The 72,089-nt window shown below is 42.3% G+C and overlaps 2 protein-coding genes across 2 annotated transcripts in view; one reads left to right on the top strand and one right to left on the bottom strand.

Annotated features, from left to right (window-relative positions):
• sstr5.L (somatostatin receptor 5 L homeolog) overlaps positions 1-10,131 on the top strand; it is a 20,656-nt gene extending 10,525 nt beyond the window's left edge. Inside the window, exon 2 of the mRNA XM_018236593.2 lies at positions 7,805-10,131. Within this exon, the coding sequence (XP_018092082.1) occupies positions 7,868-8,977 (1,110 nt within the window). The 5' untranslated portion in view covers positions 7,805-7,867 and the 3' untranslated portion in view covers positions 8,978-10,131. The remainder of the gene's footprint in view (positions 1-7,804) is intronic.
• Positions 10,132-44,540: 34,409 nt separating this feature from the next.
• On the bottom strand, positions 44,541-52,903 carry LOC108701662 (somatostatin receptor type 2). Its single transcript, XM_018236592.2, has 2 exons — positions 52,575-52,903; positions 44,541-46,864 (listed from the first exon to the last, which is right to left on the bottom strand). The coding sequence occupies exon 2, from the start codon at positions 46,824-46,826 to the stop codon at positions 45,897-45,899; it is 930 nt and encodes a 309-aa protein (XP_018092081.1). The 5' UTR covers positions 46,827-46,864; positions 52,575-52,903; the 3' UTR covers positions 44,541-45,896.
• Between the last annotated feature and the right edge of the window lie 19,186 nt (positions 52,904-72,089).

The following is a 72,089-nucleotide window of genomic DNA, read 5'->3' as shown; positions in this document are numbered from 1 at the left end:
TCTTTTAACCAGATCTACCTCTCCCAGCAGCATACCACCCAACATTTTGGAAATAGAAAGAGGCGCAGTGCGAAAATTTGAAAGTTTGAACACCTTTCTGTGGTTTTTATGTGTTATAGCAGTTTTCCTAATGAAGGTGAATTGCCCTTTAAGCTGCAAGTCACAGTTTCCCCAAGAGACCTGCTTATCATAAATTGTTACAATTGTTTCTTTGCTTATCTTAAACCGTTACAAATGTATCCAAGTGCACTTACCACGTATTCTGGGCTCTCTGCCAAAAGACAATTAAGTTGGAAGCTTTGTATCTTTTCTGGCTGTTCAGTGAAGGAGATCAAAGAGAAAGTCAGGACATTTCAGTAACAATCTGGCTGAGCTGTCAAAATCGGGACTGTCTAGCAAAAAACAGGACAGTTGGGAGGTATGCAGTAGGCTTTCACCTTGGTTAAATAGAGTAGTACTCTGAGATTGGTTGTCCTGGGAAACAAAGATTACCAGTGCCCGAAGCAAAGTAATTCCCTTTGAAATGTGCAAATCTTACAGCCTTATGTCTCAAGTTTACAGATAAGGAGGAGTTCATTAATGATGTGAGTTTTATTTACTAGTGTCACGTAGTGACACACTTAGCTACAATCAATACACAATGCCACATATTCTGCTCAGCGATGGCCAGCATGGCAGTGAAATGGCTCATTTCCCCCGTAACGTCATTATGTGCCCGTGCTTAGATAATGGCACGTTGGCAGCTGGCAAATAACAGTAATTATAGCATAAAGGGAAAAATCCTTTCCAGGGGAGTCTTGTGCCACAGCAAAAAGTTGCAGAATGATCCGAATTATGGACACAAAGGTTTATCAGAAGTGGCTGCCGCCGCTCGGAGCTCACACGATACAGAGACAATGGACTTCGGTTGTGTGAAATGAAAGGGCAATTAGTATTCCGAGCGGAAAGCAAGCGGCATGCGCAGGGGCTCCCTATAGAGACAGCTTACATGCAGCTTGCTTGGAAATGTCCATTATTTCCATTTAGTGCTCAGGGAAAAGTGTTCATATATATATAATTTCCAGCACGGGCATTTCACAATGTGCCATAATGTATATTCTAAGCTTTTGGCAATTTCCCTGTGCGATAAACTAAATGTTATTCTTGTAAAAGTGTCTAACACTTAGAATATTCAGTATTTCTCTCCTGGTGTCTGTCAGCCACCCGCTGCCACGTGCCCATCTCTACCTCTGCACCTTTCTCATCCTCTCTAAGCCAGATTGGCATCTTCCACAAGTCATTGGATTCAATGTGCCCCCCACCCCCACCTCCTGACTGATAATGGTGGGTTCTCCCTGCACTCTGAACTGAGTAGGAACAGCTCCTCTCACCAAACCACCCACCCACCAGCCAGTTGGGGTTACATCTTCCCACTGAACTCCTCAGACCTAGATAATAACCAATAATGTCTACTTTACTGTATATTGTCACAGAACCCCTCAGTGACTTCTAATATCCTTATCATTTACAGTAGGGGGTACATTATCCCCTATAATACATGAGTGATACTCAGAGTTCCCTGTATAACTCAGCCTGCAGCCTTGTGCCTTTATATGGTCACAGAACCCCTCAGTGACTTCTAATAGCCTTATCATTTACAGTAGGGGGTACATTATCCCTTATAATACATGAGTGATACTCAGAGTTCCCTGTATAACTCAGCCTGCAGCCTTGTGCCTTTATATGGTCACAGAACCCCTCAGTGACTTCTAATAGCCTTATCATTTACAGTAGGGGGTACATTATCCCTTATAATACATGAGTGATACTCAGAGTTCCCTGTATAACTCAGCCTGCAGCCTTGTGCCTTTATATGGTCACAGAACCCCTCAGTGACTTCTAATATCCTTATCGTTTACAGTAGGGGGTACATTATCCCTTATAATACATGAGTGATACTCAGAGTTCCCTGTATAACTCAGCCTGCAGCCTTGTGCCTTTATATGGTCACAGAACCCCTCAGTGACTTCTAATATCCTTATCGTTTACAGTAGGGGGTAAGTTATTCACTATATAATGGCACATTCAGACTTTGGTCACATAGTTTATGTCACTTCTCTTGCTTCTGCTCTCAATGATTTTTCATGTTACCTCGTGTCACTAATTCTATTGGTGAATTGCTCTGACAGCGAGCCCATGTTTGTGCCCATAGCAGTGCTGATAATATAGAATAATACATCCCTTACTAAACCTGAGAAGACTGTTAGAATTCAGCTTGTAGTTCCATGAACTTCCCACCATACTCAGTCTTGTTATATTCCGTTGCTGAATACATTGTCCCCGTTTATGTTATTACAACAGATCTGTAACCATCATCAAAAAGCACAATTAAAGGGTAAATTAATGTTAATATTATCTCCTTACTCACTGGACTGTAAGACGAAAAACCAATCCATATTTTATTTTTAATTCATTTCAAAACCTCGGCGTCTCAGCCGTTTTCATCTCTGTTCCATCAGAAACCATCTGCCATGCACTGCCACCTCCGACTGGCGTCAAATTTGCTAACCTAATTCCAGACGAACTGGAATACCAAAACTTACTAATGAAGACGAATTTAACAGCCTTCAGTACAGAGCACTTATAAGACTGAAGTCAGATCTAAAATACAAGCTGCCCCTGTGTAGAGAGCCAATGTTTGGGTGCAGTATTGAGAGGCAGCCAATCAGATTTCTTTTTTCACTTTTCTAACTGCAATGGACTGATCAAAGCTTACTGTTGATTGGCTGCTGCAAACTGATTCAAAGTTATGTTTTGTTTTTTAAGTGATCCATTTGTCATATTGTCTGCATGTAAAGGGGACATATAGCTAACCTATAACTTAAAGGAAAACTATACCCCCAAAATGAACACTTAAGCAACAGATAGTTCATATCATATTAAGTGGCATATTAAAGAATCTTACCAAACTGGAATATATATATTTAAGTAAATATTGCCCTTTTACATCTCTTGCCTTGAGCCACCATTTTGTGATGGTCTGTGTGCTGCCTCAGAGATCACCTGACCAGAAATACTGCAGCTCTAACTGTAACAGGAAGAAGTGTGTAAGCAAAAGACACAACTCTGTCTGTTAATTGGCTCATGTGACCTAACATGTATGGTTTGTTGGTATGTTTGTGAGTACAGTGAATCCTACGATCCCAGGGGGCGGCCCTTATTTTTTAAAATGGCAATTTTCTATTTATGATTACCCAATGGCACATACTACTAGAAAAGTATATTATTATGAAAAATGGTTTATTTACATGAAGCAGAATTTTACATATGAGCTGTTTTATGCAATATCTTTTTATAGAGACCTACATTGTTTGGGGGTATAGTTTTCCTTTAATTGCTCAGAGTATGTCTGCTGCTTCCATTATGTATTCTATATATACAGTATATCACACTATATGCCGTTTTTACACTGCTAATGACATGTATGTGTATCAGGGGACCCCTCTGCTGTTCTGTCTGGGCAGGGATAAGCATGATGGCAAACATATCACTAGTGCAGGAAGCATCTCCGGATACTTTTCTGCTCTACTTTATCTTGCCGTTCACATTGTTTTTGGCAATTACCCTTCCCCAGGCAGAACAGCAGAGGGCGCGTCTTAAACATTCATGATATTGGCAGTATTTTAACTTAAAATTTTAAATAAATAAATGTAAATTGCAAAAGTGCTCAGAAGACAATTGATATGGGTGAAGATAATTACCAGATCAATTCAATATATTGTTTATTAGTATCTTATAGACATTTGTTTAGACATAGAGCAAATGTAGGGGACTGTCCCTGCAGAATTGTGCAATATCTGGCTGACAGATATGGTATCATTTATATATATATATATATATATATATATATATATATATATATATATATATACTCGACTCTATTCGATTTTCCTAAAGGGCGAAAAGGATAAGAGCTGGTAGCGAGTCTGGGTTGACGGGCCACCAAGTACTTTCCTGGTCTGGCCCAGTCCGGCACGAGGGATGTGCAGGCCTGGCAATTAGTGATGGGCAAAAATATTTGCCAGGCGCAAATTCACTGTGAATTTGCGAACTGCTGCGAAAAATCGGGCACGTTGAAAAAATTTGGGCATGCGTCAGAATAGTCGTGCGCATAAACATTGTCGCGTGTCAAAATTATTCAGACACCCGATGACTTTAATGCATTCAGCCAAAATAGGCACACGTATAGCGTCGAAACCGACATGCGTCAAAATAATTTTGACGCCCATTGACTTCAAGCGTTTCACGAATTTTGCGAATTCCGCAAATGGGACAAATTCACTACTTACAATCTGTAGGTTCTGCTTTAAGATGCCACAGCTAGTCACTATTTATTGGGCTGGTGGGGGGCTCTTTGGGCCTCTTTGTCCTTTAAATACCAGGGCCTGTTTTTGACTAACCTGAGCAGATGTCAAACAAAGTGTTCCGTTGCCTTGTCCCTTTAAATAAAATGCCTGGAATGGAAACAATGCTAAAAGGTATCTGGTACGATCCTCGCTACTGACTTGATAGGAGACGTGGAGCGCACAAAGCACACAAAGAGCCAGTAAGAAAATATTTATGTGTTTATCCGCCCAGACGAGAGAGACTGGTAACTGCAATTAGAGAGGATTTTTTATGGTCCCACATGGGGTGAAATTTGCCTGTCTCTGTTTTGTTTCCGATTTCTTATTTTTGTTTTATTTTTTTTAACTCAGTTGCTAGGCTACGGTCGCCGAATAAATTACAAAAGAAACTCTTGAGAATAAAAAGGATGGAGAGCATTATGGCTGAATAATGAAGTCAGCGATGTTTATTGTGCGGATAAACTGCCGTACCCCTCGATTAAAGCCTCCTCCAGAACCTGTGTCTCCCACCTCATCAGACGTGGCCCTTACCTTGTATCCTATGGGTACTCAATACTCATAATCACACATAGTAGATCCTCTGCTGACATTCTCCCACCGCTCCCATTTGTGGAGCCCAGTTCCACCAGAAATTCTTGGACAGAATAGACTTTACACATGAACTTCCTTGCTTTTCCCATTGAAGTCAATAGGAGCTATGAAATAAACCTAATAATGGATTGCTTTAATCCAGTTATTCCCTAACTGCGGAGCTGGCCTGTAGGTGGGCATTTTCCAAGAGCAGAATAAAGGTCAGTTAGAAGAGATTTTTGAAGAATGCCTATTCTGCTTAAAGCTTGGTCAACTAATATTGGCACCCGATCGACTTAGTCTGGCACCCTGCCTGATCTCTCCCCTCCACCACTAAAGGTGGCCATACACGGATAGATCCGCTCGTTTGGCGATGTCGCCAAACGAGCGGATCTCCCTCCGATATGCCCACCTTGAGGTGGGCAATATCGGGCTGATCCGATCGTGGGCCCTAGGGCCCAACGATCGGATCCTAGCGTTCGCCAAACGGGCGGTCGGATCGCGGGACCGCATCAACTAACAGATGCGGCCGCGATCCGACGGGATTTTTAATCCCATCCGATCGAGATCTGGCCGATTTTCGGCCAGATCTCGATCGGGGAAGCCCGTCGGGGGCCCCCATACACGGGCCAATAAGCTGCCGACACGGTCTGTCGGCAGCTTTTATCGGCCCGTGTATGGCCACCTTAACTCCCTCAGTGTTCACACTAAAGGTGGCCATACATGGACAGATATGATTGTGTGGAGAGGTCATCAAAGCGTATCTTGCTCTGATATGCCCACCTCGAGTGAGCAATATTGGGCTGATTCAATCATCGGCCCTAGGGCCCAATGATTGGATCACAACGCCAGAAATGCTGGCAGTCGGTGCAAGGACCGCATCAACAATTCAATGTCATCCTCAGTCTGATGGGAATTTTAAACCTGCCTGATTGACATCTAATTGGTTGAGGAAGCCCATTGGAAGGCCCCACACACTGGCCAATAAGCTGCCATCTGTAGGCAGCTTTTATTGCCCTTTGTATGTCCACCTTTAGTTTTCAACCACCACTCAGTCCACACGCCATTCTTCCTCTCACTCCTCCTCAACCGTCCAAATGAACCCACTACTCGTCCTAGTTGCACCCAAGACATGTGCATTCATTCATTGTCATTCATTCATGTCCTTAATTCTGGTCCTGATTTTACTTTAGATACTCATGGAAGTCCAGCTTGAAGATCAAATAGATTGACATGGTGGGGGGGTCAACGCTTATTTGATGTCCTAGATTTGCTTGGAACAATAGCTGAATGACCGTGGGCCAAGTGTTGAGCCCTAAAGATGGCCTATGATTAAGTGCCCAAGGGCACAACACGCGTAATGCTATGTATTAGTCTACTTTGTGGCCTGAAATATAATTCTTAGTACTTTAACAAGCCTGTCTGTGGGGTCTATGACTACCTGCCATTTTCTGTTTTGGTTGGATACAGCCACCTTGAGCTGTAGGTCTGGAGCATGTGCACCCAGACCCCACATACTACTGGTGAGATTACAAATTAATTGGATCTACACTGGGAATGTTTATTTTCTAAAGGTGGGCATAACCCAAAATTTGTGAACACCACTTCTCTAATCATTTGCTATTCATTAAAGCCAGCAGGCAAAGTATAAAATCCAAAAATCAGAACAATTTACCATTTTTTCCCTTACCCCTAGTACTAAGCGCAGCATAGCTAGTAGGAGCCGGGTGCTGCACTGTGTCACTGAGCTGGAACAACATATAAATTTAGCTTTAGCTTCTTCCTTGTAAGACTGCAAGAGCAGAACTGGGAGCTCTCCAGGCATCAGAGCTCATGGGATCAAAATCCTTTTCTGTGATTTACAGAGATATTAGCATTCCAGTACCCAAGCGCTCACATGTATTGACCTTCAGATAAGGAAGAAGCTTTGTAAGCGTTAGACACAGCTATGCGCGTATTTTAAAGGGCAACTACTACACTTTAAGGGCAGAGACACATGTGGGAATTCAGGGATATTAGTCGCCTCTTCTTGAGGCTACTAATCTCCCCACAATGCCTTACCACCTGCTAGAATCGAAATCGACAGCGGGGTGGCACTCCGAGGCACTTCCTTGTGATGCAACTTTGGGCAACTTCGGAAAACGAAGCACTACGAGTGCCATCCCGCTGGTGATTTAGATTCTAGCCGGCGGAAAGGCAGTTCGGGGAGATTAGTCCCCCGGACGACTAAATCTCTCCCCGAATCTTCACATGTGTCTTTGCCCTAAATGTTTTCTATTTTCTTTTGTATATGTCCAGTGGAAATAATAAATGGGGAAAGTACAATTTCTTTCTTTTTGCTTTATTCCTATAAGCTTCTATAAAGGTGTTCCTTATCTAAGAAGTCTGACACAAGCGTCCTTATCAAATATAATAGCTTTTCCATTGCATTAAAATCTCCTAGCAAGAAGGCTCAGCCTATCAGAGCGGTTCGATGTGATTGGGTTTAAGGGGAGAGACCAACCCAAACCCCTGTTTTGTTCTTCCCTCTTTATACAGTATACTGAATAAAACACATTCACACCTCTTTTGACATTCTTGACTCCGTATTCATTTGCTCAACATTATTTAGAAAGCGTTTTTGCCATTTAAAAGCTGAAATCAAATTAGAAATTCTTCTGTAGCTCAGCTAATTAAACGCATCAACACGTTTCAGCAGGGGAGTTGGCAGATTGATTGATTTAGAATTCAGTACAGAAAATAGGACCTTGTGTTTTTGTAGTTTCTGTAGTTCAGTTTCGAATAATTTTTTATTTTCCTGTTTAACAAATGCAGCCGTTAACCGATTCTGTATCTTTGTTGTGTTTCAGAGAGAGGCATACAGCCAGCAACTTCTTTTTGGTACTAAAGATCTGGTTAATTGGGTCGAGAGAATGGATCCAGTTCCTCTGCTAATGGCTTCTTATCTAGAGCCTGAATCGAAGGACATTAATTACAGCTTTTTCAAAAATGCTTCTGAAAACAAAACAGAAATTGAGCCTTCGGTCTCTGGAATGAGCACCTTTATCATCCCTTTAATCTACCTTTTGGTGTGTGGGATTGGACTTAGTGGTAACACGTTGGTCATTTACGTTGTTCTGCGCTACGCCAAGATGAAGACAGTCACTAACATTTATATCTTGAACCTGGCGGTGGCCGATGTCTTGTTCATGTTGGGTTTGCCATTTCTTGCCACCCAAAATGCCATTTCTTATTGGCCGTTCGGGACTTTTCTGTGCAGACTGGTGATGACAGTGGATGGCGTTAACCAGTTTACTAGCATCTTCTGCCTCACTGTAATGAGCATTGACCGGTACCTGGCTGTGGTTCACCCTATCAAGTCCACCAAGTGGAGAAGACCAAGAGTAGCAAAACTCATCAGCGCCACAGTATGGACTCTCTCTTTCCTAGTGACTTTGCCGGTTATCATCTTTTCTGAGGTCCAACCAGATTACCACACTTGCAACATCAGCTGGCCAGATCCTATAAGTATCTGGGCTGCTGCCTTCATCATCTATACATCAGTATTGGGCTTCTTTGGACCTTTATCGGTGATTTGCCTCTGCTACCTTCTCATCGTAATTAAGGTAAAGTCCTCAGGTCTTCGCGTTGGTTCCACCCGACGTAGAAGGTCAGAACGCAAGGTGACAAGAATGGTGGTCATCATCGTGGCAGTGTTTGTCTTCTGCTGGCTCCCGTTCTACATCATTAATATAGTGAACTTGTCTTTCTTTGTGCCGGAGGAACCTGCCTTTGCAGGAGTCTATTTCTTTGTGGTGGTCCTTTCTTATGCCAACAGCTGTGCCAACCCTATCCTTTATGGCTTCCTCTCGGACAACTTTAAGCAGAGTTTTCAGAAAGTTTTGTGCCTACGCAAAAGCAACGGCATCAAAGACGCTGACCTGACGGAGAACAGGCAAGAGAAAAGCAGTCGTCTGCAAGAGACCATGCTGCCGTCACGGAACTCAGAGTTTAATGGCCACATGCAAACCAGCAAGGTCTGAATTTTGACCCCCTTTCCCTTTTCAAAAAGATGTAAAAATTAAAAATAAAGAGCACTTGAGGCAAAAAAAGAAAAAGGGGAAAAAATACTGCTTTTATGAAATGGAAATTTAGACTGAAGCACTGAGAGGAATCAGGATGGAATATATTTAAAGATGAAAGAGTGTATATATTTAGTATGGCCTGGAGATTACTCACAGTATTTCAGTAGCTATCACCTTTGGATCCATTTTCTCTGCTACCAGTGATGTTTTTGCCTTTCTATCTTGCCGTCTATGCATTATCATAACTGTCCAAAAAACAATTTGTGGAGGCTCTTCTGACACCGCACGCATTGTATTGCTTTCTTTCTGTCTGATAATGTGCTTTCCGTCCAAAATTGGAGCGACCCAAAACCACACTTTCCAGTTTATGGTCAGGTTTGAACGTTTTCCTTTGGAAAAGATTTCTATTTGTACAGTCGAAAAAACATTCCGCAAGTCGTGACGCCCAAATGCTGGCTAGCCTTTGTTTCTGTTAAAAATCAGAGGGGCCACGTATTGTTTATTGAAACGGTGAGATGACTGACAACAAATCCATAAAGGACAAGGTTATGATTCATAATCATTAAGGACATTGAGGCGTCTCTGACGCAAGGAAGAGGGCTTCAAAGAAGAAATGTTGCCAGACTGTGAATGAGGAATGGCCAAGGCCTGCATGTGAATTGGCATCCTTGCTTAGCATGCATGAAAGGTCTTAGAGTGATCTAAGGAATACAATGAAAAGTGAATCAGTTATCAGTATAGGGGCCACTTCAATATAGGGCCCTGGTAAACAGTATTTTGCCTTGTTCCAAAGTGGGGTCCTCTGTCCACTCCTGGTAGAACGGTCAAATGGGGTTCTGGTGGGGCAACTGTAAAGTAGGCGTGCCTGTTTGGTAAATTTAATCCAGTACAACAACTGCTTGAGGGTTGTAGGGTGGGACATCCTTGACCCATAACTTTTATATTCAAGAAGAAGTCACAGTGACCCACAGCAACCAATTAGCAGTCAGCTTTAATGGTCAGTTTTAGTCACTTTGATGAAATCAATTTACTATTTCACTGTTATACAGGTATAGGATCCATTATCCAAAAACCCATTATCAAGAAAGCTCCGAATTACAGAAAGGCCGTCTCCCATAGACTCCATTTTATCCAAATAATCCAAATATTTTTTAAATGATTTATTCCAACTAAGATATAATTAATCCTTATTGGAAGCAAAACCAGCCTATTGGGTTTATTTAATGTGTATATGATTTTCTAGTAGACTTAAGGTATGAAGGTCCAAATTATGGAAAGATCCATTATCCAGAAAACCCCAGGTCACGAGCATTCTGGATAACAGGTCCCATACCTGTATGTTACAAGAACTAGCAAATGTTGCTCATATTACCACATTAACTCCACCCAACCGCTACCACGCTCAACTAGAAGCGGAAAATGTGCCTAGAGCAAGTTATTAAATTAATTTAATGGCAAGAAAATGTGTGATTATTCGCACCTTAATTCTGTAAAAAAAATTAATTAATTGGCTTCCCCCTTCCCAAGGCAAATGTTGCCCTATGAATCTCATAAGAGAATATCTGACCTTTAGAAGATCAAGCCGTTGGCTGAAGAACATCTTTAAACATTTTAGCAGTTTCACATATAACTACAATAGTATACCAGAGTGCCAGGCATGACATTATTATGGATCCCCAGCCTTGTAGCTCAGTAACTAATGTTACTAACCTAAACCTAAAACAGCAGTTGGCTGGAGAACCCCATGTTGGAAATTCTGCCAGAGTCCCCTGTAAGACTATTAAGACAGATGAATGTAGTTTATAACGATGTACTGCATGTACAGTTGTATAAGAGTATAGAGAACAGAGGACTGCATAACGGGACTCCTGTTGAAGAGCTTCCCTAGCTTTTAGAATGGAAAGTTTCTACCTTGTATATATATAAGACATGGGCCTGTAGATGACCAATGAGTGCTGTGTGCATGGGAGGCACATAGGTGTCCCCCCTCCTGCCTCTTACCTGTCCTGTTATTGCATCCCCTATGGCAGGCAGTATTGACAGGACTAGCCTGTGCTCCCTGATGTTGACCTTCTGCTGGAAGTGCAGAAGAAATATGGAGCTTAATCGTGTGCCCCTTACTGTTCACATACTCTGGTGTGGGACATAGTTAGCTGTCTAAAGAGATGAACCACCAGAACAACCACCATATTTCAATGAATAACTTGTTGGTTTGCGATGACTTTGCTTCTGTGTATGCCCCCTTAATGCTTGCTGTTCCGAATGAGCAGTCATAACTGAAGCTTAATCCTGTTGTATAGATTCCAGTAACCTTCCAGGTACCCATGAGTGTCTACTGGGCTCTTCTGCACATGGTCATCTTCAATCACCGTAGTCTTGATTGTATTATTATTATCCTATATTGTCACCAACATACTCTAACAAGGTTGAACTGAATTGGTGGGACACTGGGAAAAAATCTGGTGAGCGCCAGTTTTGCAAATGTATTCGCTGGCAGCGAAATTTGCCGCAAATTTACACCTGGCGAAATTATTTGCCCATCACTACTTCCATGTCATTTGGATGGAGGATAAAATAAGGTAAAAGGTGCACTAGCTGGTGAAGGAGTATGTGCAGGAGGCAGGTTGGCATCGGGTTTAACTGGAGGAGATCGATTGGATTGGGGGCTTGTCCCCAGTGGACCCTGAACACCCCAGTCCAGCACTGTATTCTGAAGCTTTTTAGAGAGATTAAGATGATCAGCCCCTTCCCTGTGGAGCTTACAGTCTAAGGTGCTTATTACAATTTTATCAAGAGCCAATAAACCTGCCTGTTTGTTTTTGGGGTGGCGGAGGGAACTGGAGTACCCAGAGGAACCCACCCAAGCACTGACTGAACCTAGGAAGCCAGAGCATTAATTAATTTTGCATGATGTTTCAAATATTTTCAACCCTGCTCATAAATAACCGGAAATTAGTAAATATTAGAAATCCAAATAATTCACTTTTTTTTTATCTTGCTGTTGCTTCAATGAAAGCCACATGCTACCCAGTCACTCTGCTCCAGTTTCTGGCTTGTGAGAAGCAAAGAGCTTAGGAGGATGACCCTGCATAATGTAGAAATGATGAAGTGTCTCCTTAATTACTGCTTGAACAAAGAGCTGCCTGTAACCTTGCACGGCCTCTTGACTGTATCTCAGCTGGATACACTGCTAAATGTAAACCATGACAGCTCCGTTCTTCATTGTTTAGGCTTGGATAACCAAATATTTTCTGAAAAATACAAGGAATGAAAAAAATATTCCTCTCTGGAGCCAAGGCACTACTTGTACAATGGAAAAGTGATTTTAATGGGCACATTTACTTAGCTCGAGTGAAGGAATAGAATAAAAAATACTTTGAATTTCGAATAATTTTTTTGGCTACTTCGACCATCGAATTGGCTACTTCAACAACGACTTTGACTTCGAATCAAACAATTCGAAATTAAAATCGTACGAATATTCGACCATTTGATAATCAAAGTACTGTCTCTTTAAAAAAAACTTCGACCCCCTAGTTCGCCACCTAAAACCTACCGAGGTGCCATGTTAGCCGATGGGGAAATTCCCCATAGGCTTTCTATCAATTTTTAGGTCGAAGAAAAATCATTTGATCGATGGATTAAAATCCTTAGAATCGAACGTTTCGAAGGATTTAATCGATTTTTCGTTTGATCGTTCGATCGAACTATTTGCGGTAAATCCTTTGACTTCGATATTCGAAGCCGAAGGATTTACATTCGGCAGTCGAATATCGAGGGTTAATTAACCCTCGATATTCGACCCTATGTAAATCTGCCCCTTGGTGTTTGTTTAATCCCTCTGCGAGAATTCAGAGTTTTAGTGAGATTATATGAAGTATGATTATATGAAATATATGAAGTGTATATTCTCAGTGAGTAAGTAGGGCTCTTATTACATTTATTTCCCCTTAAATAAGATGTTAGTTCTCAGTATGTTGCTTATATAGAAGAAAATGCACCCCCTGGTGTAAAATATAAGGATTTAAGAAGTCACCAAAGAGTTCCATGACCATATGAAGTCATGTAATTTCGAGATAACTTCTAATATCTGTATATACTTACAACATGGGGTGTATTATTCATTATAACTAAACGTGTTTCAGTCAGTCATGTGCCCCACGTGACATTGTAAGGATATATTTAGCAGGTCCTTTATGTGTATTTTAAGAACATACAGGCAGGTTAATTGGCTCCTGATGGAACTGGGTCCACTGGGGCAGGAACTGATGAGAATGATGTATAATCTCCGTAAAGCACTGCATTATCTATCAATGCTATATAAACAACGGGTACTAAAAATAATGTATGATATTGTCGTTTATAACGAGAAATTCATTAGGAGTCATTCACACGGGACGAAAGTACAAGATCACTGAGGGTTGCATGGAAGAGTCTGTAAAACTTCATAGATGCTGGGGGAAAAGAAAAAAAATATTATAAATTCATTGCTTCAGATTTCTTTCAGGCAAACATAAAATGAATATATACTGTATAGTCCCCATAGAATAAGAATGGAAGAAGGAATGAAACACGACGGGGCAATTTTTCTATTCCCTGAAGGAAGAGCCAATGGAGTTTATTCATCAGAGTGAAGTTAGAGATCGCCACAGTCCGCTAGAGTGAAATTCCGCCATTCTACTTTCATTTCTATGGGATGTGTAAAAGAGTATTTATCAATTGGTGAAAATTAAAGTTCACCCTTTGATAAATATGCCTTTCAAAATCCCATAGAAATGAATGGAGAGTGGCGGAATTTCACTCGAGCCGACTGTGGCGATCTCCAACTTTACTCGTTGATAAATATTCTCCATTAAGGACAGGCCGTTGGATCTAAGGGGCAAATTCACTAAGATGAGAAGTTGCGCCAGGCGCAACTTCGCCGCACTTCGCCAGGCGTAGTTTCGCCAGCGCTTCGCAAATTCACTAAAATCCGAAGTTGCGCACAGGGGTAGCGTAAGGTTGCGAAGTTGCGCTAGCGTTGATTTGCTATATAAAGCGAAGTTGCGCTAGAGAAGGCTAATTTGCATACGGCGCAAAATTCAAATTTCAATGGAGGAACACGTATCTGCACTACAAATGCCTAGAAAACCTTCAAATCTGCGAATTAACGCTAGCGTTCGCGCTTCAGTGAATTTGCCCCTATGCCTGGGTACTACAAGAAGTATGACTCATTTCCTTTTTTTTTACTTTTCCATGTAAATCCAGTGTGTGTAGGGCAATTTATGAGTTTGGTTCACTATCATGTGCCTATATTTCTTTGTGCCTTTTTTCCTGAATGTTTTAGGTACATACACATGGTGGCCAAAAAGTAAATTTTTTAACACTTTTTGTCTTTAGTTTTTCTCTTTAGTTCTCCTCATATTTCCCAATGGGTCTGAACCCACTGCAAAGTAGGCTTTATTAGCCCATTTAGTCTTGATCGCCTTCTCCATGGTAGAGACGCATTGGGAAAATGAGAGCTGGTAACCCATGAGCTCCAATCTGCACCACCCATGAACCTTCTTGAAAAACATTTGCTTGGCTGTCATGTGTACATACCCTTATTATGTATATCTCTGTGTATCTCCAGCAACCACCTGACCCCATAATATGGACATAAACGGGTGCCTTCATTAAATAAACAATGGTCTCACCTTCTCATGCCGAATGTGACCCCAGTCTGACAGATGAGATAGCCTCTTGGAAAAAACCTCTTGTTCAAACCAAAAATGTGTGCTCTTTTTCTTTTTCTCTGAAATAATTTTCCCGTCAGAGCTTGAAGAACAATGTGCTGGTTCATCAAGGTGTTATCACTTTAAATTATGTCCCTGGCTAATTCTGCCATACTTGTATCATCCCAAATTATATTATTTATCCTTAAGCAACACTGGATGTCAGTGAACTGAGCCCCAGAGAAAATACTTAGTTGAGGTTGGAAGTTTGGCCCCATCGTGTCTCCAAGACTTGAGGAAACATCTCCAGGACTTGAGGAAACATCTCTAAGACTTAAGGAAACATCACCAAGACTTAAGGAAACATCTCAAAGACTTGAGGAAACATCTCCAAGACTTGAGGAAACATCTCCAAGACTTAAGGAAACATCTCAAAGACTTGAGGAAACATCTCCAGGACTTGAGGAGACATCTTCAGGACTTGAGGAAACATCATGGTGCATGAGAGAGATTATCACCTGGACACATCTATGAAAACATTCTAACTGATAGAAGTCTCGGAGACAAAGCACAGGTATGACCTTTCAGACCTTGGTAACGAAAACAATGAAAGGGGTAACAGGCATGACAGTATGTAGACCTTATTGCATCACAGATGGAGTTACAAGAAAGCCACTTATCTGTATATATCTGTATGGATAGCAATCAATATAAAGAACTTCATGCTTGTCAGGAATGATGTGTTGTACATATAATTTATTGGTGTGAAAAGTAAATCTGATATTTTGAAGAATTCAAATAAATGGAACTTATTTTCTACTTTATTTCTCCTTGCTATTCATTTAATAGAGCAAATTGAAGTTATCTTGCTTTGGAAATGTCTATGCATGTCAGTAATGAAAGGAAGTGAATAGTACAGCATATCATTCTAGAATCAGGGTGTCTATTACATGATAAAGCAGAGTCACACCATAAAATAAGCTGAATAACAAGACATACCAGACTTGTCTTTTCTAAGTGAACTTGTCATAGAGGGCAGTTGTTTGTTGACGGTCAGAGCTATCTAAAACTTGGGCTAGATAGAGGTTGGAAATCTTGTCAGACAAGGACTTCATTGTTTTTTGTTTTTTTTTCTTTTGAATTACTTATATTAGATAGACCACATTGTTTGGTGAAACTATCCAGTGAGCAGAATTTAATATAAGCCAGCTTGAATTAAGCACAGACTTTCCAAGACAGATAAAGGGCAATCCATGTTTTTCACCTGCTGTGAGCCCTGCTATGCCCCAATTCCACTCTGTAACCTTTGTTTGTTCATACAGTATTGGCATGGGATGCCAGGGGCCCCCTTTTCTTTACATACCATAATCTATTCTTTCATGTCTTCAGCCTCTTTGTTTCCATAAAGAAATGCAGAATGACCATTAAATAGACTAAGTTGTAAAAAGCAGGACACACCTGGGCCCACTAGGAGTTTTCCAGTAGCCAGGAGGGCCAGTCCAACACTGTGATCATATGTAAATACACTCTTTGTTAAAAAGGTAGTATACCTGGAGGCCCATTTCCAGGCCCGGATTTGTGGAGAGGCCACCTAGGCCCGGGCCTAGGGTGGCAGGATTTTAGGGGGCGTCATGCTGCCCAACCACACCCACATTGGTTCAGAAACACTGGGGATGCGCAGGAGATACAATCATTTTTTTAATTTCCTGTGCATCAATCCCCATTGCTCTGGACCCAATGATGAAAATTTGAGCAAATAAAAAAGAGGGGACAGGGGCGACGAATATGTAAATCCGGCCCTGCCCATTTCCCCTTCAAAACTGCACTAGTTTGTCCCTCCAGCACTGCCACATTTTCTTTACCTGTTGAGAAGAAGCAGAGTTGCGCAGAAGTGTTGATAGACACCACACACTCTTGGGTAAGGGCACGCGTGAAGATTCGGGGAGATTTAGTCACCCGGCGACTAATTGCCTCTTCCTCGGGCAACTAATCTCCCCGAAAAGCCTTCCCGCCTGCGATTTAGGTTCTAGCTGGTGGGAAGGCTTTTCAGAAGGTTTCCTTGTGAGGCAACTTCGGGCGACTTCGGAAAACAAAGTGATCCGAGTGCTGAAAGCTTTTCGGGGAGATTAGTCACCAGATGAAGAGGCGATTAGTTGCCGTGCGCCTAAATCTCCCTGAATCTCCACGTGTGTCACTGCCCTTAGGGGATAATTTATCAAAAGTCAAGTTTAAGAGGTTTGCGAGGTTTTTTTTATAATTTAAAAAAAAAAACTCGAATGTAAAAAACTTGAATTGGCGAATTGAGGGTGAAGAACCAGAAAACTCGAATTAATCGAGTTTTCAGAAAAAAAACATGAATCGCTTGAATTAATTGAGTTTTCAAGCAAAACCCAGAGAAAAAACCTGAACATCATGAAAGCTACAAACATCTTTAAAGGAGCAGTAACACTAAAAAATGAAAGTGTGTTAAAGTAATGAAAATATCATATAGGGGCCGATTCATCAAGAGTCGAATATCGAGGGTTAATTAACCCTCGATATTCGACTGGGAACTAAAATCGTTCGACTTCGAATATCGAAGTCGAACGATTTTGCGCAAATCCTGCGATCGATCGCTCGAAGGATTTTTCGATCGAACGATTCGAAGGATTTTAATCCAACGATCGAAGGAAAATCCTTCGATCAAAAAATCACAGGCAAGCCTATGGGGACCTTCCCCATAGGCTAACATTGACTTCGGTAGGTTTTATCTGCCGAAGTAGGGGGTCGAAGTTTTTTTTAAAGGGAAAGTACTTCGACTATCGAATGGTCGAATAGTCGAACGATTTTTACTTAGAATCGTTCGATTTAGATCGAATTCGAACGAATTTAACCAATTCGATGGTCGAAGTACCCAAAAAATACTTCGAAATTCGAAGTTTTTTTCATTCGAATCCTTCACTCGAAGTTAGTGAATCTGCCCCATAGTGTTACTCCGCACTGGTAAAACTGGTGTGTTTGCTTCAGAAACACTATTATTGTTTATATAAACAAGCTTCTGTGTAACAACGGTGGAAATTGAAAAAAGTCTATATGGCACAGGTTAAATAGTGAATAACAGATAACACCATTATGTTCTACAGAGCTTATCTGCTGTGTAACCTGAGTCTTTTCTCCTTTAAATGGCTGCCCCCATTGCTACACAGCAGCTTGTTTATATAAACTATAGTAGTGTTTCTGAAGCTAACACACCAGTTTTACCAGTGCAGGGCAACACTCGATATTCGACTGCCGAATTGAAATCCTTCGACTTCGAATATCGAAGTCAAAGGATTTAGCGAAATTCGTTCAATCGAAGGATTTTAATCCATGAATCTAAGGATTATCCTTAGATCAGAAAATCCTTGGAAAGCCTATGGGGACCTTCCCCATAGGCTAACATTGGCCTCGGTAGGTTTTAGGTGGCGAACTAGGGGGTCGAAGTTTTTTTAAAGAGACAGTACTTCGACGATCGAATGGTCGAATAGTCGAACGATTTTTACTTCGAATCGTTCGATTAGAAGTCGAAGGTCGAAGTAGCCCATTCGATGGTCGAAGTAGCCAAAAAAAACATTCGAAATTCGAAGTTTTTTTCCTCTATTTTCCTCTATTCCTTCACTCGAGCTAAGTGAATGGGCCCCTAAATGTTTGAAGGGATCTCTGCCATTGACTTCTACATGACCTCGACAGGTGTTCGCAGGATTAAAGCTATTTCCAGGATTGGGGTTTAATAAATCGCGAAAAATTTGAGTTGAAAAAAAATAATCAAGGTTTTTTTTACCTGAAAATTCAAGTTTTGAGGAAAAATACCCTCGAAAACTGGAATTTTCAGGTAAAAATCCACCTGACCTTTGATAAATAACCTGCTTAATATTCTGTAAATCATCATCATTTAATTATATAGCGCTGTCAAGATACGCAGTGCTTTGTAAATGATCACTGACTCTGATGGCTTACATACTAGTGATGTGAGGGTCTCAACCTGCACCAGCCCAACCCGCACCTGATTTCCCCCACCACTAAAGTGGTCTATAGTGGATAATGCCCTGGATGGAATTAAACCTAGGACCCCGGCGCTATAATGTAGCAATGCCAACCATTCAGCAACCACACTAAAAAAGTGCCTGAAATTCCCCCATGTGACAGTGCCCTAAACCAGTGGCTTAACCATATAGGAAGCAGACCCTGCAGTCGGGGGGCCTGGAGAACAGGGGGGCCCTGATTGTGGGTTCTGCTTTCCCTATAGCTATTAAGAAAACCCCTTCCTACCCAGCCGCTCTCTTACCTGTGGTGAGGAAGGGGGACGAGTCAGGCAGGAGTGGGCGGAGTTGCGGTGTGGAGTGGGCGGACTTGGGGCATGGAGTGGGCGGGTGGAGGTGGGGCATTGGCGGGAGGATGGGGATCGGAGTGCACTGGGCCCCTTTGAAGATTTTTTTGCAGAGGGGAAAAGCATCACTGCCCTAAACGTTATAGTGGCCCTTTAAACTGAAAAAATAAATGGCATGCATTCAAAGCTCGGCAGATTAATTTCCATAAGTATTACGTAGTGTAGATAATAAATGCATCTGTTTGCAGTAGCGAGATCCTCCGATAACAAAATGGTATTATGGAATCGCGGAGAGAGAGTGATTTCAGCTGAATCCAAATGAAGCCGGAGCGCTTGGCATTTATTTCCCGTAATGCTGCTAAACGAGGATTGTTTTGCACAAATGGAAAAAGCCTGCTGCACATTTTCTTTTGACAAACCTCCACAGATACTTAGCGGGTAATTGGGCATTTCATCATATAAGTGCAAATGGAAAGATGCGCAGCGTGGGCACTTCAGCTCCATAGAAAATCTAATATTATATTACACTCTATTCCAATGCATAACTAAACACAATAAAAGCAATGAGACGCGGGGAAACCAAAAGCTTTCTTGGCAATCCTGGGCCGGTGCCATTATCGTAATGAAACATTAGCGGAAAGTAACAGAACTGCGTGGAAAATGGCTGCGTCCAACAAATATGAACTGGCGTACAGATTTCCCTATTGCATTGCTATTATAAAACAGTAAAGGAAAACGGTTCTTTTTTTCCTTGAACTCCCCTATAAGCAGGGTCTTTAAATGGAGACAATGAAGCTCTGTATAAACAAAGCCCTTCCCCGTCCTCCAAGCTTTGAGATAACAGATAAGCCCTCAGTAAGGGCAGAGACACACGTGGAGATACGGGGAGATTTAGTCGCCTGGCGACTAATCGCCTCTTCTTCGGGCGACTAATCTCACTGAAACTGCCGTCCCGCAAGGCTAGAATCGAAATCCTTCTAAATTCGTTTTCCGAAGTCGCCAAAGTTTCCTGATGAGGCAACTTCAGGCGTCTTCGGAAAACAAAGTGCTCCGAGTGCCACCCCACCGGCAATTTAGATTCTAGCTGTCAGGAAGGCAGTTCAGTGATATTAGTCGCCCTAAGAAGAGGCAATTTGTTGCCAGGCGACTAATCTCCCTGAATCTCCATGTGTGTCTCTGCCCTAATACAGAGAGCTATCTACAGACAGGTCATTTGTTTTACTACCTACTCCTCCTCAAACATTGACTCAGTAGAACCTTGGAGTTGATTTATCAAAAATTGAGTTGGTGTTTTTTTCCCCTCGATTCGAGAATTAGAGAAAAAAACACACACGTGAGTATTTTCTGAAAACTCAAATAGTCAGGATTTATTTTAAAAAAAACAGCAAAATGTCTCCAGAAATAAACTCAGCAAGTAAAAGCTGGCAAGGTTGCACAGAAGTCAATGGGAATATTCTCCGTCAACTTTATTAATGTATACATTTTTCCAAAAACATGGAAGTCTTTTAGCCTTATTGAAAATGAATGGAACAGTGTGATTCTCACGTGTGTGCAAGTTCTTTTTCTGTGAAAAAAAGGCAAATGTCCAGGGCTTCCCCTCTCACCCAATTGCATCCGCAAGTTTAGGAGTTAAGGAGGTTGGGGTGGGTGTCGAGAGGGTGGGCCCTTGAGGTGCAAAGGAGGACCCCTGGGGTTGCAGCCCTGATGGAGCTTGGACATCTATTCCAAAGCTGTAGAGACCCTCCTTGTACCCACTTTCACCCCAGCCTGGAACCACATACCGGTACCTTAAATCTGGATTGAATACTCTTCTACCTGAGTTGACCTGAATGCAAAATAAGAGCCGTTCTGCCCCCTTGTGAGCATGGTCCTACAAGTGACATCACAAAAACAGAAGTGGTGGTTGAAAACCAGGAAACAATGTATCATATGGCTTGGTCCTACCAAGGAACATAGAATTTATTTTTTTTTTCCATTTTTTTATTACTTGCTAGCTGCAATTCAGCCAACTCCGTCTGCAGGGTGCCTTTGGCTTACTATCCGTGTCCTTCTAGCACGTTTTCCACTGTACCTGCCCTTATGCATCACTCTAGTTCATGATGAAAAGAGGTCAATGACCAATTTATATCCCTTTTTAATATCACTTGAGGACAGAATGGTCCAATTTAAGATAATCCACCAAATCTTTATTACTCCCCTGAAGCTTAAAGCTATGGGAAGGCTAGAAGGAGACAATTAATATGGGAATGTCCTAGGGCAGGGGTCCCCAACCTTTTTTTACCCATGAGCCATATTCAAATGTAAAAAGAGTTGGGGGAAACGTCCCTTGGGATGCCAAATAAGGGCTGTGATTGGCTATTTGGTAGCCCCTATGTGGACTGACAGCCTACAGGAACTATATTTAGTTTTTATGCAATTAAAACTTGCCTCCAAGCATTTGGAATTCAAAAATAAGCCCCTGCTTTGAGGACACTGAGAGCAACACCCAAGGGGTTGGGAAGCAACATTTTGCTCACGAGCTACTGGTTGGGCATCACTGTCCTAGGGTAACAGCATATTGGAAAGACGTCATTCGATACATAAACGAATGCTTATCCCTTCCCTCTCCCGAGACCTGCCTACTAGGCATAATAGATGAGTTGGTACCTCTTCAAAAATCTAGAACACAGTTACTGTACGTTCACTCATGTTCTATGCAAAAAAGTTAGGAATTATGAAATGGATGAGTCCCAACTCTCCCACATTGCAACAATGGGTTCAGTTGATAAATGCTACACTGCCTTTAATTAAATTGACATACAACAACCGTGGAACATCTGCAAAATTAAGGGAACCCTGGTTGGATGCCAACCCCCAAGTATCTCTACTAAACTCCATATGTATAACGTGGTATATACTCCTGTGATGTGAGCAACTGTCATCAGTTCTTTTGTAAGTGCCAAGCATGATTGTTTATTTTTCTTTATTTTATATATATTTTCTCCTTTTGGTTGCAAAAATGCAAAATAAAAAAAAGAGGGGTCAGTGACAAAACTCCAATTATCGGTTTTATCGGTGGGTATTGGCCAGAATTTTCAGGCTTTTTAAGAGATCATAAAATATTAAAGCTGTAAGTAGGATTATGCTAATGTGTATGTAAATTCGCCAGGCTCAAATTCACGGCAAATTTCCCAATTTTTCCGCCGGCGAATAAATTTGCGAAACTCCAGCAAAAATTCGCCAGGCATCAAAAAATTTTGGACGCGCATCGGAAAAGTTGTGCATCAACATTATTTGAATGCTCATTGACTTTTAACACCAGCATCAAAATTAACGTGAGTGTCAGCATTGTCACATCTGACAAACAATTATCATTTGGAAAATACCATTTTTTTTTCTCAATTTCCAATTTCTTTAATGATTGACGTCTTCTTTTATGGAGAGGACTCTAGGTCACCACGGTCAGGTTCAAAGTCTCCCAAGAAGGATATAAATAAATGAGAAAAAAATGTTGGTGTAAAATCATTTAATTTGATTGAAGAAGAAAAAAAGAATGATGTAACAAGATTCTTTTAACTTAAAACCTAATTTGTTTCGTATATTGTGGAATCATGTGAGGGAACCAGCTGATATCTATTTTATATGGTTGAATTATGCTGCTGCCTTTTCCATAGCAAGGCCGTCATGTTTATTAATTAACTCCATGGGACCAACCGCCCACATGTAATTATTTTTATGTGATACATATGGCTGGTTACAGGGAAACTTGCTTTCCCACCAAAGCAACACACCATAGAGCTGCTATCAGTAACTGCCGCCCTGTAGAAGATCCGGTCTAGTGATTTCCCTGGACAGATCATTATCTTTACAAGATACAAGGTCATTATCTTTGTCATTCTTAAGGGCCACATCAAGGAATAGAATATCATATGCATTTAAATAAATTGTTTCAGCCGGCACTTGTAAAAATTGTATCCCATCTACAGAATTTCTATCTCATAACGACAATGCCAGAATGTGAGGCTCTTTCCAAGTGGCACCTAGTGGCGTTTAGATTATGGAGGGATTTATCAATTATTACAGTTGGGGTTTTGCTGCGGATCGAGCAAAATCTCAGCAAAACAGTCACAATTTTGTGCAATTTATTTTTTAAAAAATTGGGAAAGTTTAAAATTTAAATGATGCCACCTAAAAGCTGTTGAGATTCCATAGAAGTCAATGGGATGCGCATCGTCTCCAATTGCCAAGTGGCACCTAGTGGCATTTAGATTAAGGGAGGATTTATCAATTATTACAGTTGGGGTTTTTTTCTGTGGATCAAGTAAAATCTCAACACAATTTTGTGCAGTTTCTTTATTTTTTTAATTGGAAAAATGTAAAATTTATACGGCGCCAATTAAAGGGCATGTAAAGTCTAAAATAGAATAAGGCTAGAAATGCTGTATTTTGTATACTAAATATAAACATGAACTTACTGCACCACAAGCCTAATCAAACAAATAATTTATGCTTTCAAAGTTGGCTACTGGGGGTCACCATCTTGTAACTTTGTTAAACATCTTTGCAAGACTAAGACTGTGCACATGCTCAGTGTGGTCTGGGCTGTTTAGGGATTGTCATAAACAAAGCTGCTTGAGTTCTGCATGGCTGGGAAGTAAGGCGGGGGCTCCCCCTGCTGTTCATAAGTGTGATTGTTTCCCTGCTCAGCAGTTAGGGACCGTCTGACAATTCCTATCCACAGCAGTAAATGAAGGGAGAATTTCACTGCATACAGTCAGGTTTCTTATAAAAACAGTACACATTTTTTAATTAAAGTATATTGGAGATGGGTTTCTTTTTCATTAAAGAAAGTAAAAATGGGATTTTATTTTTTTGCCTTTACATGCCCTTTAAAGGCTGTAGAGATGCCATAGAAGTCAAAGGGATGTGCATTGTTATCTTTCAACCAAGTTAATAATCCCATAATTTTTTTATTGATTTTTCCATGACTTATCATTGTTGTGATTTGAAATTTTAAATATTTAATCAGTATGCATATCCCATTGTCTTCTAAGGCATCTCAATGGCTATTAGTTGGCACCATTTAAATTTTCAAGTTTTTGCAATTTTTTAAAAATAAATTCTGCAAAAAACAATAGAGCAGAGTTGTGGATTTTTTTGCTCAATCCACAGCAAAAACCCAACTGTAATTATTGATAATGACACAACCCTTATCTAAGTGTACCATTATTCAAATTAAATGCCATATATTAAGGGCTGGATTAGCTAAAGGTTGAGTTGTTCCCTCTGCTCGATTTTGACCGCAAAGGGTGTTTTTTTCATGAGGTTTAAGTTTCTTCATGTACATGGTGAGCCAATTATATTTTTTCCCATGCTTTTTTTTTACCAGCATCAAAATGAGGGTTTTTACAGTGTGTAAAAGGCTGAGAAATGTTACTGATATTTAATAAATATGGTCCTGATTGTTTCTACAGCTGTAAGGAAAATGGTAGCAGTAATTGTTGTAGTTAAAAATAGCAAAGTCCTCAGGGCTCTGGAAAAACTTCAGCTCTCACACATGCAAATTTATAAATATTTTCATCTACTAACTACAAATTAATAGGCTCAAGCCAAACCTAGGTAAACATGAGCTGTTTCGCAAACATATGAGGAAACAGCATAATAGACATAACACCAAACAACCCCAGGGTCTCTTGGCCATATTATTATGCTGCCCAGGGTCGCCGCAATAATCATGGGGCCTGACCCCCTGGGTGGGAGGGGTGGGAGGGCCCTGCCAACAAGTAGAAAGGACTCAAATGAAAATAAAATGATCCATGTATGTGGTGTCACACCCTGATCTGCCCCTGCCATGCCCCACTATGTTGAACCCATTATGTGATCAAACCCACCAACTCATCCTCATGCTTCACCACCATCACAACCCAGAATTTGCACTTTGTGTAGCCTCCGAACTCCCCGATGGTGGTCCAGATTGATCTAGATCAGTGCTGTATCCAACTCTTCAAAGGATTTGCTAAACTTTTCTGTGGGCTGGCCACCCAAATAGAGCTCAAACCAGAGTGGTGAACATTCCAACCAATTTCATATCTGTTTTACGCTAATGAGGAATGTGACCAACTATTGACTAGAAAGGAATTTTAAAACAAAAAAAATTTGCATTACATAGATCGGTGGCTCAGTTTTCTAGATCTGAGCTCCCAACCTGAAGACCCACAGGCACGATTGTGCCCACTGAGGAATTTTTCTGGCATCAGTCTGCCCAAGTGGCTGGCTTGTATGCCATCACCACCATTCTACTATTATTATCCCCACCTAACAATGAAATAAGCTACACTGCATAGAACGCTGTACTAGAATATGAAAATCAGTCTCTTGCAGTGTCGGACTGGGTCCCAAAAAACCCAGTGGGCCCTGCTGACCCTGCTCCACTCTACTGCTCCCCCACCTGACCAAGGCTCACTACTGCGTCCAGACCTTACCCTCTCCCTTCCTGGACTGTCCCCTCTCCCCACCTGGAACATCGCGACTTGTACCAGCCTGTCCCTTCCACCCACCTAGACCATCCCCTCTCCCTAATAATAGGAGGAAAGGGAGATAAAAATGTACAGGGCACTCATGAGGATAGTGATGGTTGCCAGGCCCTTGAAGTGATCCTGTTTGACCCTAGAGAGCCTAGTCTGACCCTGGTCTCCAGGCCTATAGTTAAAACATATATTTCTGTTTTGACAGTTGACCAATTACAACTTGAAATTGACTGTTAGGGGTAGATTTGGGCACAATTTGTCCACCCACTTTCTGGGCCAAATCAGACTTAAGTGCCCATGATCAGATCATACATGATCAGATCATACAGTTTATGCAGGTCCATTGTGAGAGGATCACATAAACAGACCAATGCAGTCCTTGCCCAACAGGATTTTCAAACCTACCCAATTAATATCTGGCTAATTTTCAGTCTAATATCTGTAAGGGGGGGCAGTCAGATGGAGTTATACAACTCACCCAACCAGGTACTGGTCTGCTGTATACTGTCCGGATGATCTCCTTTGAGAATTATACTGGAAGCTATATGCTCAAAAAAAGAAAATATTCTTATATCACAGACTCTGCAGCTGGTGTCCCATGGGAAAAAAATGTTACATGATATTTAATTACTGGGTCAAAATTCTGAGCAGAAGAGTAAGTTGATCCCTTGGGCTGGGCAAGCTTTGCCTTTGATCTGTCTGACCTTCCCCAAACCCTTCATCAAAATGAAAGTTTGAACAAAGAAGGCTTCATTGTCCTTTGTGTCATTGGCATTGTTGGTGTAGACTCTAATAAACTCCTTTAGATGTCCCCCTTTAAAATTTGTATAGACTTTTCTCTGTCCTTATTTTACCCCCTCCATCCAATTCTGGCATTTCAAAAGCTGAAAGGAATGATCTACTCTCTTTCCTTATGAGAATGAATACTAGGAAACCTTTACAAGTAATAAAATGCAATGCAAAGTAATTGGGTCAATTATTTCTCCATTAAATGGAAAATATTGAAACGCTGCCAAATCCTTGGCTCTCTGCAAATGAGTTCCGCAAACCCTGCAGCACACTTGGATTTCCTTGCCAACTCTACGGGGAAAGAGCAGAAAGCATTAATACCAATTTATTTGTGCAATGTAGAAAGTTAGAGCTAAGTGTTTCGACAGACCACAATCAAGGGTGTTCAATCAATACAAACCTCAGGGCCAGGAACGAAAGGTGCAATGCACTTCGGCCAATTGGATAGCTAAATCAGACAATCTGACTGCTAAGCCCACATGCTAATAAGTCTGAAAATTCCAGGCTGGGCAACGTATTGCTATCATAACTTGTTCTACAAAATAACTTCAACTATGCATGGCCAGTTCCAGGGACATGTTCTGCATGGTGGCATGGTGGGTAGCATTGCTGCCTTGAGCCTTGCACTTGAGTAGTGATGGGCAAATCTGTGGTGTTTTGCTTAACCACACTTGCCTCCCTATTCAAATGCCCTATGCTCACTACTCTTTCTGCTTTCCCCCTAAGATGCCTTTGATCCTTTCATTGCACAAATGAGCTTTCCAGGGACTGGAATTACAAGGATCAGTCAAGGTACGTGGAACCCAAAGGCCCAGTGCACCTCATTTGTGCACTGAAGGAAACGTTGGGTATGTTATTGGGTAGCCACCCACACATTCACAGTTAAAATGAATATATTGAATAAAAAACACAGCATACACAGAAGTGGTAGAGAAAGATCTTAAAATGAACATGTAATTTATTTTGAAAACTTGCAAGCATTGCAATTCATACAGCCAACCTCTGATTAAGACCCTTTAGACCACTTTAATGTATCCTGGCTCCAAGGCCTAGATTTCCCAGCTAAGAGCGACCTCCAGCAGCTGTAATAATAACATTCTTTTTTTCTCTATTTATTCTTCTCCACACCCCAGAAATCAAAGAAAAAACAAATATCCATATCAACAGAATGGACTTCTCGTCTTTGTACAAAAGAGTAAGGCACACGAGTCAGTGGCAGTAGAGATACTTGCTGAGGAACAAATCTAAATCTTCAAAGGCTGGAGAAGTGAATTGGGGTTGGCAGTTTTCCTTCCCTCTTCCAGCTTCTACCTACCCACCTTTTCTACAATAAAGTTCTGTTTGCAAGCATCAGTCCTGCCTCTGTCTCAGATTTGCTTCTTCCTTTGTCACTACTCCATCTCCTAAGAACTAGTGACAAACATTAAGGCCACCAGCTCCTCATAGTGTTGGAACATAGAGGGCATCATCAGGGTAGAAGAAGATTAAATGACCCTTTAACAACAGGATGAGTGATTTAGTGCTTGTAGTATGGATTCTAATTTTAAGATCCTCTAGCATCTAGAATTAGGATCAGGCTTCCTAGATTGGAGAGCTAGAAAGTGGATATGGATAATTTCATAGGAGGTTTATGTTCCCTAGTGCGTGTATGTGTCTGTACGTAGTTGCTGACGTCCATCTGCCCATATCTGTGTGTGTGTGTGTACGCAAGTGTTACATTCTTGAGGTTATGTGAGTGTTGACAGACTAGACCATTACTAATGGTGTTATCTTAAGTCGCTTCTTTTGCACATCTCAAAATATTACTAGCTTAAAGAGCCAGGTGCCACCTATAATTATGAAATAAAGTTATTACCAAAGAGCACATCACCCCCTACATTTTAGTTTATTTAGTCAACATTTTAAGTGCAGACAAAACACAAGGGTTTTTCGTTCAGCCCCTGAGAAGGAGGATTAGGAAGCATTTAGGTGAGAAAGATAACAAGTTTGGTGAAAGATCTTGCTGAAGAACATCAAAGGGACCTGTTCTCTGTATTATCCCAAAAGGACTCAACAAAACAAAGTAGCTGAGACGGGTACAAACTCTACAGACCGACTGAACGGAGACTGGATGGTTTCTTGTTACACGCACAGAACTAAAACCCACTGGGATTCACCTTTTGGCCCCAATAGGTACCAGGTCATTCTAAGGGAAAAATATTGCGTTTCTCAGCCATATATTTTTTCTTAAAGGGGAACTTGAACCAAACACAATTTTTTGCATAGTGAAAGAAAATGTCATTCTAAACAACTTCCCAATACACATTCATTACACATTTTCAGTGGTGTTAAAGTAATTTGCCAATGTTTTGCTATAGCAAGCAGCCTGTGTCTGTCCATTTTTATTCTCTGCCCTGGTGTCTTTTGAAAGAATGCAGGGCTGATCCTATCAAATGTGGGGCCCAATTGGGACCATGTTGGCGGGGCCCCTAGACAAAGTGTTGCTGGCTACTGACACACCAAGTATTTAGGAAAATAAGGGCATACAGGCACAAAATAGAAAGGAAAGGGGCAGACAAGGTAAGAGAGTGAGAGGGATGAAATAGGGGCACATAATAGGGGCACACAGGGTAAGAGAGAGAGGGAGGAAATAGGAGAGTGGACTGGGTCAATTAGTTTGGGGCAGGCTGGGCCGATTCAGCTTGGGAGCAGGCTTGGTTGGATTGGGGCCAGGCAGGGCCTATCAAGGTTGGAGGAAAGCTGGGCCTTTGAGAGTTGGGGACAGGCTAGACCTATGGAGTTGGGGGATAGGCTGGCTTATCAGAGTTGGGGGTGGGCTGGACCTATGGATTTGGGGATGGGCTGGACTCTCAAAGTTGGGGGCAGGCCAGGCAGCATCATGTGCTGAGGGAATTATTATCTGTGCTGCCCTGTAGTGCGGGGCCCCCAGAGGTGCGGGGCCCTATTGGGCCCAATTGGTCCAATAGGCCTAAGGCCGGCCCTGAAAGAATGTAACAGAAGTCAGCTGATTAAACTAGAAGAGATATGACTTTGCAACATTATAAACATAGTCAGAGACAGGAGTAGAGAAGGGAGATGTACACAGTGATTTCAATGGCAATTCATAAATAACTATTACATTGGTGCAAATATGAATGTATATAAATGTATATCGGAAAACTTTTTAGAAATATTTTTTTCTTTCATTAGGCTCAATTATAATTTTTGGTTTGTATTCCCTTTCCAATGCAACTCCCCATAGTATTTAGCATATTGTGGAGATCCTGATTGGCATACAGCTAGATATACGTCTGAACCAGATTATCTGACTCTTAAAAATAAAAAAGAGGGGCCCAGTAGTTTCTATTTATATCCGTTACAACCATACTGGTACCATTATTTAAAGGAGCCACACTCTAAACCCGCATCGTTTTACTATTAATGTACTTAAAAAACTTTTTGCAGTCAGTCTTAGCCTCTGCCGCAATGTACTCCTTGTTTCCAAACTTTGCTTTCCAGATTGCTGTTTTACAACCTTTATTGTTGTGTTTATATTTTATATGTTAAATGCAGCTTCTGTCCCCACAGACTTGTAGTTTTTAAATGCCTTTCTCTTCATTCCTATTAACTTCTTTACTGCTATATTAAGCCTCATAGGATGGTTCTTGGTGCGTCTACATTTAGCTGTACTACAGCTCCCGGCATGCCTCCACCTTCATTATATGTTATATTATTCTGGGATTTGTAGTTTGGTTTGGTTGAGCAGGTCAGTGGAGCAGAGTTTCGTACCCCTTTAAAAGAAAAAGAAAGCAGTTAGCAACTATATTTACTGTGGGGTGCCTAACAAATTGCCTTCACCAGGGCAATAGCACGTTCCTTTAAGGAATGTTTCAATCTAAGTATCCGGGCCAGATCTCAACAATAATAGGGATGTATGTTTCATTTCTGCAAAAAGTGAATATATTACATTAATTATGAGACTTTTCATGGGTGGGAAAGTTTATGTGGCCCCCGAGGCGCTGAAAGTCGATTGTACGAGAGGGGAAAAGAAAGGATTTTCGTTGTTAGAGTTCCCATGTCGTTTTCTGCTTACACAATGTCCCTGCCGCACTAAAAGCCTTTAACAGCCCACAGCTATAATGACAGAGCAAGTGTGAAATTCTGCCATAAAGCAGCCTCGCAGCATGCAAATGCAGGGGAACTGGAGAAACACGCAAAGGTCACTTACCGAACCTTAATTGACGGTTTTATAGAGAAATCTCCTAAAATAGTGCTAAATGGGTTTCCAGGCTGGTTAATAACAAAACCATTTTTGCCTAAGGGATGCATTTTTTAACCTTTTCATTTCCTAGAAACATTTTCTTGATGAAGCGTCAAAATATTCTGCAGGGCTTATACAACAATCCAGTGGAGTCAATACCTCCTGTTAATGTAGAAAAGAAACAAACAATACCTACCCAATGGTCTCCTGTTAAGTGGGACCTGACCCAGGCTGGTAATTTGAATATTTCTGGCAAATGCCACAAAGGCTACTTAAAGATTTCATAGGCTGTGCCTTAAGCTGGGCCTGTGTTGGTCTGTTTGATCCTTAGTGCACTTTAAATGCCATGTCTAGTAATCAGCGAATTTATATCATTTGCTGCATCAAAAAAGTTGCGTGTGAAATATTTGTCACACGTAAACATTTTTTTTTACCCCCATTGATTTTCATGCATTTGGACAAAAAAGCTGGCGAGACAAATAAGTCGCAGAGACATCGATTCTGTTTGGCACCCATTGATTTAAAGCATTTGGAATGAGAAAAAAAATTGGCGTACGAAAAATTTTCGTAATTTTTCAGAGTTTCAGGAATTTTCAGCGAAACGGGACAGATTCGCTCATCACTAGACATGGCCTATGTTGGACCATTAAGTCCCCAATCTTGACTAAATAGAAGGAAGGGGGCAACATAAAAGTAGGTTAATTATGAGTCCAGTTATAACTGGCATAAGTCATGTAAAACTGCTAATATCTCAGAAACAAAGGAGAAAGCGACAAAGTTCCGCACACCAGAAACCGAACTGTAGTTGACTGAAGTTGACTGTAGTTGACGCGTTTCGGGCACAGCTGCCTTTAATCATAAGCATAAAAATGCTTATGATTAAGGGCAGCTGTGCCCGAAACACATCAAGCCAGCATCGTGTTTTAATATGGATTAAATAAAGATTCCCAACTACAGTTCGGTGTCTGGTGTGCGAAACTTCATCGATTTCTCCTTTGTACCTTGCACAGCGTGGGATGCTGAAAGATTCCTGCCCCCGACCGGATGATTTAAGCTGCCGAACTTCAACCCTCCACGGGCGGTGAGTCTGAGCGATTCCTTTTGAACTTAATATCTCAGAAACCACTAAAAATAGAAAGTTAATGTAAGTTTCATAAGTGCTTATTGAGACTTTTTTTGGCTCCAGTGATTTATGCACCAGAGTAGAGTCCTGCGCAGACCAGTGCCCAACCTGGACCTGCTATTTCAGGACCTGACCCAAACCTGCTGGCACATTTGACAAAACCTACCCACACTTGACAAAACTTCAATCCGACCCAGGACCTGGACAAATTGACATCAATGGTGGACAGGAATGACATTACTCCTGAGGTGGATCAGGTCAGGAGCGGAAAGTTAGTTTTAACTTCAGGAGATGAGAGAGGAATGGAGAGCCTGCATTCAGCCCAGGTACCCAGGCAGGGTATCCCACCGACCTCCCACATTGGTCAGGGGTCTATCTGCCCAAAACCCGACCACTATTGTGGGTATTCCATGAGTAACTGACACAATGTAGGGTTCTACCAGAAAGCCTGCCCTCCATGTCAGCAATAGCTGGGCCAAGTAATATTAGCACCAAGGTACCCGTCACAAGGACTTCATCCAGCTTGCACCGCACACCTTCCAACACTAACCCCCCAGTCTTCAACCAAACCCTTCCCCACCGATACTGCTTCTTGCTACTACCTGCCACCATCCCATTCAAATCCCCACTACCCCCTACAAATTCAGCTTCCTTCTAATTTCACCCAAGGCAGGCGTCTCTTTTGCCTACTTTGAGGACTGATGTCAGCATGCGTTCTTAAAGGGATACTGTCATGTTCTAAACACATCAGTTAATAGTGCTGCTCTAGCAGAATTCTGCACTGAAATCCGTTTTTAAAAAGAGCAAGTAGATTTTTTCGAAAAATGTTTTATACATTTTGATACATTTTGAAATCTGACATGGGGTTAGACATATTATCATTTTACCAGCTGCCCCCAGTCATGTGATTTGTACTCTGATAAACATCAGTTACTCTTTACTGCTGTACTGTAAGTTGGAGTGATATAACCCCTTCCTTTCCCCCCGGCAGCCTAACAACAGAACAATGGGAAGGTAACCAGATAGCAGCTCCCTAACACAAGATAACAGCGGCCTGGTAGATCTAAGAACAGCACTCAATAGTAAAATCCAGGTCCCACTGAGACACATTCAGTTACATTGAGTAGGAGAAACAACAGCCTACCAGAAAGCAGTTCCATCATAAAGTGCTGGCTCTTTCTGAAAGCACATGACCAGGCAAGATGACCTGAGATGCACCTACACACCAAAATAATAATAAAAAAAATACACTTGCTGGTTCAGGAATTAAATTTTATTTTGTAGAGTGAATTATTTGCAGTGTAAAACAGTGTAATTTAGAAATAAAAAAACGACATCATAAAAAAAATGACAGAATCCCTTTTACCTCCATCGCAACTTTAGGCTGGGTCAGTCAGGTCCCATTTAAGGAGCAGGTGCATCACTACCACTATACATTGCCCTTGCTCTACTGGTTGTATTATTTGGCTTCAGGCTAGAGCTGTGCTCTTTAGCTTTTTCCCACACAGATGGGTCACTAATCACACACAGATTGTTTTGAAAATAATAAATGTTTATAGAAACTCTGGACACTGTGGAGACCATAACAATCCCCTGGAGACTCATGTGTGGCCTGGTCAGCCCTGGGCTATAACAATGGTAGAAACATTCATTATTCTTGCCACAAACCTTCCTAGCAGCGAAAGAGTGAAAAGAACAATAAAAAGTGGTCCTGGAGCTTGAGCGGAACATGAAATCTCCTATGACCTGTTTCTCATTAGTAGCTGGAGGGTTTTTTCACATGAACGGAGCCAAACCGTTGATAAATTCCATATGTGCCGGGAGAGAGCAGCCTCGGAACAGGATGTCTCTAAATCAGATTTCCTTCTACTGAGTGACCCAGGTGCCTACACTGTAAGGGAAGGGCTTCATTTGCCTGGGATAATTGACATGCTGTTATATTAACCAATCTGACCTATATTCAATCATCATTTCCATGTTTATTTAATAAGAAAGCCTACAGTCTCCATAAAGGGGGGGAAAAAATCAGGGGTTGCAGAGCTTGCGGCTACAGGAGAGGGGTCCCTACAAGGATCATTGATCACCATACAATAGGCATAGGAACGGTTATCCAGAATGCTCGGGACTAGTGATGGGCGAATTAATTCGCTTGGCATGAATTTGCGGTGAGCTTCGCTGCCGGCAAATAAATTTGCAAATCTCACATAATTTCGTGGGGGGGGGAAATTTTTTGGATGTGCATCCGAAAATTCGCTCGCGTCAAAATCGGCACGCGTCAACACTATTCGGACTCCCATTGACTTTATGGCCAGCGTCAGCTTGAACGTGGGCATCAATTTCCGTTTTTTAACAATTATTCATGAAAATGTCAGAATTTCACGATTTTTTCGTGAAACTTTCCAATTTCACGATTTTTCCGCAAAATTTTCGCCGTTTCACGAATTTTGAGGGAAATTAATAAATTTTTCGCGAATTGAAATGGGAGAAATTTGCCCATCACTTCTTGGGACCTGAGGTTTTACAGATAAGGGATCTTTCTGTAATTTGGATCTCCATGCCTTAAGTCTACCAAAAAATATTTAAATATTAAATAAACCAAATAGGATTGTTTGGCCTCCAATTATATCTTAGTTGAAGTCAAATTCAAGGTACCATTTTATTGTTTTAGAGAATAAGGAAATCATTTTTAAAAATTATAATTACAGGTATGGAACCTGATATCCAGAATGCTCAGGATTTTCCAGAGAACAGATCTTTCTGTAATTTGGATCTTCATACCTTAAGTCTACTAGAAAATCATGTAAATGTTTAATGAACCCAATAGGCTGGTTTTGCCTCCATAAGGATTAATTATATCTTAGTTTGGATCAAGTACAAGCGACTGTCAATTTTAAAAGTTTGGATTATTTGGATTAAAAAGTCTATGGGAGACAAACTTTCCGTAATTGGGGGCTTTCTGGATACAGTTTTTCTGGATCCCATGCAGGTATTTGATTAAAATGGAGTCTATGGGAGATGGCCATACTGTAATGTGGAGCTTTGTGGATAATGGGTTTCCGGATAACGGATCCTGGCAGATGTAGCGTGTGTGGGGTTGAGGCTTGGGGAATTGTGGGTTACATTTATACTGGCGGGACATATTTTTTCTGGGGGGCCCAGGAAAGTCAAGATAAACCCCTGATTCCAGTTTTGTAATTATGATAAATTTGAACTTTAAAAAAATATGATACATTTGCGCTATACGACGCATCAAACAAGTTTTGGACCTCAAATGTTAAATAAAAAACAGTGATCTAATTGGTTCACTTAAAATGTTATTGCTTTCCTTGTATCTACCAATAATTTTAAAAAGAGCTTTCCTCTCCAGGAAACAGTGAAAGGTTTCACTAGCCAGACATCAGTGATGGGCCACACGTTTCTGGGAAAAAAAAGTTTTTTTTTGGAGAAATTATCAGATCATTTATGAACATAGGTACTAACTAGCACCAAGACATCCATGGAGTGCAGGAAAGTTGGCATCACAATTGTAATAGAGCATGATGAGGTGTAAAAAAGCATCCCCCAGGCTGTGCCAAAACATATTTTTCAGAAAGTTTGATTCATATTTCCCAGAAATGAATAGTCAGAAAAAATCCCCTATAACTATTTCTCAACGTAGGATTCTCGCACTATCCCAAACTCCCTATTTTCTAACCCCGGACTTCATGAATTTATGGTTGTATTCCCCCACATTTAGATAAGGAAATACCTTGGGTTGGTGCCAACGTCTCTACTATTAATCATATGATAAGTGTGACTAGTATTTGTTTTATGTCCATTAGGATATCATGTTTGAAGGCATAGCCTGCACTGTGCACATTGCTTCTCTGTCTCTTTGCATTGGTACAATGGCTTGTCATACTGCTTGACTTGACTTGGCAGTGCCAAGGCTGGACTGGCATCCTGGTGCCATCTGGTGAGTGTGAATCCTTTTCCCCATGAATATGTGGCCAAAATCCAGATAGGACTAAACAAGTTGGTGCATTAGAATCAGGGCAGCCATCAGGGGGGAGAGTTGTAGGGGGCCCCGAGGGTAAGGGGGGCCTAGCCACGCTGCACTTTCTTGATTAGGCGGGCCCCCTGCTTTCTGAGAGCTGCTGACTTCGGGAAGGCAGGACGGGAGCTCAAGGGGAGGTATCTTCTGTCCATTACTTCTCCTTATTGGTCACTGAGTTTAAGTTCCGGTCTAGCTGCTCAGGGATTGGATAGCTGAGGTTTGAACTTCTCCTCCAGCTCATCCAATCACCATGCAGCTTTACCAGGACTTGAAATTATGTGACCAATAAGGGAAGAAAATGCAGTCACTGGAAGAAGATGCAGCCACCTGTGCTCCCCTCCTCCCTTCTGTAGTTGGCAGCTCACTGACAGCAGGTGGGTCACACTAATGAAGTAAGTGCAACATGGCAGGGCCCCTCCAAAGGTAACCCTTTTGTGGTCCCTGTTGTGTGGTGGGGCCCTGGGCACCAAACTTCTGGCAGGGGCAAGTTTTTTTACATGGATGTTTAAGGGGGGCCCTGAGCACCAATGTTCTTATAACGTTGGGGGGGCCTGGTCACCAATTTTTTTCTCCATGTGGGGTCCTAGTCACCAATATTTTTAATATTTTTAATATTGACCACAAATGTTTTTTTTAAGGGGGGGCCCTGACCACAAATGTTTTTTTCAATGGGGGGCCCTGACCACCAATATTTTTTTATTAACATGTGGGAACCATAGCCACCAATGTTTTTTTTTTTTTAGTTTGTGGTGGGGGGTGGACCTGTGGGGTGGGGAGTGCGGACCTGTAGGTGGGGCTTGTGGTGGGCGCAGCCCAGTGGGCCAAGGAAATTTTTTCGTATGGGGCCCTGCGTTTTTTTGTGATGGCGGCCCTGATTAGAATAGTCCAGTGCAGCACAGCACAGTTATTTCTTATGTGTCTCTGTGAAGTGAAGGAAGGGGATGTAGGTGTAAGTGAAAATGTGGGCAGCAGGATAGAAAAGAAAAAGATGAGTATATGAGAAAAGAGAAGGAACACAAGGAACTGACACAAAGATCAGTGAAATGGAAGGGGCATTGAATGAAGAGAGGAGTGTGGGGAGAAGAGAATGGGCAGCTAAGACAAAAGTATTTTGAGTATGGTGGGAGGGAATGGAGAAGACTATACAGTTTAGGACAAAGGGTGTATGTTTGTAGCAGAGCAAGTTTGCCACAGGATATCAAACCAGGGTGTAGAATGAATAATGAAGAGAGGAAACTAGAAGGGAAGGGAATAGAGTAGTATTAAAACTGAAAGTGATAAAGAACAAATGGAAATGAAGCTAGGTGGAGAAATGAAATATTTGGGTACCCACTGGGTTTCTAGGTGGACCCCAGTAACTAAAGGTGGCAAAACCTGCAGATCTTTCCTCGGTATGCCAAAAGAACTGCCTTGTGTAGGGCAATATTGGGCTGATCTGATCATTCGACCCTCCAATGTAGGCCATCAACTCCTCGATGCAGTTCTTGCCCCCACAGGAAAGTACAATTTGCCCATTGGATATCTAGAAGATTTTCAGCCACCATCAGTCTGGTAGGCCCATCAGCTGGCCCCGTACAGTGGCTAATAGGTGCCTACTAGGTTCTGAAGGCCACCGTATGGCCTTAACATAGTAACATAGTAACATAGTAAGTAAAGTTGAAAAAAGACACATGTCCATCGAGTTCAACCTTTTTTTTTTTTTTTTTATTAACTACCTATCTGCCAGTTGATCCAGAGGAAGGTAAAAAACCCATCTGAAGCCTCTCCAAAGTTATGACCACCTTAAAATAACAAGAGCAGGACCAAACCTGGAGATATGAGCTTTTGCTCCAAAACCCTGCTGTGCAGTCCTATATATTAATTCATCAGGGCCCCAGGAAGACAATATTAACCCCAGTTCCCAATTAATGTCTCTCTACTCTTCTGATTCAGTATTCAAACACACCATTTCATTTTCAGCTCGGCACAGACCCTACACTTGACATCACTAAAGCTGCTTTCTGTTCTGTAGCCGAGGGGTGGGCCTTCCACTTTTGCACTGGCTGTGATCTCTGGATTTTCCATAGCCTTATCCACCATCTTTCCCATACTCATCATTATCATTATTTATTCATATAGTGACAGCAATCTTACCAAACAAGAATATTCCACCCACTAGCACGCAAAGGTCAGGATACAGGAGCATCACACTGGAGCTATGTGTTTATTTCCATTGGGTTCAAGCAGAGCCTTGGTTGTTTACCAAAGGCAGAAATGCTGTGGAAGAGAAATTCTGCCCTATATTTACAGCTCCAGCATGAGTAGCCAGAGTTGACAAGCACATTCCTCGAGCAGCTTTTAACCTCACAGCTGGAAGCCACGTACCCTGCTGGGAATGAAGCTATGGGATTTCGCTGCTGCTTGTCGAATTAGCAAATACATTGACCCATGCAGCTGTACTTTCTAATGACCCACCTAATTATTCTATAAATTACATTGTTTATTTAACATGCAACGACAGGGGAACCCAAGCAACATACACGCTCAAGGCTGATAATGGTGTGGTCAGACCCAAACTCAAGTAGACCCAAGCAATGAGAGGCAGGAATGATAACTATAGTGCCACATTGCCTACTGAGCTTCATATTCAAACTAGGAGTCTCAAGTAGAAGTTAAAAAAGAAGTTAAAATGTCACACAATAAAAAGTGTCAGGGTGGGAAGTGGACATGCTTGGACCCATCCTTGAACCATGGAATGATTGTATGGCTTTTTATGACATCAGAAACTACTTACTTGACATCATCATTTTACTATAAGCTGGTCAGTGGCATATGGAGGAATTTGGAGCTATGCAAGTTGGACAAAAAGGCTCATGTATATTCTCCAAACTAAAGATGAGGTCGATGCCCTTGTAGATAGTGTCCCACCTGTTGCCTGTTGCCTCCACCATCCTTTTATGAGTGAAATCCCAGTTTCCTTTCAACATTATAAAAAGAAAAACACAATTTGTATATACAGTATGTCATTATCCAAAACCAGGCTTTTTTGGAGCAACTAAAACTGATGTGGCTGCTGTCACGGCTCTTGAGTGAGTGCTACCTCCTGTGTTGTTCTCAGATACCCACATATACACACGTTATCAGCACAAGCGTGTCTGAACAAAATGCTTGGCGCATTAATGATCTGTGGGATTGTGGCGTGTCACATGAAGAAAACAGAACAAAGATGGGAATGAAAGACTTACCTTCTTCCTTTCACCCTATAAAACTGAGTCCTATTTATATTTGTACATCTGGTGCTCAGGGCTGGGACAATGACCAGGACAATGTCAAACCTGGACACTATCTGTATTTATTCTCCCTAGATCTGCTTGGGTTTCCACCCACACCCCAAAAATATACAGGCATGTTAATTCCTGATAGTGTGTGTGTGTGAAAGTGATAGGGAGCTTAGATTGTAAGCTTCCCTGTGACAGGGCCTCATGTATAATCTCTATAAAGGCTGTGAAAATGTATTGGCCCACAATCGGCGAGTCCATTGGGTTCAGGCAAACACCACACTTTCCTAGCAAGTCGGACCTTGCACTAATAAATTGCCCCCTTGGTCTTCCCAGACCCCTTCTGGTGACTTCAACAATGAGTAGGTTGGGCAAGGATAAATAAATGACGATGGCAGGTCAGGTAGGCTTGGGTTGGGTCTGGGTGGGTCAACTACAGGTAAGTATTAGGGAAGTGGCACACAGAGAGATCTCAGGCATCTTCTTCTCCAAAAATAAGACGTAAAGACTCCTAGTATCCTAGACTGAATAGGTCCAGTTGAGGACACCAGCACTACTGGGATCTAAGCATTCTCAAAGCAACAATTTCTGGGGATGGAGGATCAGCCTTTTCAAAGTTTTACTCACCTTGTATATTCAGCTTTACGAAGGAGTTCCATTGTTGCTAATGTCAAAATGCTCCCTTGGAAGAATCCAGTGAGTGGTGGAGCATAAAGAGCAATGGGCCCTTTGTGAGAAAGGCGATGTGCGTGACCGTCATGCTTTCAAATGATTGAATTCATGCTTTTCCTGGTTTTTACACTTTTCCTACAATTTTATCCTTCATTCCCTAGCATTCCAAAGTTTCCATTGGAACACAAAAACATGCAAGATCAAGGTTTTATTGTATCTTCATTGTCTAGCTATTGGACTGCTAGAGGTAATGTTCAATCTCATTTTATTAGCAGGCTAAAAATGACCTTAAAAGCCTTAAAAAGCTAGAAAATAATTTATGTAAATTGCAAAAGTGCTCAGAAGAGCAATGTTGTTCAGAAGGTTTAAAGGGTGGTTCACCTTAACATTATCTTTTAGTATGCTATAGAATGTCCTATTCCTAGCAACTTTGCAATAGGTTTTCGTTATTAATATTGCATAGCTTTTTAATTATTTGCGTAACCACAGTGTGCTGGACCCCCTTGTAAAAAAATCTTTGGAGGGCTGGTGCACTTCCCAAGTAGCCCACCTGTCTACACCGCTCCACCCACTCCCTGCCCCATGCCCGCCTACTCCCTGCCCCCGCCCAGTGCCGGAGCAGCCTGATTCCCTCTTCCCCAGCCAAAGGTAAGAGAGCGACTGGGAAGAAGGTTTCACTTAACTGTAGAGGAAGCTTCCTCTATAGTTACACCACTGATTATTACTTTCCTTTTCTGCCACTTTCTATTAGGGATGCACTGAATCCAGGATTCGGTTTGGGATTCGGCCAGGATTTGGCCTTTTTCAGCAGGATTCGGCTGAATCATTCTGTCCAGCCGAACCGAATCCGAATCCTACTTTGCATATGCAAATTAGGGGCGGGAGGGAAACTGTTTCCCTTTCCGGTTCGGTAATGATGGTAATGATGGTTCGATGGCTGAATCTTTCGTGAAGGAGTCAGAAGTTGGCCGAATCCAAAATTTGACCCCCACATACAAAAAAAACTATTGCACACTGAGGGTATAATTTTATCTTTTTGTTACTTTTTTTTATTGATTCCTATTCAATCCTTTCCATAGTCTTGCTCCAGTCTCTCCTTTAAATGACTGCATGGTTGCTAGGGTAAACAAGACCCTAATATCAAACTGGAGAGCTTCAGAACAAAAATCTAAATAACAGAAAAAGCACATCAAATAAAAAAATAAAAACCAATTGCAAATTGTCTCAGAATATCACTGCCTTCATCATACTAAAAGTTCATTTAAAGGTGAACAGCCCTTTTAAATGTCACAAAACAGTCAACGTATAGGCATGAAAAGAGGGGGTTGTTTATACAGAGCTCATTATCAGTAACTCAGCTAACTTAAGGGGTGATAGTGAGTGTAAAAACAAAACAATGCTCCGCTGCTTAATATCGAAAGAAATAAAGCATAATAAATAGGGGATGTTACCCTGTAGAATAATACACATCCTTCACAAAATTAAGAACAACAGTTTTCCTAGAAACATCCATAAGGCAACAAGGCAACTACCTCCCGGCCGCTGTTGAATTAAGTAGAAGAAAAATGCACATAACAGCAATGAAAAGCGCGAGCACTGAAGAATTCTATTCCCCACTGAAGAACCGTCACTTTACAATGAGTGTAAGAGTCCAGCTCTTTTCTATCAGAGGAGCACTTAGGGGATTTACTAATAAAGAGCTAGAAGTCTATTATTCCTCCATCACCCACACCGGCAAAAGGGCAGACTGACATGGCAATTACATGCAGTATAAATAAAGCGTGTTTTCTCTAGCACATCATTAATAGCTGCCTGTACGTGTCAAGTGCTGAGCCCCGCTTAGTCCCAGGCTTAAAGAGACTTCGGCTCCAGCAATAACATTAGATATTTGTTTAGGTTTTCTCATGCTTTCATGCCAACATAGGATACGATGCAAAGGGAGTGGATTGGATACATTCTAATACTGTATATAGCGAAGGGGTCAGGGACACTGAGCTGTTAAGGAAATTAATTTTTAAGGAGAAGGAAAGTTAAGTAAGCCCTATCAGAAAGGTCTGTATAAATATACCAGTAAACCCTCAAAGTAATGCTGCTCCGAGTCCTCTGTCAAAAGAAACACAGCATTTCTTTCCTTCTATTGTGTACTCATGGGCTTCTGTATCAGACTTCCTGTTTTCAGCTTAAACCTCCAGGGCTAGGGCTTGAGCATGCTCAGTTTGCTCCTCTCTCCCCCTCCCTCCTCCCCTTCCTGCTGTAATCTGAGCCCAGAGCTATGAGTGAGCAGGGAGAGACTCAGGCAGGAAGTGATGTCACACCAAGCTAATATGGCAGCTGCTATGCTAAACAGAGAACGCTTCTAGAGGTTTACTCAGGTGTGTTAAAGCATTCTGCAAAATAAATATAGTGTTATAGCTTGCACTATTATGGCTAATCTATTGGCACTAAACTGCTTTGGCAGCTTTCCTTCTCCTTTAAAGGGGGTCATAAATAAGAACATGTACAGGTATGGGACCTGTTGTCCAGCCTGGGGCTTTCAAGATAATGGATCTTTCTGTAATTTGGATCTTCATACCTTAAGTATAGTAAAAATCATGTAAACATTAAATAAACCCAATAGGCTGGTTTTGCTTCCAATAAGGATTAATTATATCTTAGTTGGGATCTAGTACAAGCTACTGTTTTATTATTACAGAGAAAAAGGAAATCAGTTTGAAAAATCTGAATTATTTAATTATAATGGGGCCTATGGTAGAAGGCCTTCCATAATTCTGAAACTTTCCGGATAACAGATCCCATACCTCTAATAACTGTATAGGGCCCCCTGGCTTTCCAAATTGGGCACTTGTAGATACAGGAGGGTCCATTCTTCCCATCTGCCAATGTTACAGTGTTATCAAACCGTAGAAAGATATAGAGCTGTTATGTTTTTATGTGTTAATTGAAGCATTCGGCAGTGAGTATATAAACCTGAGAGAGTCAAGGGTAAACAGAGCGGGCATGATCCTCATTGAAGTTTCTCTCGCAACAACTGGGTCACTGGATCTGGAAGGCCTGGAAAAATATTTACTGCATAAGGTTGCTTTCAGCATTTGTATCTGTGGCTGAATGCTGGTTGGACAGTGGTGTAGGTGGCCATAGATGTAGAGATCTGCTTGTTTGGTGACATCTCTCCCTAATATGGCCACATTGAATTGGGCGATATAGGGCTGATCCGATCATGGGGGCCCAACGATCGGATCATAATGCATCCAATACGGGTGGTCGGGTCGAAAACTCAAACTCAAACCTCGAAAAGTGAATGAGCATAACCGCACAGTTCCGGAGGGATTTTTTAAACTGCCTGATCGAGATCTGCCCGACTTTCGCCCAGATATCAATTGGGGAAGCCCGTCGGATGGCCCCACAATGGCCAATAAGCTGCTTTTAAAGGCCTTGGAAACCAACCTTTGGTGAGGCTCTCCCTTAGCACATAACAAGGTTACAGGTATAGGAGAACCTTGATCTACCAGTCATTCAGCCATAATTCCAACAATATATTTAGAACAGCAAATAAGTGCTAATACCCCAGATCTAACTCTTTTTAACCTTCATACTAAACTTCCAGAGGAGTATCTAGAGCAGTGGTCCCCAACCAGTGGTTCAGGAGCAACATGTTGTTCACCAACCCCTTGGATGTTGCTCCCAGTGGCCTCAAAGCAGGAGCTTAGTTTTGGTTGTATAAAAACCAGATGTGCTGCCAAACAGAGAGTCTTGTAGGCTGCCAGTCTACATACGGGCCGCCAACAGTCAATCATAGCCCACAATTGGCACCCCAGGTACTTATTTCACACTTGTTTTGCTCTCAAACTTTTTCTAATATTTGAATGTGGCTCATGGCTAAAAAAGGTTGGGGATCCCTGATCTAGAGGAATACATGTATTCTCCCCAAACCTCACTCTAACTGGCCTTTAGGTTAAGCCCCGCCAGCTGCTGCTCCCCCCCCCCCATTTTCACAATGATGGCTGTTTTTTCCTCTACCAATTACATACCCTTCCATTAGAGCCCAGCTGTAATATACAAGGTGAGAATGAGAAAGTCCATAAGGTCTGTAACTATCAGCAAAGCCTTTCCCCCAGTCCCTGGTGGTCTATTTCTATCTTTATGTTGCGGGGTCCATTCTGCGGACAAAGATACTGATACACGTTTTATTAGGCACTTTGAAAATGCATTTTCCTATTAACTAGTTTGAAAGGGGGAAAATGGATTTAATTAATGTATCTAACGTATCGTTTGCCGAAAGGCGAACACCATGAAATGATTATTCTGTAACACAATTTCCCTTTTAAAGAGGAATGTTCTGCTTATTAAAACACCATGGCAGCAAAGGGATTTATTAAGCATCTCAGAAGCCACCATGGGAAAGTGAAGTCAAGCAGCTTGCAACACTCACTGATATTCAGGCGCTGACAAGCTGTTTCCCCCCTCCAGCTCTCCACATTGGGCCTTCTAGGGTTCACCAGAGAATCTGACATCCAGAACTCACCAAGGTCAGACTTGGATGGTGGGACACCGGGAAAAAACCTGGTGGGTCCTGGCCCAGACCTACTCCCTGCATAAAGACATTGGTGCTGCCCCTGACCTCCCTACCTGACCTGAAAAAAGTAAGCATGGGGGGCTGGATGGGGTTCCGGCTCAGGCAGGGATCAGAGGGGGCTTTGCGGCTGAGTTGCAGGGACCAGGTCCAACTCTGGGACCCACTCTCACAAAAAAATATTTCAATTCATTACACACTATAAAAGTGCTATCTGCATCTTGTGAGACTTTTATCTCTTACCAAGATGTACCAAATAATAACATCTGCTGAAGAACGAAGCTGGATCATTTTTGTGTCATGTAAAAAAATAAATGTATTACAATATAAGACATAATAGTTGATAATAACAAGAGCATATGCAAATGTGTAAAAAGAGTGAATACTGACATTATGTTAGGACAATAACCCTGCACAGTTATTTCATCGATGACAAATGTCCTTCAGGCTTGTTTCAGCTCCATCCTGGATGGGCCCATGGCTGTGCCTTAGCTGTCATTGCCCAGACTGACACAGCGGCATATATTAACTGAGCTCCAGGTGAGGAACCATAGTTACAATCCTATTCCCTACTTCAGTAGAAGACAGTGGAAGGAAGACAGTCCAAGTCAGGTTGAAGTCCACAGCATAAAATAGGTCCTCAGTAAAAGACAATGCTGCAGGGACCAGCACCATACAGAGTAATGTATAAAACCTCCCATGTTGTTTCAGAGCAGGCTGGGAACATGATTTGGCTCTATCAAGATGGGATGTCACAAAGTATACAGATATCACTATATAGGTGTGACAGCCCCAATATTGTTTGATCTTGGGGGGAGGCTTTAGCAGAAAGTTTTGAAGGAACATCTGAGGTGTGGCCTAAAATTTAGGAGGTGTGGCATGGTGCTAATCATCCATTGTACTTATATCATTATTTTCAAGTTCTATGGGCCACTTATGCCAAGTACTGTATCTTTAAGAAAAGTCAACTGCAATACAATTGACTTTACAAACAGCTAAAGATCAACTAAAGGAAGTTAAAGATGGACTTAATTGCATCTACATCAGGTTGATTGATACAACTGTCCTTTAGATTACTGCAAACATAATAGCTGGCCACAGGAGAGTATCTAACTGGTTTCAGGTTGAGCCCCACTGCTCCTGCTCCAAGTTTCCCTGGGGGATCTTGGAGGATCCATTGTCCTAGGGAGCTAAATGCAGTGCCAGACTGGGCCTCCTAGGTCAATACCTAATGTCACAAAATGTATACCTAGATAGTGCAAAATGTTTTAGGTTTATTGTGAGAATAAGAAAGATTTGCTGGGAATTCTCCTTAGCTAAAGTCCATCAGAATCTGATCCTAATTTCCCACTGTGGCACTCAAGTAGGGGTTAAAAATACTTGGATTATAGTTTTCCTTGAATATGTGGGTTAAAATATATTATATCTACATGTCTGAGAACTACAAATATATTTAATATTCTATGGCAAGCTTCACTGTGATGTTCAGATCACATTGTTGGGACCATGAACAGTTCATTCTAATTGTCTTCAATGTGATTTTAGAAGGACTCTCCAGATCTCAATCTTCATTCAAAGATAATAAAAAGTGGTCTTGTTTATCCACAGACTTCTTGGTCTGAATTTTTTTTTTTAATGACTTTGAATTATTTGCAGCAGAACATGCTCCTAAAGATCTCTCTGAAGCTTGTGGATAAAGTTCCATACATGATTGGGTAGATGCAGCACTTCAGATAAGGTAGGAGACTAATGATGTAGTAGACCTCCTCGCTGAATACCATCAGATTGGTTGTCACAGCCATCATCTCCAGAACGTATATCGGGAGCCAGATGATGACGAATACAAGAGTGAGAAGAGCAAGAAAAATGATATTGGTCTTGTCTACACCTTTGTGGGCAGAGCACCTCGTAGTAAAAACCGTTAGGATCAGGCAGATGCAAATTATTATTAGTGGTACCCCAAAGGCCAGGACTAACTGGTATGCCGTAAAGGTAATCGATGAAAAGGAGTCAGGCCAATTAATTTTGCAGCTTTCAGTGATATTTAAACCAGAAAAGATATATATAGGAATTCCAAGCAGTAAACAGATCAGCCAAACGCAGATACTGATCCCTACGGCTGCCTTAGGTCCCAACCTCTTGCTGTAGAAGATAGGAAAATGCACTTGGATACAGATGCAGACAGACATGGTGGTCAAGAAATATATGCTGGAGAAAGCAACCGTGGTGGACACTGCCCAGAATACCTTGCACATATGTACCCCCAACGGCCAGCCAGTGTAAGCAATTTCCAGCGCAAACAAGAGCAAGCAGAGCATGTAGAACAGGTCCCCTAAAGCCAAATTGAACACGTAGATGTTGGACGTTGTCCTCATCTGTCTGTACCGCAGGACCACATAGATGATCAGAGAGTTTCCGATCAGTCCCAGAGCACAGACAACCAGGTAAAGGATGAACAGTTTGGAATTTTCATTGCCAATGAGAACCTCGTCAACCTCAGTAAAGTTATAAGGGTAATCCAATAAAGACAGGTTTGTGGTCTCATTATAGTCGTCCTCGATAATAAAGATATCCATTGCTTCTGTGGCTTCCAACACAATCTTCTCCACTTTCACTGAAAATAAACAATAGAGAGGGGATGTTACAATTATGGCATTAACCAATTTCTTCAGCATCCGTGCCTTATTCTTCCTTTTTTAATGACATCAGGCATTATAACAATAATTTATGCATAATTGTAGCTTGAACCTACATGAGATGCACAACGATGACCACCATGGACTGTGTGGTGTATTACAGGGGGTACTGGAAATGTAAAACTGAAGGTGAAGCAAAGAATATTATAGTGGACACAGGGGCTGTGAAATCCAGGGGATCAGGGTTCCAGGTTTCACTCACTAAGGCCATCATTTTAGTCCCATGCATAGGTAGGGTTGCCACCTGGCCAGTATTTTACCAGCCTGGCCGGTAAAAATGATGGCTGATCCCAATGTTATTAATAGGGAAAAAAGTTAAATATATAGGAAGGCTGGTATTTTTTTCCAGAAAATTGGCAACCCTACACATAGGCCAATCATCTAAAGCAGTGGTACCCACGTTTCTCATGCCATGGAACATTTATTCATTATGTCACATTTGGGAACCAAATTATTTTAAAACAATGATGTTATAGAATGAGGTTTATCAAAATCTAAATGAGTGATCCCCAACCGGTGGCTCATGAGCAACATGTTGTTCACAACTAGGGATGTAGCGAACGGCGGAAAAAATGTTCGCGAACATATTCGCGAACTTGCGACAAAACATGCGAATAGTTCGCGAACGTCGCGAACCCCATAGACTTCAATGGGAAGGCGAATTTTAAAAGCTAGAAAAGACATTTCTGGCCAGAAAAATGATTTTAAAGTTGTTTAAAGGGTGCAACGACCTGGACAGTGGCATGCCAGAGGGGGATCAAGGGCAAAAATGTATCTGAAAAATCCATTGTTGACACAGCGCTGCGTTTTGTGCTGTAAAGGGCAGAAATCACACTACGTCACTCAGGTGATGTTTCTGGACACGGAATGTGAAAAAGCTCACACAGCTAGGTGGCACTTGGTTAAAGACTGGGCAAATAATGCCTGCAAGGTCAACGTATACACTACAGCCGTTGGATACGGAATATATTATTGCTGCTTGAAAAACGTCACTCGGGTGGTGTTTCTGGAGACGGTATTATTATTGATATTTAGACAGCTAGGTGGCAGTTGTTTGAAGAACAGATGCAGATGAGAGATCAGCAGCAGGACAGCTGCCCACAGCAGCTACATACAGAGCACTGCAGTAGAAGGTAGATTACTAGCCAGCAAAGCTACCTAACCTAAAATGTCCCTCAAATCCCTGCAGAGTTCTGTCCCTACAATACAGAGCAGTATCAAGTAGATTACTAGCCAGCAAAGTTACTATCAACTGTCCCTCAAATCACTAACAGCTCTCTCCCTACACTAGCTCTTCCAAGCACACACAGGCAGAATGAAAAAACGCTGCAGGGCTTCAGTTTATATATGGAAGGGGAGTGGTCCAGGGGGTGTGGGGGTGGTCCAGGAGGGAGAGCTTCCTGATTGGCTGCCATGTATCTGCTGGTCTGGGGTGAGAGGGCAAAAATAAGCGCCAGCTAAGGCGAACCCAAATTGGCGAACGTCGCGCGACGTTCGCGAACATTCGCCGAACGCGAATAGTCGATGTTCGCGCGAATTAGTTCGCGGGCGAACAGTCCGCGACATCCCTATTCACAACCCCTTGGATGTTGCTCCCAGTGGCCTCAAAGCAGGAGCTTATTTTTGAATGGAGGCAAGTTTTGGTTGCATAAAACCCAGATGTACTGCCAAACAGAGTCTCCTGTAGGTGGTCAGACCACACAGGGGCTACAAAAATAGCCAACAGCCCTTATTTGGTACCTCCCATGAACTATTTTTGTGCTTGTGTTGCTCCATAACTTTTACATTTGGATGTGGCACAGATAACATAGATTCGGGACCCTGATGTAAAGCATCAAGATAATAATCTTCTGAAGGACCACATTCGACCTAAGCAGTTGGACAACCCTGATCTACGTAATTGGTCAAGATCGATATATGGCCATCTTATGTAATACATGGAGGGCAGTCAGGGACTGTGGAACATACTGTAAATTCCATACAATGCCCTGTAGTTGATATTGAAGGATTGTATATAAGGCTCACTATTCTCTCTTTTGCTGCCCAGTCCTATTTGCTGCCAAATGACCAAATGGATGTGGCAAAATAAGCAGATCTACTCATGCAAAGCCATCGTTTATGTTGCAAATAAAAAGGGACACAACAAAAAAAAAAACAAACACTTTAAGACTTCCGTGCTACAAAGCAAATATAATCAGAATCCTGGCCCTAAAACAAAAATGTTGGAACTTGGCTTTAACACTTTAACAAGAAGTATCTTTTGAACTAAGCATCTCTCACCCACGGCAGGGCTCTTGTTTTACTCCATAGCCATAAAAACCCTTGGAAAACATGTACAATTTTCTGGTCAATAAAATGCTCCTTTAAGGTCCCTTTAGTGAGGTCAGCCAGGTCAGCGAGGAGGTGGTATGAGTGAGTGCTGATAAATGAAGCCTAAGAACAAACCAGAAGGGGGGAAGAGTTCTGTTTAGAACTTCAGAAGGAACAATGCAGACAATGGTGTTTTCATCCCAAGCAGAAGGTCAGTCAATTGGCTACACAAGGATGGGCTGCAGCCTTGAAGCATTGTAAGAAGAAAGCACAAAAGCAAACGCAAAGCCAGAAAATGCCATAACTTTCAAGTTAAAAAAAACAGCTTTTAGATTAGCGGCACCAGTTGTGGAGAAACACCTGTGAGCTGTCCAGGGCCACCATCAGGGGGCACTGGGGGGGGGGACAATTGTCCCAGGCTTGATGACTTCTATATGTTAAGGGGGGCTAGCCATGCAATGTTTCCTGGATTAGCCAAGTCCCCCTTGACTACCGAGCCGAGTTGCACCGAAGAAGGAGCCGAGCCATGCTGGACATCTTTTTAAACCTTTGGGCCCTAATTTTTTTCTTTAAATTGGGGGGCCCTGACCGCTAGTGATTTTTTTAACTTGAGGAGGGGCCCAAGCCGCTGATGTTTTTTTTAACCTGATGGGGACCTGGAGGCTGATTTTTTTTAACTTGGGGGTCCCTTGGCGCTGATTTTTTTTTTTTAAATTTTGGGTGCCCCGGGCCGCTGATGTTTTTTTAACTTGGGGGGGCAACATGCTGCTGATGTTTTGTTTTTTAACTTGGGGGCCCTGGAAACAAATTTTTTTTAACTTGGGGTTTGGCCACCAAGGTTTGTTTTTTTTTACTTGTACAAGTCCTTCTCCATCAATGTTTACTTGTACGGGGGCCCAGAAAATTTTGTTGAACGGGACCCCCTCAAATTCTGATGGTGGCCCTGGTGCTGCCTGCTGATAACTTGACTGGTCATAAGTGAGTGACAAAGGTGGCAGTTGCCTTCAGTTCATTGACAGGAGGCAGGGGTTGGACATGTGCAGAGAACCTTCCTGTATATATGCATTAAAATGAAGTGGGAGTTGCCATATTGCTTACATTCATTCTTTCATTGTTTTCCTTTAAATAATGGGGCTTTTGGCTACACCTATGATCAATACTGATCTGCCCTAAAATCACGACCCCTTTTTTAAAAGATTTTTGGACTGTCCCATATATGTTGCACTATGAGAATGCTTGAGACAAGTCAAGCAACATGGTCGTTTGAACTATAAGGGCAGAGACACACGCTTAGATTCGGGGACATTGGTCGCCCAGCGCCAAATCTCCTCTTCTTCGGGGCGACTAATCTGCCTCCGAACTGCCTCCCGCCAGCTAGAATGTAAATTGTTGGCGGGAAGGCAATCGGTGCGCTTCGTTTTATGAAGTCGCCCGAAGTTGCCTCACGAGGAAACTTTGGGCGACTTCGGAAAACTATGTGCTCCGAGTGCCATACTGCCAACGATTTAGATTATAGCTGGCGGGAGGCAGTTTGGCGAGATTAGTCGCCCAGAAAGTCGATTTATTGCCGGGCAATTAAATCTCCCTGAATCTGAGCATGTGTCTCTGCCTTAAGGGCTATTCCACACGGGGAGATAGCCTTGCGTTTGCGGTCGCGGCGACAAAGCGCCGCGCCAGTCGCCGCGACCGGCGCAGGCGACAGTTTTGTATGGGCGCCTATGTAAAAACGCCTGTGCTAACCACACGAGGCGATGCGCTTTTCAACAGTCGCCTGAAAATGCCTCGCCAGGCTTTTTCAGGCGACTGTTGAAAAGCGCATCGCCTCGTGTGGTTAGCACAGGCGTTTTTACATAGGCGCCCATACAAAACTGTCGCCTGCGCCGGTCGCGGCGGCTGGCGCGGCGCTTTGTCGCCGCGACCGCAAACGCAGGGCTATCTCCCCGTGTGGACTAGCCCTAAAGCTGCAGAAAAGTCACACCGGGAGAGGTGCAATAAAAGGACAATGGGACAGGCATTTTTCTGCTTTGTTGTGGTATAGTCACAATGAAGAAACAAGAACAAACAAACTTCAGCATGTAGTGGTATTCTGCCTGTATTTAGCAATAAGATGTTGCTGAACTGCAACTACCATCATTCCACTGGCCACAGGTTGTATATACCCTTCTCTTAACAAAGCAGCAGTTCTGAGTCAGAGTCTAACTATCAAAGTGTTCAGACCACAGTGATCCCAAATCAAAATGTCGACTACCCCAAGGCTGCCAGATCTTGAGAAAAAAATCTAGAAAATCCAGTTAAATTTAATGCCACCAGAGCAATAGAGAAACATACATTTATTAGACGTCTCCCTGATTTTTCATCCAGAGACCCTTCCCATTGGGATCAATACAAAGATCAAAAGGCTGCAGTGATGGGTGAATAAATTCGCCAGGCATGAATTCGCGGCAAATTTCCGTGTTTCGTGAAAAATTCTGCCGCGTCAAGATGATTCAGACGCCCATTGACATTAATGCATTTGGACAAAATAGTCACGTGTATAAAAATTGTCGCTCGCATCAAAATGATTTTGACACCCATTGACTTCTTTTTGTGAATTTTTTGCAAATTTTTTCACTGCTTAGAGAATTTTTCAGCGAAGCAAAACGGGACACATTCGCCCATCACTAATAGTTTGCCCAATAAGTTGGTGCATTACAAACAAGAAACCTTAGCAAGGCAAAGGCAACTACTCCACTGCACTTTCCCCAATTTAAACAGATTAAACATTCAAAGAAACACCCAGAAATATTACAACATAGGGATAATACTGGCCTTTTCATTTACAGCAACTACTGCTAGGGCAGAGACACACGCTCAGATTCGGAGGGATTAGTCGCCCGGCAACATATCTCCTCTTCTTCGGGACGACTAATCTCCCCTGCCTTCCCGCCGGCTAGAATGTAAATTGCCGGCAGGATGGCGCTTAGTTTTCCAAAGTCGCCCGAAGTTGCTTCACAAGGAAACACAAGGAAACGACGCGCTCCAAGTGCCGTCCCACCGTCGACTCTAGCCGGCGAGGAGGCAGTTCAAGGAGATAAGTCGCCCTAAGAAGAATCGATTTCCCCCAGTAGCTTCATGTGCCCCTGCCCTTATGGGATGCTGCTGATTCTCATCTTCCATTAACACACAGAATTGTATAGGAGCTACAATGGAATACTGCACCATTCATTAGTAACCCGTGACTGCTACAAACAATTTGGGCAGAGGGGAAAGAAGATTAAAATACTATAAATGAAGTAATAGAGCTGAAATAATAAGTAATAAAGTCCTCCAGTCACTTACATGGTGCCGCAGACGACGCTCCTGGAAGCTCCAAACAGCTGTTCCCTGGCGCTTCTGGAGCGTAAAAGCGCTTAGCGCGTTCCAAGTCCCAAGCAGGACTCTTCTCAGCCTCTGCTCCTTTATAGAAGGCAGGAGTAGGATGGGGCTAAGCTCTCACGGAATGCCCTTCTACTTTCAGATTTTGGAATCTGTCCCAGTCTCACACACACACACATACACCCCTTCCATCAAGCTGTACAGCTCCAAATGGCTGGGAGGGGTTACACCAAAACTGCACACTCATTGGACTGAGCCTCTATGGGGGTCTCCTTGTCAAAATAATCCAGAGAAAAATGAGCAGAGGAAATAATGTTAACCCCAGCAATGCCGCTTAGCTAGGGATGCCAAAAGGGAGGTGTTGCTTTATAGACTCTCTGGCATGCCAAGGGTTACAGCCTCACTCTTTGATGTTGTCAATGGGAGATAAGAAGGTCATTGTCTATTTGGAGATTTATCTGTGTAAATGACTAATCCCCCTGCTATCACTAGAGCACCCTGGGGTGGGGGCTGCATTTTATCTGTGCAGCTAATTAAGTAAAACAGGCCCTAATGACCCACATAGACACAGCCACATTCACCATCCAGAAAAGTTGAGAAAAATCCAGTATCATTACCAGAACCAGTTCAACCCAGTCCAAGAGGTCAGCTTACAAAGAGGTTCTGAGGCAGTTCTGGGCTTTCTTGAATTATTGCAAACAGCAAACTTTATTTTTAAAGAATGCATTCTAAGGGCAATGGAACATTCCCAGCATTTGCCACCAGTGTTATTTCCGGCTCACTGGGTGGGTTGTAAAACTCGAGTAATTGTCCCTCTATTGACTTCAATGATAACTCGACTTAGGAGCAGATTCATGAAAGAATGAAGTGGATAAAGCTAGCAGCTCATGTGTAGGGCATTATATTGACTCCCTTGTCTTTATTAAGGTTCCCTGGATATTTTTAGTAAAAAGTGGTAACTTCAAGCATTTGCACCAACATTTATAATAAAGACCCCCATGCAACTTTAAATTATAACTATATAACTAACTATAAATTCCCCGCCCTATGCAAATTGACTAGCGGATTTTCGCTAGGCACAAATGAATGCTAGCGCATCTTCCCGATTGAATGATCATGAAATGCCCGCACTGTCGAAGTAACGGTAGCAAAAAGTCGCCAGTGTTCGGTTCCCAGGACGAAACTTCTCATATTAGTTCATTGGCGTTGTTGTAGCGCATTTGCGTCTGACAAAGTGGTGGGAGGGGTGCGAAACTGACGCTGGCAAAACTATCCCTTCGACTGTAAGCTCTACAGGGCAAGGACCTTCCATCTGTCTCTCTTATTGCAATTATGATCTGTGTGTGTATATATATATATTATTATGTTACTTGTCCTCCCTGTGTGTACATTTATATATTGTAAGATTGTACAATGCTGCGTTACTTTACATCACTTTATAAAGTTTTACATATATACATACAACTAGCTAGACCCTATCAGTGCCCTGGTGAGTTCACCAATTATTGCTCCATAAAGTGCCAGTGAGAGTGGCAATGGCAGCGAGGCGCTTATCATCTGACCCGCGATTACAGGTACAGGTATAGGATCCGTTATCCAGAAACCCATTATCCAGAAAGCTCTGAATTACTGGAAGGCCGTCTCCCAAATTTACTAAAGGGCGAAGTGGCTAACGCTGGCAAAAATTTGCCAGCGTGATGTCATTTCAGCACTTTGCCGATTTACTAACGGTAGCTGGCGTAATTTCGCAAGGAGATAGACTTCGCACTCTAACGCCAGGCAAAATTTCGGTCTGGCGGAAGACCGTTACTACGCAAATTCACTACGTTTTTGATTTAACTGACCGTCACCTCTATCGCCAGACTTGCCTTCGCCACCTCAGACCAGGCGAAATCCAATAGAGTAGATAAGAGTTCCTCAAAAAAAAGTTGAAAATTTATCTAAGTCCCAAAAAACGCTGGCGTTTTTTCCTATTTAAAGGGTGATAGACTGAAAAAGATCGTAATTTTACTTTTGGGGTACCCTCCTTCCCCCCTACATTTGCTAACATATGGCACCTAAACTATACAGTGGACACATGTGTAGGGCAATATAACAACTTTATATAATTTTATTAAGGTTCCCTGGCCTTGTGTAGTGTAATGTATTTGCTGCAACATATACGGCCATTGTACTTTAACTGCACGCCGTAAGCTAACTAGCCAACGCTAGCAGAACTTCGAGCTGCTGAGTGTAATTTCGCCAGCGTTCGGTACCCTGTGCGCAGCTTCGGATCTTCGTGAATTAACGTTGTCTAGAAGAATTTATGCCTGGCAAAGTGTTGCGATGTGAGCAAAGCCATCGCTGGCCCCATAGACTCTATTTTCTCCAAATAATGCAAACTTTTTAAAAATGATTTCCTTTTTCTCTTTAATAATAAAACAGTACCTTGTACTTGATCCCAACTAAGATATAATGAATCCTTATTGGAAGCAAAACCAGCCTATTGGGTTTACCAAATTAAGGAAAGATCCCCTGTCTGGAAAACGCAGGTCCCGAACATTCTGTGTTACAGGTCCCATACCTGTACTTACTTTTACGTCAGACTGGCAAGACTGGCAATTGTTAGAAGAAGCTACAAAAATTACAGTTTTGTCAATACTTGTTGTTACCCGGCTCCATTTTTATCAGTAACTACATGATTAGGGGGATTTAAAAAGAAAAAGTCTGTATGTCCCCTTAGAACAGATTATCATCAAACCCATCATAATTATGTCTGCAAATCAGGAGGCCACATTTGTCACACCTGATAATAGGCACATAAGTAAATAAAGGCTATTAAACGAAAACAAATTATCATACGATATTCGGTGCGTGTATGGTGGGAGACGGCCGATATCGGCGGAAGACTTGGATATATGGTCGACTCGTTGATTGGCCCAGGTGGAAAATTTTGATTGGGCGCCTTTGATAACACCCAAACAAGTTGTCTCTCAAGGAAACTTCGGGCGACTTCAGAAAATGAAGCGCTCCTGCTGGCGATTTAGATTCTAGCCGACAGGGAGGCAGTTCGGGGGGATTAGTCGCCCGAAGAAGAGGCAATTTGTCACCGGGTGACTAATCTCCCCGAATCTTCTCGCCTGTCTCTGCCTAAGTGTTGAATCATCAGATAAAGTTAGAATTCTATTGTTTCTACCTGTAAATCTGACGATTCAGCTCTACTCTACATGTGTGTGTATTGAAATGAACAGTGTTCCAGGAAAGATGCTAATTGTTACGTCTATGGCCACCTTTTGGGTAGTGGCACAAGGGTAGATTGGGGCGTCAAATCTCCCGAAAATGCCTCTCCATTGCCAATAATTGAAATCGCAGGCTGTATTCCCAACATATCTATAAATAGTTTCCTTCGAGGCAACTTCGGGAGATTTTGCAATAAATTGGGCATACTGTCTGTGATTTCAGTTATTCCCAATGGAGGAGAGATTGGTTGCCCGCAGCCAGGCATAAAAAATTGTGGCAACAAATCTTCTAATATGCCACTGCCCTAAGGCAAAGAAACAGTTGAAATACCCCTGCCTACCTGTCACTAGGGTTGCCACCCGGCCGGTATTTTACTGGCCTAGCCAGTAAAACACCTGCCAAGGCCAGGCCCGGTATTACAAATTTACCGGCAATGTAGCTACCTGTAAAATTTGTAATACCCTTAAAAAGACCACTCGGCCCGCCCCCAATCCCCTGTAAACTTTTTCCTCTGTTTTTGTCCTGGCCGTGCCGTGGCGTGGCCCCGCCCCTTTACCGTACAACCCCACCCCCTTTGACGTCACACCCTCCCCTTTTTGTACCCGCCCACCAGCCAGTAAAAAAGTTAGCAAAAGGTGGCAACCCTACCTGTCAACCATGTAATATTAAGGCTAGGGCCACAAGGGGTCTGAAATCAGCTACAGCTCTACAGTGAACAGTAGCTTTCTCTCTTTTCTGTATTGAATTGTCTCGGCACTGAATTGTCTTTGAATTGTCTTTGCATTTTGAGCTAAAATCTGCAGTATGTCTGATCATGAAGAGCCAATTCAATACGGAAATAGGAGGAGGCTACTGCCTACAGTAGGGCTAAAATTAGTCAGCGGATTTCAACAATCTGATTCCGGCCCCTATGTGGCCCTTACCTAACTATGCGCCATAGGAGTTTTAAAAATATTTGCTGGCGCATAAGACTCTGCTAATAAGCATACTCAGGGTTTGGACTGGGCCTCCAAGGACCCACAAGGGAACATGACCTCCAGGGTTCACTCTCACAACAATAAGAGGGGGACAGAACCAAATGTTATAGGTGTAATTTATGGCTATGGGGGAAATAAGGAAGGGCTGATGGGAATTGTACCAGACTTGGGCCCACTGGGGGATCCAATAATTCTCCTGAAATGCAGTCCATCCCTGATCATATGGAATAATGTATCATAAAGCCAGAAAAACAAAGACAGATAAAAGTTCTGCACAAGAGACACTAAAGACCTTCTAACCCCCACATCTTGGCAAAGTGTCACCACAGGGGACAGATTAATTGCAGAAAACCAATTTAACTCAGTAATGAAGCACAGGTTTAACAAGTGCAGCAAAAATATGGAAAAATGGGAAAAATAGGGCAAGGTCTGAGTGGTCGATTCATTTATCTTGGCTGTTCCTCTGTGTATTTATGTGTGTGTTCTAATAAGGTGCGACTGTTGGATGAAAACCCAAACTGGACACACGGCAGGATACGAAACAGATGCGCCGCTTGAAATGCAGAGCACACCCCTAGCGAGGTTTTAATATATTTACAGAATTTTTATTTCAGATGTTCCTTGCGGTTCTTAAAGGAGATAGAAGAAAAAAAGGCAAACAGCTCCCGGGTGACTCGTTTTAAATGGATTATGCACTGAATCCAAAAATCCTGATTTTGGCAAGCGCTTCTGTGGATTAAAGGGAGAAATGGAGATCCCATAGAGGGAAAAGGTGCTCCACAATATAAAAGGGAACATTTAGCCTATTTATCAGAAGGATTTGCCTTGCAATGAGTTTCAAACAATAAAATATGATGACACTGTTAACTGTTTGCGTGGAGCATTGCATCTCTGCTTGCTTGCATGTAAACATATAAATGACCAGGGCCAGTATGTCAAATTTACCAGTTTCACTGATTCTTGCCCCCTGGTCCATCCAATTATGTCCCCTGACTCACCTAGTCATGCACCCAGTTATGTCCCAGTCACCTCTCCCATCTTTTTGCTGATCTGCCCAATCCTCACCCTTGATCTGCCCAATCCTCACCCCAGATCTGTCTAATCCCCACTTCTGATCTGTCTAATCCCCACCCCTGATCTGCCCAATCCTCACCTCTGATCTGTCTAATCCCCACCCAATATCTGCCCAATCCCCACCCCTGATCTGCCCAATCCTCGCCCTGATCTGTCCAATCCTTACTCCTGATCTGCCCAATCCTTACTCCTGATCTGCCCAATCCTCACCTCTGATCTGTCTAATCCCCACCCAATATCTGCCCAATCTCCACCCCTGATCTGCCCAATCCTTACTCCTGATCTGCCCAATCCTTACTCCTGATCTGCCCAATCCTCACCACTGATCTGTCTAATCCCCACACCCTCATCTGTCTAATCCCCACCCTAGACCTGTCTAATCCCCACCTTTGATCTGTCTAATCCTCACCCTTGATCTGCCCAATACTCACCCCTGATCTGTCCAATCCTCACCTCTGATCTGTCTAATTCCAACCCCAGATCTGCCCAATCCCCACCCCTGATCTGCCCAATCATTACACCGATCTGCCCAATCCTCACCCTCGATCTGTCTAATCCCCACACCCTCATCTGTCTACCCTAGATCTGTCTAATCCCCATCTTTGATCTGTCTAATACTCACCCTTGATCTGCCCAATCCTCACCCTTGATCTGCCCAATCCTCACCTCTGATCTGTCTAATCCCCACCCCAGATCTGACAATTCCCACCCCTGATCTGCCCAATCCTTACCCCTGATCTGCCCAGTCCTCATCCCTGATCTGCCCAATCCTCACCCTTGATCTGTCTAATCCCCACACCCTCATTTGTCTAATCACCACCCTAGATCTGTCTAAACCCCACCTTTGATCTGTCTAATCCTCACCCTTGATCTGACCAATCCTCACCCATGATCTGCCCAAACCTACCCTCTGATCTGTCTAATCCCCACCCTTGATCTGCCCAATCCCCACCCATGATTGTCCCAATGCCCATCCACATTTCTATAGCCACCCTGCTCCTCTTTCACTGCCTGCTAATGCTTTCGGTCCAGACTAACCCTATGCCCAATTGCTTGCCAAAGGATTTAGCAGAATTCTTGTAGACCCAATACAACACCAAGGCTTCCTTCAAGGGAGTTGTTAATCTCTGACTGCCTGTGGGTGCCCAGAATTATAGCAAACCTGCTGCATGTCAACACAGATGTGTAATGTGACAGTCCTAGTTTGATGCAGTCTTAGGTCATTTTGGGGTGTTTTATTTAGGCACCAAAATTCAGTTTTAAAATGCTCCCAATCACCCGTTTTTTTTTTACCTCCGTTATGCTGTAAAGTGAACGGGGGTGACATGATGCGCGGTTTTCACTAAACCCCCTAGGAAGTGACATGGGATATTTTTAGTTCAACAGGCTCAACAACCACAAATCACCCATGTTCCATAGGCCTTTCGTAGAAGGCTAGTCTGGGAAGTGTCTTTGATAATCTTTGTAATCCATCTAGTACAATAATAAATATCCCACCACTCCTAGGGGAATTCTGGGAGGGGTCATTATCAAATATCTGGAATGTCTAAGGATACCTATGGATTTGAGGATTTGTAGTTCATTTCCGGAGGGTCCCAGACCTTGCAAGTTTGCACTGGGATTCCATTAGGGTTAGACAAACCTTCCAGAGTTTATCTCCTTGTAGGTCTAACCAGGGCAGTATCCGTTAACTCTTTGGACTGGGGCTGACAATTCTATAATACTTTGGGGCGACTGTTGGGGAAGGCTCTTTCCTGTTTCAGCACAATAATGCCCTGATGCACAAGGTGTGGTCCATACTGAATGGATTTGTGGAGATGGGAGTGGAAGAACTTGGCTGACCTCAACCCAACTGAAATCCCATGCGATGATCGAAACTCCCACTTTCAGCCAGACCTGATCCCACAACATCACTGTCCAACCTCACTAATGCTCTAATGAAAGCAAATGTTTCAACATCTAATGGAAACCCTTCCTAGAAGAGTAGAGACTGTTATAGCAGCAAAGGGAGGAGCAACTTCATATAAAACCCCTAGGTTTGGGCAGCCTATTTTTATAAAAAAACATTTTTAATTTGTTATATAGACACCCGAGGACCACCCTTTTAAAGCTGCCACACTAGGCACAGGTCCTTGGGTGTCTATATATAAATATGGACCTGGGTTTGGAAATTAGATTTTGGACAGGTATGTATCCAGATATCACCTAATGTATTTTGTTCTAAATTAATGTTTGAGTCGCAAAGCAATTTCCCCTATCTAAAATAAAAATGTGGGTTACAAATTCATATTGCCATATCTTTAGTTGCTGGTAATCCAATTTTACACTTCGCTCCATAATTTGTTATCGTCTTATCAATAGCCAACTGTATCAAATAATTGTAACTTTCTTTATCCCGACAATCTGCCTGATTACAGGGTTCTGCGGCCGAAGCTCGCACTTAATTTACAAAATTATACAGTCATTTCTGCAGATCACAGTAAATAACGTCTCCAAATCAGCTCGGCCTGCCCCAGCTCGCTAAACCATTCAGAACACGCAGTTAATAAATTATTCGTACGCGTCTTTTGTTATCAAATGCCACCTCTGAATGCGTGGCTGACAAAATGAGAGACTTTAATTTTAAAAATAATTATTATCTGGAAAATTCTATTTTTTTTTTTTGTTAATGTTCTATTCTTCTGCGGCTAACGGGAAAGCTGGAATGACAAGTCTATAAAAAAACACAGATTAAAAAGGTTAATCAGGCACACGGTAATGGGAAAGCAACGTTTACAGGGCAGAACCTGCTAAATTAGGCTCTGAAGTGCATCTGCTTGGCTGCTGCCATTTATATTGAACGTTATGTGTTGGCCCAAGACTATCGAAGGGAATTAGAGCAACACTATAGCTATAAGCTATGCAGCTACTACATTGATTGGAAATAGTATGTACATCCCTAAGCAAATTCTTTCAAGCTTGTGCATTAGGAGGGGAGCGATGTAGCCAGTCAGGTTGATAGGGGTGCACAACCCGGCATTAGTGATGGATCCCTATTAGCAGTGTTGGACTGGAGTATCCGGTGCTCATGGGGACTTCCAATAAAGTGTAGTAGGTATACCGCACACCCGGAATTTACTGCAGTAGTGGTGCTGGTTCTACACAGACCCGGTCTGGTCCCTCAGCAACATCAATTTTCTATTCACGGATCTCCACACACACAAATTTTCTGCAGTGGGGAAAGTGCCCCTTTTTTTATTTGTTTACACCACCAATATCAATGTTTCGGGGGGTACAACCTCCCTTCATCAGGATATCCTGCTAGGAAGGTTCACTCTTCTGTCCATCATTAGATTTAGAGGTGGACATATAGCCTGTACATTCCTGTAGAAAACAGGGGCCCTCATGAAAACATAAATACTGTTCATACCCTGGTCATTTCAGGGCAGCCTCCTGACTTTAAGATGCAGAAGAAATCCCACCATCTGAGCCATGCCTTCACAAATATTTAAGAAAAGTGTTGGCGACCAGGGCAACTTTACATTTTGTCTGCACAGGACAGGAGCCGTATGCCTAGGTTATGTCTACCCCTGCTGTGGCACATAGCGTAACCAAGTGTCAGCTACAGTAAGAAGTTCTTCAGTTCATCAGACCTGCAGACTGGAAGAGAAAGCAATGGGAAGAACAACCCCATGCAACTGATCATATTGCACCATAGTTATGACCTCCTGATGTCAGCAGTGATGATAAGGGACCTTTCTTTCTTGTCTGACCCCTGCGCTTGCACAGCCTTCTAAATTAATAGATTTGCCATGCTACGTCCCAAAAAGGGGCATTTTAGTTTAAAATTATGAATATAGCCAATAATACAAACAAGAAGATGGTGGCAAGGGTACCTTTCCAAATGTCTTCAGTCTTATATCTTCAGGCTTCCTTAATTGGTGGTTCACCTTTAAATTAACTTTTAGTGTGTTATAGAACGGCCAATTCTTAGCAACTTTTCAATTGGTCTTCATTATTTATTTATTTTTTTCAGCTTTCAAATGGGGGTCACTGACCCCACCTAAAAACTAATGCTCTGTAAAGCTACACATTTATTGTTATTGCTACTTTTTATGACTCATCTTTCTATTCAGGTCCTCACCTGTTCTCTTATTCAAATCCGTGCAGGGTTGCTAGGGTAATTCGGACCCTCTTCAAAGTGGAGAGCTGCTGAATAAAAAGCTACATATCTCAAAAACCGCAAATAACAAAAAATGAAGACCAATTGCTAATTGTCTCAGACCAGCACTCTCTATATCATACTAAAAGTTTATTTGAAGGAGAGCAACCCCTTTAAGAACAAATTTGGCTTCATCACATGTTAGGGAAGATGGGCCTCATTTTGTGGAGAGCAATGTATATCATAAATGGCTTTGAGTCAGATGATCACAAAGTGTCCAGGCATCCATCTTCTGGGGGGAGGACAACATTTCTATAACATTTCTTTACTTCCATGGACTTCCATGAAAGAGGACATGGACCTTCTCAAATATCACTGACTACACTGCCCACAATGCTCCATAATAGCATGCTGGGAGATGTTGCTTGAAGTTGTCCACCGACCATAGAGATGGAATCTGAAAGCATGACGGCAGGATTAAACTTATTCCAAGTCCTCCTATGTTGGGTCAGCAGCCTAGTTGGGCGGCTGACCCAACATAGGAGGACTTGGAATAAGTTTAATCCTGCCGTCATGCTTTCAGATTCCATCTCTATGGTTGCAAGACATTTCTCCAACGAGAATCCTGATTCATTTCTTGTCACCATCAGGCATTAAATAACATGTTATATTTTTATTTTACCATTTTCACTATATCCACCATTCCAAAGTTTCATACTGAAACCAGAAATTTCAAAGCAATCATGCTAGGTGACATGACAACAACGAGAAGACTGATGTCTCTAATGAGACTCCTGTCTGTATGGTGTACAACCAGCTCCCTGTTCTTTGTTCATGTGACCATTGCTGGAGGCATTGAACATATATCTCGTGCCAACTGCACAGTAATCAAACTATGCTAAAAAAAAAAAAGCAAGATGGCTAACGTCACACTAGTAGACAGGGCTGGAAATTCTTCTTGCAGATGTAATTAAGTTTATCATGCATATTTTGGAGATCTAGAGGGTACAAAATGGAAGAGTTATGGGAAGTTTCTTCCCCATTCAAGGACTGCATTAATTTTTCTACAGTAAGAATACAGCTCATTAGAAATAAGAGATGTAATTAGATTTGGAGCCAGTGCTGAGTTAATTAAAGTAACATCATGTGTGGGCATGCAATCTGTTGTAGCATATTAAACATTTTCCTGATGTGAATTTTTGATGTTCAAATGAATTTAGCCATCTTTGCTCCATACTCGGGCTGAAAACAGCTCAAGCGCGTATCTTCCGGGAAATTATTTTTTCACGCCGGACAAGTTTCACCAATTCAATGGGGACATACAGTAGATCCATCAAAACCAAATATACCAGCAAGCACGCTGAAAGGATACATCTACCATAATTGCATATGTTATATCTATGAAGAAGAGGGCAAGGTGTTTAATTGGAGCATCACACATAAGGTCTCCACTTGGCAGCCAGCCGTAAAGTCACTAGCCCCATCACCATACATCATAGCCCCACCCCCACTGAAGTCAAGGTCTGCCCCCATTCCGAAGGCCGGTTTTAAGAAGAAATAGATATCTACCCAATAAGCAGCCAGATATAGATCCAACAGGCCATTGGTTTGTCCCCAATAATATACTGACTCTTGAAGAGTCAAGTCAGCAGCTATGTATGGCTAACTTATTAAACAGTAGACTGAACAAGAGCGTGTTAATTGCAATACTTACTACAAACAGGCTTCAGTTGTAATCTGAAATTCTGCAGGGCCTAGTACTGGATAAGGCGCATAGTTATCGAATTTTTTCAGAATGTCCACGTACAGGTTGTGAGCAAGCTTAGGGGCATCTTCGTGCTGTTCCTACGACTGCCTCAATCCAAGGATGATTATTTCAGTTCTTAAAGAATATCCAACCATGCCCCCCGGTGAACAGTTGGTTCTTTTGATTAGGATTATCCTTTCTCACTTGACTTCTTTAGAAGGAGATAAGAAGTGTATGGAATGAGATGAGTGGGAAAAGAAGGCAACAAGACAAAGTAGACCTATGGTCATTTAACCCCAGAATACCTGCAGCTAATTCTGCTTTTTTCCATTTTGGCAGTTTGTAAAGCTGTGTGTAAGGTCTTACCCGGTGCTGCGGGGACGCCCGCCACACCACGGCGATTCTTCCCTCACGCCAGCACTGGACTCTTAGGGCACGCCTCGACAGTTCTTAAAGGCATAGGCGCGCTGGCGTAATGAAATAACCCAATGTGCTAACCCATAGAAACCCATCAGCAAGTATGGCGAAAAGCAAATCTTTGATTAGTTGCTATGAGTTACGGGACAGGAGCAAATTTGAGCGAATATGAACCCAACAATGTTATGAAAACCAAATCACATATGTATTTACTTATTTTCCAAGAACATATAGGCCAAATGAATCTGATAGGACTATCAATTAGATCATAAAGTGGATGAGGATCACATCAATGTGCCAACCTGTGCCTAATTTTACTGGATTTTCACAGCTGCCCAATAGATATTTAGCCTGATATCTAGGGCAGGATTTGATGAAGCTGCATGGTCCCAGCGCCGGCCTCTTCCGCTTGCGCCGCCCTCCCCCCGTGGCCTCAGGGTCCTAGAGCCTGGCGACACTCTCAGGCACAGAAGCACTGGGGAGCATCGAGTCCTAAAGAAGCGGCGCCACCCCTACAATTTTGCCGCCTCGCCACAATTCCGGGCCTGCTGATATCTGTTGGGCAGGTCAATCATTGGGCTCCATAAATGGGCAGATAAGCTACCTACTCCATCTGAAGCCACCTTAACTGGCCTTCAATTTGTGAACTGCTGCTTCAAATAGTAGCATTCTCTTAGAAATCATTGCCAGTAAAATACCTCTTTATTGCATTCATATAGCTTTGACACAGAACAGAATATCAAGAAGTTCTGCTGACCATATTCAGTTATTTGCTTAGTCATTTATACTCCCACATTCATAGGGGCTGCTATCAACATTTCACACAGCCCATAGTCATATCGGAGCCTCCTGATAAATGACTAATGAATGAGCTCTGCCAAAACCAACCCCTTCTCCGTACGTGTGAGTGTCCTCTATCTGTGTATGAACCTGTCTAAGGATAACAAGAGGTTTGTGGGAATGCTGGAGGAGGTTGTAGAGGAAGCAGAGAATCCATCCCTCCACTGGCTCCATTCCCAGGGCAGAGGCTTGTGTGAAAGCAGGAGGTTATTGCATGCGGACATTTGTCTTCCAGTTCCTGTGCATTCCTTTCCCACTTAGGTTTCCTCAACAATTCCCTGCTGTCTTCAAATATAACCACTAACACACTGGGACCATAAAAATAAGGCTTTTAGTGGGACGGAAATGCTAAGTAATCTGTCACTAGAGTTCATACTAAAATACACAAAGAGAATTCGATGCTAGGCTGAGCTTTAGGGACCTCCATTCTTAGTAAAGCCCTAGCGTATATTATAACAGAACTTATTCTATGCATATTTGGGCCAAAAAAGCTGTTAACTCAACCCCTCCAGACCAAATCTACATCTAATTGACCCTTGTAGGAAGCCCTCCAATCAGCCTGCCTGAGCACTATTTGGCCACAAATTGTCAGGTTTGAAAATCCTGTTTGGAAGGGACCCCATTGGAATGTTGATTTGGTCCATACCCAACAGGCAGGTTTGCCATCAGGGGGGTGCAGGGGAACTCCCGTCAGTGGTAGAAGTGGGCCCCAAGAGATGGAAAGGTGAGATTCATCATGGGCATTAGAGGGGGATGGGGATTGCAGGTAGTGGGTGTTGTTTGGGTACTTTGGCAGATCGTGGGTTGGATTTTGGTATAATATATCATCAGGAGCATGAAAATGCATCTTTGTGACTTTTTTCCACTGGGGCCACTTTCTACTTGGTGGCACACAAGGGGGCCCATATGAGGTCCCTCATGGTTCCCCATGATTATTGAATGCAATTTGGCCCGTGTAGACCCACAGTATCATCCACCCATTGACCAATGATCAGATTGCCTAATTTGGCACATCAGGACATGACTCACTTGTTTGCCAACCTCGGCAAATGAACAGATCTTTTGGTAGTTGTCCAGTTTTATTGTGAACAGATATAAATATTCAATTTTATTAGTGAATAAAAGAAGCAGTCAATGGCCGTCAGAATGAGGTACGAATCAGAGGTAGTTAACGTGATGGGCCAAACTCTTTGGCCAGTTGGTCCTACCCTCTATGATCATATGTTGAGTTCATGGCACACCATATGGGGCCTCTTCTTATCTGTGTATTTAGAGTGGATTTGCTTAATTAATGAGGAGACAATTTGCCCACATCCATACAGAGGAGCAAAGTGATGAGTGCATTGATGTCCTTTGATCTGAAGCCTTACAGTCGAGCCAGTTTACAGGCTCATAAACAGATCCGCGCAGCAAGCGAGCAGACTGAGCAAACTGCTCTGGCCCAACCATCTGCCCATCCAATGTTGCTTTTTTTAACTTGTCAGGCTGTTTGTTTGGTTTTGGTTTTTTTTTTTTTTAAATAAAAAAGAATGTTTTTGAATTAAATCTTTCCAAATGCCTCTTAAGTGTTTGTTTCCCAAGTTAAACCTTTGATATCCCTATAATATGCCTATAATCCTTGTTCCGCCTCAAACGCAAATAGGAATCTATTTCTCGCCAGACTTCAAAGATGTCATGTAAGAAAGGAACATTCTCATCTGTAATGTTTAATTAGCTTATTATGTATAGCCACTTTTTTTTTTTCAGTTAAAGGAATATATTCCATTCTGCATCCGTTGTGGGGTCTTAGCAGGAGTTGATGCATTTCTCTTTATCCAAAGCGCCCTGCAGCCCGGGAAGATAAGATGGGCAAAATGATATTGGTTTTTAAATTTTTTTTATCTATTAAATAACTAAAGCATTTTTAACTTAGGCCTGCCAGTAGGTAATACTTATCCCTTCTCATATAATTGCAAAGAATAAATGCTCTGTTCAAACTTGGAATTTGCTTTGACTGTGACATTTACATTGACCTGCTGCATCGGAAATCTCTGTCCCCTCCAGCCGTAAAACATTAGCACCATTACTGACCTTGTCAGGCAATATGCTGCTATTTGCACCTGACCATTTATAGCTCCTTTGAGTCGCTTCATTTAACCTGCTTTGGCCACTAGATTTGCTATACAATTCCCTTGGGACTGATGGTGTACAACCTCTCTGTCATAAAGCAAGAGAGCACCTTCTGTTTCCAAACCAAGTGGCTCATTTCATTACCATGGAAAGATTTCGGAAGCAACATCATGGGGGGAACTCAACTGTGTTGCACAATCAGGAGTTGTCCAAGTGTAACTGGACATTACCCAGCCAGCGCCTCCTATTTTTCTATAGAAGTTGCCGAAAACGTAATTATTGATGCAAGAAAATTCACCGATTAGAATTCTATTTAGGGATGCACTGAATCCAGGATTCGGTTCGGGATTCGGCCAGGATTTGGCCTTTTTCAGCAGGATTTGAATTCAGCCGATTCCTTCTGCCCGGACAAACCGAATACAAATCCTAATTTGCATATGCATATTAGGGGCAGGGAGGGAAATTGCATGACTTTTTGTCACAAAAGAGGAAGTAAAAAAATGTTTCCCCTTCCCATCCCTAATTTGCATATGCAAATTAGGATTAGGATTCAGTTTGGTATTCGGCTGAATCTTTCGTGAAGGAATCAGGGCTTCGGCCGAATCCGAAATAATGGATTCGGTGCATCCCTAATTCTACTGATCAAAAATGTCATTATAAATGCAAAATAACTGACCAATGAGAATGCTGATTCCCAGCACCATGTCAGGCATCTTGCTGTTATCTTACATATAGAGATAATTATGTCATTTATTTCTTCATTATATGACACTGGAATCAAACATGGGGATAAAGGACAGACTTGTTCAGTGCTGGGAAACTCTGCTTTAACTTCCAACTCCAGTTGCAGGAACAAAGAACATGGAGTCAGATTGATACAGATCAGCTGGGATTCTCATTGGAGGATTTTTTTTTTGCATTTTAAAGCAGTCGTTGGCTCTGGAGATTTGGGGAAAAGCTTTATTGTGCAATATTGCTTTAAGAATAAAACCCTGATGTCGTTGGACTTTAGCCTTTATTATACGTTACAATATTCTTGGATTTGTAGTCCGGCAGTAAAGTTTGGTTGAGCAGTGCAGTGCAGCAGGGTTTACTGCCCCTTTAAAACCAGGTATAGGGCCTAATTCACAATAAAGGAAGTTGGTGCAAAGGAATAAGATTTGTATTAATCCTTCTTGCTATAAGGCCGGGGAACTTGCTATCAGGCTAAATTTTCAACTAAGCTCTCAGAAAGCAGAAATATGCAGATCTTCTGATTATAAAATATATCTCAGCTCCAAAGGAATGAATAAATAATTCTAGAAATTGCATACGGGAGAAAACGTTCTTTAAAACATGAGGGTATTCATCTGCTTACTGTCTGATAAAAACTCCCATTTACATTTAGAAAAAAAAATACCAACTGCAACACCTAAGTAGCTGAAGTATGACAACACCCGGGACCCCTTAAGGCAATTATCATCAAGATAAAGTAAGAATCAGTTTCATACCTGTTATTTAGTGATGAATATAATTTTTTGCCAAGTTTTGCCGAGAAAATGAAGCCCATAGACTCCAATGAGTGAATAAAATTGTTGCACATCCAAATAAATTGTTGTGTGTCAAAAAAAATTTGTCGCTCCTCAAAATAATTTTGTTGCCCATAGACTTCAATGCTTTTCAGCAAATTTTCTCATTTTCCCGAATTTTTGGCGATGCGAAACGGGTCAGATTTGCCCATCACCTTACCAGTATATTGCACAATACATTCATTTCTGCCCAAGGCCGGATTTACATAGTGGGCACTCCTAGGCCTGCTGATGGTCATCACCCCGTCCTCTTCCTTTTATTTGGGCAAATTTTCATCATCAGGACCGGAGCAATGGGGATTGGAAAAAAAAACCTATTATATATATTATTATATATATGTGGGTGTGGTTGGGCAGCATGCCGCCCCCTAAAATCCTGCCACCCTAGGCCCGGCCTTGGTGGCCTTTCCACAAATCTGGGCCTGTTTCTGCCTGGCCCCAGTGAAGCTTACAATCTAAGGTCCCCATCACATAGGGACAGTTATATCAGAACCTGCTTGTGTTTTCTTGAAGGGTGGGAGGAACCCAGAAAAAAACCCAACTCTTGGGGAAGGCATAGAAACTCCATGTAGTTAGTTCCCTGGTCAGAATCAAACCCAGGGCATCTGTTTAAACTGCCATGCTGTCCTAACTGCAGAAATGTTTGTCACATGGATGTTCAATCCATGACCCTTTATCTCTTTTAGTAGTGCATCTGCCACCATCAGGGCCACCATCAGGGCCACCATCAGAAACCATGGTGTCCCATACTACTCATTTGGCAGGGCTCACACCCTTCCCCCCAAGAACCAAGGTTCTTAACCCATTCAGTCCCCCCAGAGGTCACCCCTGTTAAACAGGGTCCCAAATTAGTTAAATGGGTACCAAAATAAAAAAAATGCCAACATAAACAGAATATGACCTCAATCCAGTAGACCACAGGCCCCTGATGCGCCTATCCCATGAACACTCCATAAAGTACAGCCCTTTTGCGGTCAATAGCGATGAGCAAATTTTTTCCCCAGCCATGGATTTGCTGCGAAATTCCACATTTCGCACCTGCGAACTCTTTCGCAAAACTGTGGCAAAGATTTAGATCATTACCTGTTTTATTACTTAAAGCATCTACACAAAATGTATCTAGCTCCATTGTAATTCCATGGGGAGTCTGGTACTTGGTTTGCAACACACGTTCTTTAGCAGGAGGCCACAGAATCTTCTCACACATCTGTTCAGTGGTTCTGATATTCGTCTGTACCAAAGATGTGCTGGATATGAAGCGACTGCCCTTCAGCTGGGACTTCCTTCTCACCCAAGCAGCCGGCATTTGTGCAACATTCCTGACATTGCTGACCTGTCAACAGTCTTCCCATATGCCACCCAGAGGGCTCTGCAGCTGGTTTAGAGCAAGGGATAGAAACCTTCCATCGCTGTGTTGCTTAACCTACAACAACCCCCAAGTACACCCACAACATTTGTCATTTTATCCATTTATTAAAAAGCAGGACTGTGCTTAGTTCAGGAGAATACCTATGCTGGCTTAGACCTCTACTATCTCTCTGTATAAACAGGCTATGAGAAAAGCCAGGAGGTTGCTCCTGCTATAGAGAGTGCCATTCATGCCCTTATTTGGATAGCTATGCCCATTGTGACATCACATCACACATATCTGGGGAAACATGGAGTAAATAAAGCCAGAAGGAGACATTTTCTTATACAAAAGCCACTGTATCCTCTCATTCATTATGCCCCTGACAAAGGCTCCCCCCATACTGACACAAACATGTTGGACTTAACATTTCACCTTTTGGATCCTCAGTAATTACTCACTGTGGTATCACGAGAAGCTCTCAGTATGTTTATTTCTTTTAACATAACAAATTAATTGGGTTTCTCACAGTCAAATACCCCCCCCCCCCCGGCACTGCAAGCCTAACTCATTTCAACCTTTATTTCACAGGTAGCAAGTCGCCCCGCAGATCCTCCTGTTTGTCTGTCTGTTATTCAATACTCAAGTCTTGGAGGATCATGAAATATTGGTATTATGTCTGCCCTCCAGACCTAAAGGGGCCCCATAGATACTATGATTTGACCTTTCAACCAGAGACCAGTTTGCAGTCTCACATACTGGGGATATCGGATATCGGTGACTGTAAGGGGGTCTTGGAATAAAGATATTGGTGCTCACAGGAGGCAGAGTTATTTGGAGGCCAATGGATCACTCGGCACGTAAATTGCTGTTTCAGGAGAATGTGTTTAAACTTTGCTGTGTGCTCATCGTTCCTGTTCTGCTTTATTTTGTATCTTTGAGATGATTAGTAATTATCCCTAAAGGAAAACTAAATCCACTTAACCCTTTGAAGCTTTGCCCACCATAATGGCCCTGCTTCCTTGTCCCAGTCTTTTTTACAGCAGGGTCCTGTTTTGGGGATGGTGGCATCAAATGTGTTTACTTCATTCCCCCTTGCCCCCCAGGCACCAAGAACATAGGGTCACTGGTTTATTTGCGAAACGTTGCACCTTCGCAAATAAGAGCAGCAAGGGCTTATCCTTAATAATGTGATTTAATTACACCGTTAGAACATAGTGCTATCCAGGGGTTTGGTGCTAGAAAGGTGTTATACTGACATAGAAGGTGTATGTTCTCTTTAAGAGAAAATTAATTTCTAGTATTATCCTTCATTTCTATAGGGCTGACATATCCTGTAGAGCTTTGCAGAGACTGTACTCACAATTAAAACTTTCCTTTTAAGAGAGAAGCCGGCCCATTTAGGCACCAGGATGCCGAGTGAGAAAGAGAACTGTCTATGAGCATGCTGTGCAATATTCCAGGCTGGCTGGGGCTGCCTGTCAATAATATTAATGAGCCGTGCAGTTCTTCTCTCTCCATGCCATGCATGCTGTTCTATATTCAACTTAGAAGCCGCAGCAACTTTATTGTGTCTCCTGGGAAATCAGGAATGGCATGAGAGCGAGTCCATCCCCATAGAGATGGCTAGTTTCAGGCAAGATCTCCCTCCCTCCAAGGCCTGTGGCATAGTATAAATCTCTCCTGCTTTGTCGTAACCATTGGAAATGCATCTCCACCTTCATGATCAATGCCAGTGTGCAGTGCCAGCACAATAGTCAATATCCAAACAAAATTTGCCCTGTAGCAGCTTTGTATCTATATCACACCTCTGATTAAACTCACCATCTATCTGTACCTGTATCTGTACCAGGCTGCAGTGTTTGGGATCACTAGGATAAAGACATGTGGATCCTGTTAGATGGAAAGACGATCTGAGAACATAATACTGAATGTTAAAAGTGCTATGTTAACCATATGTGACGCCAGTTCATCTTTGCTGATGATGTTTTAGCTAGATCAGTGGTTGTCCAACTATTTCAGTTCAAGTCCCCTTTGAA

The sequence above is a fragment of the Xenopus laevis genome, chromosome 9_10L (genome assembly GCF_017654675.1).
Source record: "Xenopus laevis strain J_2021 chromosome 9_10L, Xenopus_laevis_v10.1, whole genome shotgun sequence".
In the NCBI taxonomy this organism is placed as follows: domain Eukaryota; kingdom Metazoa; phylum Chordata; class Amphibia; order Anura; family Pipidae; genus Xenopus; species Xenopus laevis.
The sequence above is the reverse complement of the archived record's forward strand: the minus strand, read 5'-3'. Positions and strand labels throughout refer to the sequence as shown.

What these genes read in the sequence shown, in the direction of transcription:
- LOC108701662 (XM_018236592.2), bottom strand. Translation starts at nt 46,826, where the DNA reads ATGGATATCTTTATTATCGAGGACGACTATAATGAGACCACAAACCTG.